Consider the following 72,089-nt stretch of genomic DNA (forward strand, 5'->3'; position numbering starts at 1 on the left):
TATGCTGGAGCTGAGTTTCAAAACAGCTCTGTCTGACTCTAAATCATTCTCCTTGGATTCTTCCCTCTTTGTCTTCATTTTCTCTCCTGCCCTATTCCCTGTCCAAGTCTTGAACCCCATAATATTAACCACAAACATAGGACTGAAGACGTTGTCAACCTTGGTGTTAGGTAGATTTCTAAACAGACTTTCTGCTCATATATGAGTGTTTGGAATAATTTATTGATTTAATGCATACTAAAAAGACCAACAAGATTGTTGTTTGGTAACCTCAAGTTTCATTATAGAGATTATGCATAAATGTTGTCTAATCCTTATTCATTCATTTCATGCTTATCTAATAGTATGCTTCTGAGACCAATTCTGACATGTGTAATAATATGCAATCTATTTTTATAAATGAAATATTATTATTCAATGGTAGTAATAACTAAGACATCATAGTAAATGCCTCTGATAATAATAAGCAAAACTGTCATCTTCCTAAAATAGTATAAGATAATCACTTTTAACCAATCCCCTGCCACCTGGAAACCCCTATTGTAACCATCATCATCATCATCATTGTAAAGATTAAACACCTTCCTCGTCTTCACTTTATAAGTCATCCTGTAACATCCTTCCTCTGAGCTTCATACCACTGTTGAGTTTGAAGTCTCCCTGTTCAAGAAAAGTTTGCTTCTCACACAATAAAGTATTGTCATCAAGCAAAGCTCTCTGAATTTTATTTCAACAGTAGATAATGGGTACAGTGATAATTCAGATGTCAAAATAAATGGGTGTGTCTTTGAGACTAAGTAATTCCTTGGAAAGAAAGAAAAAATCACTTTACTATAAAACAGGGATCATACAACAACTTTAACTTTTTAAAATGTTTTTCAATTGAGACATAGTTGATTAACTTTAACTTTTATCACACCAGAAAATGCTAAGTTTTGTGCTTTAAAGGGGTTCATTTTGTTCTCTAATGAGAGATCAAAGAACATTTGATCCCCCAGCACCTTCAGAAGTCAAGCCAACAAAACTAGTTCACAAACAAAGTTTCATATAAACAAATGGAGCTAATCTTCAGACCAATTTAATTACTCTATAGATAAAATCCACAGTAATCATAACTATACCATTTTTCTTATTATATGTAACATTTTCATAAACTTATACTTTCTAAAGCAATTTCAAAACTTTTTATTATAACTTCTTCCTAATTGCTTCTGTATTACTTATGGATCAATAAGTGATGGGTCTCCTCCTCTTGATGATATTCTGGGGTTGCAAGAGATAGTGAAATTAAAGAATACTTATTTTAAAACTTACTGGAAATATCCTAAATTTTACAGATGCACCACTGTTGTCAGTCATTTAGGAGTAGAACTGGAAAAGTTGCAACAAAGGAGCTCACTCAGATGTAAGCTACATGAGGGAATGTATCTCTAATGCTTAGAACATTACTGGGCTCACAGTAGGCACTCATTTACTAGATTAATGAATGAAAAGTACATATTAATATAGTTTAAGATACAGATGAAAGATATCATGTGCATTCCCCATGGTTATAAATTCCAACCAGATCCATGAACCTTATCTATTTGCTATTTTGCCTATTTAATATGTCATCCAACTCGGCACACTGGCAATGTGTGTGTATGTGTGTGTATGTGTTTGCCATGTGTGTACGTGTACGTGTGTGCTGTGTGTGTGTGTGTGTGTGCATGTGCGTGTATGTGTGTGTGTATTATAGTGAAGTTAACTATGTGTCTGCCTCCTCTGCTAGGCTCTGCACTCTGTCTTATAAATCTTTATATCATCAGCATCTAGCTCAGTTCCTGACATGTGGTAAGAATTATGAAATATTTGTTGAACTCGTCAGCTAAGATTTGAATAAATCAATTAACATCTTTCACATTTTTTGTCTCAAAATAAAATAAGTGGGTTGATCTATAGGTGATTCTCAGTGGCAGCAGTACTTCTACATAGGATCACCTGGAAATGTATGGAGACAGGTTTTTTGTTTTCCTAATGCCAGAGATGTATCACTGGCATTTATTGACTGAGTACCAGGCAAGCTAAATACACTGCAATCACTAAGATAGTCCCACGCATTGAAGAATTGCCCTGCCCAAAATGTCATAGTGAGGCCATTCAGAATTTTAATCCTTAATGTCCTTTCAAACTCTAAATTCTATAATTCTAAGTGGAAAGTAAATTTTGAAAATTGTTTTAAAATGCAGGCATGAGTATCAAGGTAACATCAGTTAATAAGGTTCCTGTTTTGCTTCCTATTTGCCTTTAGGTATGTTCCCAGCTGGCGTATTTCTCTCAAGTACAGTATATGGACTCTATGAGTGAAATGGCCAGCTTTTCTGGTGTGAACCTCAAACTCATGTCCTTGTTCCTCATGGATTCAAAACCAGCCTGGGAAATCTTTTTGGCCCTTGTACATCAACCCAGTTCCAGCTGAGAGAATCTGGGAAACGGAACAGGGCCAAAAGGCTCTCTTATTCTCCCAACCCCCCCCAAAATTTATCAAAGCCACCAAGACAAGGAATCTCCCTCTAATGAGTCATAAAAGTGATGATCCTTATTCCTCAAGCCTCCTGCTCTAGATGGAAGGCTGGTGGTAATTGCTGCCATTTTCCTGGTGACTTACGGTTATTTGTACCTTGTGCAACTGATGGAAACTCAGAGATGCACGATAAGCTGTTTTTTATTTAGTTTCTTTCATAACAACCCTTTGATTTTCCTGCTCCTGGGGTAATATTAACAGTGTGAGTAACAGCAAATTTGCCCTTTTGTAAAAGAACACCAGGTAAAGGAACGACTCAGGGCCTGTGGTTAGATCCAACTTTCAAGCCTATGTTTCTCAACAGTGCATCCAAGGGTCAAAAATCTGTGCAAATCACAGCCAAACTTTGTCACGGACTCCTGTTCTAATTTTTACCTATTTGTTAGCTCCCAGATGAAATGTAATCTTTTATTATCTAAGTTCTAGAACATTTTGGTTTTATTATTTTCCTGATCAAAAATTTTAGTTCAGTTTTATTTTTTAAAAATTTATTTATTTATATATTCATTCATTCATTTCCTTAGTCTTAGCTCTTTCATCCATTCACGTATAATTACCCCCCAAGGTAAAATATGTCTACAACTTGGTATATATCCATTCACATTTTTCTCCCAAATTAAAATCTATTACAGATTATACCAATCCTTATCACCACGTTTCTCATAGCCATTATCTTTCCTTAATTACCAAGTTCTGAGAAACCAATAAGTCGTTTGGGTTATACCCCTCTTCTCGCTCCAGGCCCAAAATATGTGAAGTTTCTAACGGAAAACTATAGCTAGCATACGGTTCTTACTTCAGGATCATTCCACTTAAAATTGTCCATCCATTCCCTTAGATAAGACATCTCGATGGACTAATGACTAATCATCCCAGGCTCCCATGTAACTGTGGTGTCATGCATTTGGTATCTTTTTAAATTTGAGGGGATGCTGTGACTCAGCTATGACCATCAAAGGCCTTAACACAGTCCAGCAATTTGTAGCTGAGCTTAAATTGAACGTTAATTACCAACATCGTAACCATAAGGGGTTAATTAGTCAATTCTTGTAGGATGTAAAAATTGTAATTATAAACTTGAACACATATTATCATCAAACAAAATTATCTTAGCAAGCCCTCTTAACCTTTAGCTGTACATATTGTACAGGTATCCACCCTGCTTCTCAAAAGTTTGTTTTATGCCACTTTGCCTTCACGAAAGACCTACAAAAGTACCTGTTGTCACTAATCAAAAGAAATACAAAGAAGATTTTCACTTTTATAAAAAAAGACAGGAAGTGAAAATAGCGTTCAGCGTTTGTTTTGCAGGAGCCCTTAGAGAGGCAGCACGCACCCCAAGCAGGGAGAGTGGCACTGGCAAGCTCCTTGCCTGGGAACTATACTCAGCATCTCAGCATCAAGCCACCATAGCTCTGAACTGTGTCTGTGAGCATCTATGCTTCATCTCTATTTATTTTGTGCATCCATTAGCAAGGTAATTGCTTCTTCCCTTTAAGCCATTGGCTTATGAAAGATTTCATAGGAATGCTCTATTTCTGAATAAGGGGACCTGTATAAGTTTATCTTGCCAAACCCCCAAAACAAAACTCTATAACAACTCATACAAAGCCTAAATAATGTTAATTATTCCATAATTTATAGCATATTTTCAGTTATAATCATATTTTCAGTTATAATCATATTTTCAGTTATAAAACCAGTTATAATCTCAACCAAACATATTCTAGCCTAACTCCTAATTAAATGAAATTTTAAAATGCTAAAATATTTCTAAAAGTTAAACTTAATGGGCTAGAATTTTTTTTCTTCTCTAATAGGTTTAACATGACCCCTCCCAATACTGACACAGCATTTAAAATTTCAAGATTTTTATGGAAAGGAATTTCTTTAGATCTGATTTAGTTAATGTAGCTTAACAATTAAAACAAGGCACCGAAAAATGCCTAGATGAGTTTATAAAACTTCATTAACACACAGGACTGGTCCTAGTCTTTCTATTAATTTTTAATAAAATTACACATGCAAGTATCTGCATCCCCTTGAGAATGCTCTCCAGATCAGTAAAAATTAAAAGGAGCAGGAATCAAGCACAATAATAAACAGTTCATAACGCCTTGCCTAACCACGCCCCCACGGGAGACGTCTGTAATCAAAATTAGGCTATAACGGAAAGTTTGACTGTTGTATTAACTTAATGTCAGGGTTTGTAAATTTCGTGCTCGCTACCTCAGTCATGCAATTAACCCAAATTTTTAAAAATTTGTCATAAAGCATGTTTAAGATAATTTAATGCTTGTTAAGTTTTAATTAAAACGCTCCAACTAAAATTAAAACAACCTACAGGGGCTTCCCTGGTGGTGCAGTGGTTGAGAGTCCGCCTGCCGATGCAGGGGACACGGATTCGTGCCCTGGTCCGGGTGGATCCCACATGCCGCAGAGCGGCTGGACCCGTAAGCCATGGCCGCTGAGCCTGCGCGTCCGGAGCCTGTGCTCTGCAACGGGAGGGGCCACAACAGTGAGAGGCCCGCGTACCACAAAAAAAAAAAACAAAAACCAACAACCTACAAAAGTGACTTTAATATTTCTGGTTACACAATAGCTAAGATTCAAGCTAGGATTAGATACCCCATTATGCTTAGACCTAAACTCAAGTAATTAATACAGCAAATTTCTTGCCACAGTACTACTAGCAATAGCCTAAAACTCAAAGGACTTCATAGTGCCTTTTACATTCCTCTAGAGGAGCCTGTTCTATAAGTGATAAACCCAGAAAAGCCTCACCACTCCTTGCTGATACAGCCTACATACCACCAGCCTCAGTGAATTACAGTAAGCACAACTATCAGCATAAAAACACAGTCAAGGTGTAGCTGATGGGTGAGAAGAAATGGGCTACTTTTTCTACATTCAGAACATTAAAAATTATCTGAAAGCCTTTATGAAGCCAAAGACTAAAGGAGGATTTAGTAGTAAATTAAAAATAGCTTAAATGAATCATGCCCATGAAGCATGCACACACCATCCGTCACCCTCCTCAAATATTAATTTCATATTTATAATTATCTAACACATGAGACAAGTCAATGTACAAGTAACATACTGGAAAGCGTGCTTGGACAAATCAACGTGCAGCTTAAGTCAAGCATATAGTTTACACCCAGGAGGTTGCATCTTCAAATGACCACTTTGAACTAAAGCTAGTCCAAACTTAACTAAACAATAGTATTTAAATTAAAGAAAACATTTTTTTACAAATAAAAGTATAGGCAATAGAAATCTTAATGGGTGCTCTAAAGTACTATAAGAAAATGATGAAATAAGCATTTAAAGTATTAAAGAGTAAAGTTTACCCCTTTACCCTTTGCATAATGAATTAAATAGAACAATCTCAGAAGGAAGACTTAAGTCTAATACCCCAAAACCACATGAGCTACTGAGCAGGCAGTTTAAAGAACACACTCAACTACATGGCAAAATAGTGAGAAGATATATCAGTACAAATGAAAAGCCTACTGAGCCTGGTGATAGCTGGCTATCCACAATAGAATTCCAGTTCAACTTTAAATTTACCTAAAAAAAAAAATAAGTCCTACGTAAAGTTAAATGTTATCCAAAAAGGTACAGCTCTTTAGACATAAGAAATAACCTTCCTTAGAGAGTATTAATAAATCCATAGTTGGCTTAAAAGCAGTCTTCGGTTAAGAAAGCATTCAAACTCAACAATTTTAATATCAGTAATAAAAACTGACTCAGTACTGAATTAATCAACTATAAAAGAAAACTGTTAATAACAGTAACAAGAATTATTTTTTGTAATAAGCTTAGATCAGATAACTACTGATACCTAACAATAAATTTAACCTAATAATTAACTATTAAATCAAGTGTTAATTCAACACAAGCATGTGCCTAAGAAGATTTTTAAACATAAAAGAAACTCTGCTAACATAAATCCTGTCTGTTGACCAAAGACACTACCTCTAGCATTTCTAGTATTACAGGCATTTCCTGCCCAATGAAATATGTTTAACGCTGCAGTATCCTGACCATGCAAAGGTAACACAATCATTTGTTCTCTAAAGACTTGTATGAAAGGCCACGCAAGAGTTTTACTGTCTCTTACTTTCAATCAGTGAAATTGACCTTCCTGTAAAAACTAAGGAATAACAAAATAAGATGAGAAGAACCTATGGAGCTTTAATTAATTAATCATCCAAATACAAACATTTTAACCAAACTGAGGAATAATAAAAATTTAAATGGATTAATAATTTTGTTTGGGGTGACCACAGAGTATAAAAATAATTTCAGAGTGGTTTAAATTTGGACCAAAGTAGTCAAAATACATTTTGTCCCTTATTGATCCAAAAATTGATCAACAGAACAAGTTACTCTGGGGATAACTGCAATCCTGTTCAAGAGTTCATATTGACAGTAGGGTTTATGACCTCAATGTTGGATTAGGACATCCCAAAGGTGTAACCCCTATTAATGGTTCTTTTGCTCAAAAGATTAGTATCCCACATGACCTTAGGTCAGACTAGAGTGATCCAGGTCAGTTTCTATCTATTTAATATTTCTTCCAGTATGAAAAGACAAGAGAAATAAGGCCAACTTGACAAAAGTGCCTTCAACATAATAAATGATACAATCTAAGTAATTTCTATCAACCCTGACCAAGAACAGGGCTTGTTAAAGTGGAAGAGTTCAGTAACAGCATAAAACTTAAACCTTTATAACTAGAGGTTTAATTCCTCTTCTTAACAGTATGTTCAGAATTAATCTTCTGTTAATTGTTCCTATTTTACTTGCCATATCATTCCTTTATTAATCAAACAAAAAGCATTGGGTTATATATAACTTCATAAAGGACCAAATATTGTTGGTCTTCATGGTCTGCTTCAACCCACTGTCAATGTTTTCAAATTATTTATCAAAGATATAACCTCACACACGTCAGAATGGCTATCATCAAAAAGAAAATAACCAATGTTGGCAATGATGTAAAGAAAAGGAAACACTTGTACACTGTTGGTGGGAATTCAATTGGTGCAGCCACTATTAAAAACAGTATGTAGGTTCCTCAAAACATTAAAGTAGAACTACATATGATCCAGCAAGTCCACTTCTGACTATTTCCTGGAGGAAAACAAAAACACTAATTTAAAAAGATATACACACCCCTATGTTCATTGTAGCATTATTTACAGTAAACAACTGCCATTTGGTACAAAATAAATAGACCTACAGGGTATTATGCTAAAGTGAAATTTTAGAAGAATATTTGGATATTTTTGTTATAAAACTGGTCACTAAAATTAGCTCTTACACATTTTTAAATGGCTAGGGATCAGCAGGTGTGTAAATGAATTCATATAATGTTGATTATGGAGGAGTTTTTGCCATTTTTAAATTTGTAAAAGTGATATGAAACGTGTTTATAAATAAAAACAGCTACATAGCAAAAAAAGAGGTACAAATTTTCAATTGTAAAAACACGTCATGGGGATGTAATATACAGCATAAGGAATATAGTCAATAATATTGTAATAATTTTGTATGGTGACAGATGGTTACTAGACTTACTGTGGTGGTTGTTTCATAATGTATTTGATTGTCAAATCATTATGTTGTACACCTGAAAGTAACATAATATTGTGCATCAACTATACTTCAATTTTAAAAAATGGGAAAGACGGAAAACAGTTATTAGTCAAAGAAATGTTATGACCATTAACATCATTAATATGAATTTCACTATGCATACCATATCCACTATTCAACAAATTTAGGTGTATTATTCTTATTATCTGTATCAAGTTTAGCTATTTATTCTCTGATCAGGATGAGCTTCAAGTTCAAAATAGCCCTTAATTGGTACACTCTGAGCCATATCACAAACGATGTCATATGAAGTTGTTACACTAGCGATTATTCAATTAACTGTACTACTTATAAATGGATCATTTACACTATCAACCCAATTATTACTCAGTAATACTTATGACTAATTTTTCCATCGTGACCACCAGCCATAATATGATTTATTTCTACCCTAGCAGAAACCAACCGAGCCCCTTTGTTATTAACAGAGGGAGAATCAGAATTTGTCTCCGGTTTTAACATCAAATATGCAGCAGGCCCCTTTCCCTATCTTTTCCAGCAGGATATGCCAACATTATCATAATAAAAATTTTACCTCTCTCTCCCTCTCTCTCTTTTTCTCTCTTACTCCTCTTCCTCTTCCTCTTTCTCTTTCTCTGCTATGTGAGGACACAACAAGAAAGCAACCACCTGCAAGCCAAGAAGACAGCTCTCACCAGAGCCCAACCACACTGGCACCTTGACCCCAGACTTCCAGCCTCTAGAACTTACGCGGGCCTCTCACTGGCGTGGCCTCTCCCGCTGCAGAGCACAGGCTCTGGACGCGCAGGCCCAGCGGCCATGGCTCGCAGGCCCAGCCGCTCCGCGGCATGTGGGACCCTCCCGGACCGGGGCACGAACCCGCGTCCCCTGCATCGGCAGGCGGACTCTCAACCACTGCGCCACGAGGGAAGGCCTGAATGTGGATCTTGATGTTTGAATATGTTTTAACCTTGCACAATGTCTATACTAACAATGTATGGGTTGTCTGATAAATAAATATTTTAAAATATTTAAAAAAATTTACCAAAAACTGTTTTCTGAGGAACATTCTGCAATCCCTATATACCAGAAAATTATACAATTATCTTCATTATCAAAACCCTCCTATTGGGCTTCCCTGGTGGCGCAGTGGTTGAGAGTCCGCCTGCCGATGCAGGGGACGCGGGTTCGTGCCCCGGTTTGGGAGGATCCCACATGCCGCGGAGCGGCTGGGCCCGTGAGCCATGGCCGCTGAGCCTGCGCGTCTGGAGCCTGTGCTCCGCAACAAGAGAGGCCACAACAGTGAGAGGCCCGCGTACCGAAAAAAAAAACCCTTCTATTTTATAAACTCAGGCATCTTACCCACAGTTCAGATATGACTAGTTTATACATCTCTTATGAAGAAATGTTTACTCTAACACTAGCCTCATGCACATGGCATATGTCAAATACCGTTACTATAGCAAGTATTCCACCACAAAGAAATATGCCTGATAAAAAAGTTACTTTGATAGAGTAAATAATACAGGCTTAAACCCTCTTATTTCTAGACTTTTAGGAACTGAACCTAGTCCTAAGAAATCAAAAATCGCCATGTTACCATATTACATCACACTCTATAGTAAAATCAGCTAAATAAATCTTCGAGCCGATACCCCCAAAATGTTGGTTTGTATCTTCCTCATACTAATTAATCCTCTTATCTTTATTACTATTTCATTTACCATTACTACAGATACCATAATATTAAGCTCACATTGATTAATAATCTGAATTGGCTTCAAGATAAATATAATATTCCACTCCTAATCAAAAATTATAATTAGTAACATTAAATCCACAACATATCCACCAAATATTTCCTAACACAAGCCACTACTTCTATACGTCTCATAATAGCTATCATTATTAAAATAATAGATTCTAGTCAACGAACAACTACTAAAATTTTTAATCCAACAGCATCTTCTATTATTACAGTGGCCCTTATTATAAAACTTTGACTTTCCCCATTCCATTTTTGAGTACCAGAAGTTACACAAGGTATTCATTCCATTAATATGAAGCTTAATCTTATCAACATGACAAAAACCTGCACTCATGTCAGTTTTATATCCAATTTCATCATCCATTAATCTAGATATATTCATTATTGCTCTAGTATCAATTACAGTTAGGATACTGAGGAAGGCTCAACTAAACACAACTGCAAAAAATGTTGGCCTATTTATCAATTGGCCATTTAGGCTGAATAGCAGCTACCATGATCTATAACCCAACTTTTATAGCTCTTAATCTATTCATTTATATTATGTTAACATTTACTACATTTGTATTATTTATTTACAGTTCATCCATCACAACACTTCCACACATACGAAACAGAATACCTTTAATTACTACCATAGTTCTTCTAATTATATTATCCCCAGGAGGCCTCCCACCAAAAATAGCAGCATTATTATACCAACATTAATACCTATTGTAGCATTACTTAATCTACATATGATTAATTTATTCTATATCACTAACGTTATTCCTATCAGTAAATAAAATAAAAATAAAATGACAATTTGAAAATATAAAGCAAAATTTTTTTTAATCTCTATCCATTACTGTATCAGCATCAATATTGCCCCTAACGCCAATATTATCAGTACTGGCCTAGGGATTTAGGTTAACATAGACCAAGTCCCTTCAAAGCCCTAAGCAAGTGTTATCTACTTTGTTTCTGAGACATGGATTGCAAGACTCTACCTTGCATCAGCTGCATGCAGATCAAACACTTCCATTAAGCTAAATCCTCACTAGATGGGGATGCTTCCATCCCATGAAATTTTAGCTAACAGTGAAATACTCTAGTCAGCTGGCTTCAGTCTTCTCCAGCTGCTTAGGGGAGAAAGGTAGGAGAAGCCTGGCAGAATTAAAGCTGCCTCTTTGAATTTGCAATTCAATCTGTTATTCACTATAGGGCTTGGTAAAAAGAGGATTCAACCTCTGCCTTTAGATTTAGTCTAATCCTTACTCAGCCATTTTACCTATGTTGATAAACCTCTTATTATTCTCAACAAACCATAAAGATATTGGCATATCATATTTACTATTTGGTGCTTGAACCAGAATAGTAGGAACCTTCCCAAGCCTTCAATCCATACTGAATTAGGTTAAATGACAGCTTTATTAGGAAATGTTATTGCTTACACATTCTAATAACCTTTTTTTATAGTAATATCTATTATGATCAGGAGCTTTGGCAGTTGATTAGTAACATTAGTCATTGAAGCCCCTGATATAGTAACTCCTTGAATAAACAATGTAAGCTTTTACATCTCATATCATCACTTTTTGGTTGCACCAGGTCTTAGTTGTAACAGCCAGGCTCCTTAGTTGCAGCACATGGGCTCCTTAGTTGTGGCATGTGAACTTTGGCATGCATGTGGGATCTAGTTTCCTAACCAGGGATCGAACCCAAGCCCCCTGCATTGGGAGCATGGAGTCTTTTTTTTTTTTTTTAACATCTTTATTGGAGTATAATTGCTTTACAATGGTGTATTAGTTGCTGCTGTATAACAAAGTGAATCAGCTATACATATACACATATCCCCATATCTCCTCCTTCTTGTGTCTCCCTCCCACCCTCCCTATACCACCACTCTAGGTGATCACAAAGCCCCGAGCTGATCTCCTTGTGCTATGCAGCTGCTTCCCACCAGCTATCTATTTTACATTTGGTAGTATATATAAGTCCACGCCACTCTCTCACTTTGTCCCTGCTTACCCTTCCCTCTCCCCGTGTCCGCAAGTCCATTCTCTACGTGTCTTTATTCCTGTCCTGCCCCTAGGTTCTTCAGAATCTCTCTTTTTTTAGCTTCCATATATATGTTAGCATACGGTATCTGTTTTTCTCTTTCTGACTTACTTCACTCTGTATGACAGTCTCTATGTCCATCCACCTCACTACAAATAACTCAATTTCATTTCCTTTTACGGCTGAGTAATATTCCATTGTATGCATGTGCCACATCTTCTTCATCCATTCATCTGTCAATGGACACTTAGGTGGGAACACAGAGTCTTATCCACTGTGCCACCAGGCAAGTCCTCTCCCATCATCACTCTTACTTGCTCTTGCCTCATCTATAACTGAAGCAGATGTTGGAACAGGATGAACAGTATGACTGCCCTGAACTGGTAATTTAGCTCACAATGGACCTTCTATAGATTTGACTAACTTTTCATTACCTTTAGCAGGTGTCCCATCAATTTTAGGTGCAATCAGTTTTATTACTAGAATTATCAATATAAAACTACCAGCCATATCTCAGTATCAAACACCACTATTTGTTTGATCCATCCTAATTATAGCTGTACTATTATTACTTTCACTCCCAATGCTACCAGCTGATATTACTGTATTATGTATCTTTCCTTCAATATTGAATAATAACCTTGCTGGGTAGAGTATCCTAAGTTGTAGGTTTTTCCCTTTCAGCACTTTAAGTATATCATGCCACTCCCTTCTGGCTGCAAAGTTTCTGCAGAAGAGTCAGCTGATAGTCTTATTAGGGTTCACTTGTACATGGTCCTTTGTTTTTCTCTTGCACCCTTTAAAATTCTCTATGTATCTTTTGCCATTTTAATTTTGATATGTCTTGGTGTTGGTCCCTTCGAGTTCATTTTGTTTGAGACTTTCTGATTCATGTACCTGGAAATCTGTCTCCTTCTTCAGCATGGGTAAATTTTCAGCCATAATTTCATCAACTATATTTTCTCCTTTCTCTCTCTTCTCCTTCTAGTACCCCTATTATGCAAGTGTTAGTAAGCTTGATGTCATAGAGGTCCCGTAAACTATCCTCATTTTTAATTTTTTTTTCTTTTTACCGTTCTGATTGTGTGTTTTTCGTTATTCTATCTTCCAGATCCCTTACATGTTCTTCTGTATCACTTAGTCTGTTATTAATTCCTTCTAGTGTGTTTTTCATTTCAGTACTTGTATTCTTTAGCTCTGACTTTTTCCTTTCTATATTTTCTAGTTCCTTGTTAAAATTCTCACTGTGTTCATCCCTTCTTTTCCCAAGTTCAATTAGCATTCTTATTACTAATGCCTTGAACTCTTTATCTAATAAATTATTTATCTCTGTTCCATTAAGTTTTCTTTTAGGGTTTTTTTCTTATTCTCTCCCTTGAAACATGTTCTTCCGTCTTCTCATTTTGTTTAACATTCTCTATCTCTACGAATTAGGTGAAAAAGTTACCTGTCCCAGTCTTGAAGGAGTGTCTGTGTGGAAGCATTCCTATGCAGTCCATGTGTACTCAGTGGCTTTGGTGGGAGAGCTGCCATGTTAGAAATCAGTGATCTCTTATAAAGTAGGATTCAAAGAGTTTTCTGGGATTCAACTAATCTTGAAGGGAATGTATAAACAGTGGAACATGTTAATTAAGGACACATTTGACTTGGAGTTGTCTTTATTTTGTTGGACTTTTTAAACTTTCATTTTACATCATCCTTGGCCGTTGTCACAGCCTGTTGGGATTCATGATCTCTATGTATAAGCAGATAAGTAAATAGATGGAACTGATAACTTAATTATAGTCCCAGAGAATGGGTAAAGTTCCCAGCCATACCTCCACTAATTGAAGGGTAATTCTGCCTCTTCTCATTTAGGAAGCAGGCAGGAGTGTGAGAACACCTACTATAGAGGAATACATCAACACAGGTACATTGAATTCGCAAGAGGCATATCCACTTAGAAATTCTCTTCCCTAGGAAATTTCTTAAAAACACAACGACATCCTCACTTTGAAGCTTTTTAGTAAGATCACCTCACAGAAGACCGGTAACACCCTGAACAACGGTTCACTTCAACAATGTTGTTTCTCTAAAGCAGGGGTAGAACTGTAACCAAATCTAGTCCCATTTGTTTTGCACAACTTGCAAGCCAAGAATTGTTTTACATTTTGAAATGGTTGAAAGAAAATCAAAAGAAGAAGAAGATTTCATAACACATGAAAATTATACAAAATTCACATTTCAGTGTCTAGAGATAAGTGTTATGGGATTACACCCATGCCCATCAATTTTCTATGGCTGTTTTCACACTACAGCATGGTGTGGAATAGCTGCAACAGAGACTTTATGGACCACAAAGGCAAAATATCTGCTATTTGGCCCTTTGCAGAAAAAGTTTGTCAACCTCAGCTCTAGAGCTCATGTGAGGAAAGGAGGCACCGAATCCCCCTGGGTATGTACAAAATGAGCACCTCTTTACAAGCTTGTATGGGCATCTTTGTATGCAGTTATGGGGATTGTACAAGACAAGGAATAGAGAAGAGAGTGAGCTAGTAGGGTCGAGGTGCTTAGTCCCAACATTCCTTCAGGAAATCAGTTGTCATTCCTCTCACTGATGCACCCACTTTTAAACTACCTCCTAGAACCTTGAAACTACAGGATCTGGGAGAAGAATAGTCAAATACAGTGTGTAGGGAATGTGGCCAGGAATCAAGAGTAATCTTATGACCAACAAGGGATGCCTCCTTGGGGTGCCACATGCTCTAAGCTAAATCGTTCTTCCTAATGTTCTCTCTCACCCAGCCCTACTCCAGAGAACATGAAGGAAACCATGTAAAAGAGTGTGGAAAAGAGGGGCAATGAAGCAGGTAGTGGCCACTCCCCCAGCCAGGTCCTGGGCATTTGGCATTCTGAAGATGAAAGAGGTCTTTGCAGAAAGATGCAGCAAGTAAAAACTAGGCAGAGGTGTCCAGGAGAGGGACTGGGGTTAATAAATGGGTCTGTTACAGATGAAATATACTCCTGCAAAGGGAAGAATTGGGAAGAGTAGACTTTTTTACCTTGTGGAGAGAGACAATAGCATTAGAGGTCAAGCTAGAATTGGGTGTGTCCTGCTCATCCTTAGATGAATAAAGCTATAGGAATGGTACTGCTTCCTAAGGAAGGTATCCATAATCACTATAATTTGAGTAGCATTAAAAACTAAAAAGAGCTCTATGTAAAACGAGAGGAGATAAAAACATGTGATCCGAATTGCAGCTTAGAAAATTTAGTGAGCCTGTGATTAAAAAGAAAAACAATTTTACCTACAACATACCTTTACCATTTGGTAATTGCTAACTACATGCCAGGTTTACATATGCGTATATATAAGTGTATAGATATAAATACGTGTGTGTGTGTGTGTGTGTATATATATATATATATATATATATATATATATATATATCCTCTAAGCCTTGTAACAATTGAGCAAGATAGATAGTATCCTCATTTTATTAATGAAGAAAACAAGAATTGGAGAGGTTCAATGACTTACCCAAGGCCACACAGCTCTAAGTGACTGAACTAAGATTTGCAGTGTCTCTGACTCTCCACTTCACCACATTTACTTTATAGATGAGCATCACCACCTCCAAGAAACATAAAAAGGCAATTCCTCCAGAATTAAATATATGCCAGTTTATGCTAAGTATTACCTGCTTAATGAGGGGACTCACTGAGTCAAATAATTGAGGTATCATCATTTTAAGTGATAGAGGAATATGGTTGGTAGGGAAACAATTTTTAGAAACTTCAATATACTTCATGACCGGGAGTTAAGTGCAGTTTATTTAGTCTCATCACCAACATAATTTTACCTGGTGCTAATGGATCAATTTATGGAATTTGATCTTTTCCATGACTACACACTGACCAGAATCAAAGAAATACAAATTTGAGAAATCTAGGCCTTTGACCACAAAGGTCCAAAGAGAGGATAAGAGGAAAGAGAGAAAACCCATCTTCACTGCTGGGATATCTCAATTAAACAGCTAGTTTTCAACAGTATTGGGGGGCTACTATGAGATACCCAGAGAAGAATAAGAAATGAGAAAAATAAGGTAAATTTTGAATAACACATCATAAAATGGAGCAGAAAACTGCAGAGTCATCTATCTGGGACAAATGCCGGAGTCCCAGGCCAAGAGTCCAAGAGTGTAAGCAGTAGATTGGGTTTACTAGGACTAAAGGGAAAGCAGGGATTGGGCAGCCAAGAGACTAGAGCAGAGCCCCACCCTTGGCAGGGAGCTTGCTGGAGGACTGGGAAACGAGTTCCTCTTTAAGAGCAGCTCCTCCCATTTTGCAATAATCCCCCCGAGTGTTGGTTCAGGGAAGCATTTTTTCTTTCAAACTGCCCAAATATCTTGGACAAGACTTAAACCTTCAGAAGAACAGAAGATAAAGAAAAGGTAGAAAAAGAAAAAAAGGATGATACTGTAATGATGCGAGAGGGAGGAGAGTGGGATTGGTAAATGGAGAAGGCGCATGCTATATTTATACCAAATATGGCCAAAATGAGAATGACGTATAATTCAAGTAGATATTTTTTACTTTCTGAGAATTAAGGATTATGACTTTTGTCATCCAAATCTACTTCTCTGCATATCTATGTGATTTTGTCTAAAAAGAAAAAAACAGAGAAAAGTAATAGTCAGGTCTAAAGATATTGTCAGGAATAGGAAAAGATTAGGAAACATAATTTTTTTTAGAAGAGAATGGAGGTTGAGGGTAGCAGCTAGTGGGAAGAAGTTGTTTTTAGATAAAGAGACTTGACTTTTCTTTTTAATTGAGAAGGTGAAGAATATTATTAGGGGAGAAAAGAGGGTGACTTCCTGGCATACCAAAACACAGATATAGCCAGACTTTATTCCTCAAGGCTTATGTTAAAGTAGAGAGAAGAAATAAATATGTGTATTTATATGTGTATATGTATATGCATTTATATACATACACATATATATTTGTTTCTTCCTTCATACATACATAAATGTTTGTGGGTATAAGTGTGTGTATATGTGTTTTAGTGGTGAATCTCCTCTTTCTCCCATTTACTGTCTCTAGTACAGAGTAACTGACAAAAGGCCAAAGGCAAAGAAGACAAATATTTTGCCAGATCACCAGCCTCTTAATTTTGGAGAGTTGACTGAAAACAAAGTGCTTCTTTTGGGAGGAAAAAATATTCTCTTTAGAAATTAAAGAGAAATGCAAAGTATAGTTAGATAACTTAAAAAAAGTTCTGATCTATTTTCTTTTAATATTGCTTTTCTTGGTGCAAAAACAAAGTTGCTTATTAAGCCAAAAAGTGATACCAAAAAAAAATCCAAAAATGAGTCTTCAGCAATACTGTTGCTGGAAATGTTCCCTGGGCCTTTGCACAGGCAACCATGGTGAAGAAAGTGGCCATCATTGGAGCTGGCATCAGTGGCTTGGCCTCCATCAGGAGCTGCCTGGAAGAGGGGCTGGAGCCCACCTGCTTTGAGAAGGGCGAAGACGTCGGGGGCCTGTGGAAATTCTCGGTGAGTGGGACACCACTGCAATAGACTGGGGAGTGAAATGGGAAGTGTGAGAGCACATTGCTTGAACACAGCCTTCCAAACAAGCTGTCATGGCAGTTACACTCACTCTATGAAACACAACATCAGAAGCAGGTTGGAAAGTAAGTCCCTTACTTACTTCAAAAGTAAATGAGGTAGTGGGCTGGTTAGTCTCTGTGTACAGAGCTCAACTCCAATAAATCATTAATAAGTGAGCCACTTGGGGATAAAATACATGGTCAAATATTGGTTAGGTTTATGTAATGGAATTACATGAGTTATTCATTTAAAAAGCAACGGCTCTTTCCATTCTTTTGTTGGGTCTCTGGAACATCCTCTTAGTGATTCAGACCACAGATTTTAAGATTTCAGGTGCTGACTTTGGTCTTGCCAAAAACGCATAATTCATGAGATAGCTACGAGAGGAACCAAGCATAGGACACACTGATTTGAAGTTCTTCAATGACTTTTTACTTCTATGCATTTATATGAAGGACTCCGTCAGCAGACATGCTTGTAAGCTGACGTTAAATCACTTCCTGCGTTGTCTGACAAGCATATCATAGGGTGTGCGGGCTGCCTTGTGCCCCCAACTCCCTCAGTGTCTCCAACCTTAGGAATGCTGTCTGGCTAAGCCTACTCCTGTTTTCTTCTTCTTCTTCTGATAAACCATTAACACATATGCAAACATAGGAAGATCATTAACCCTTTTTAAGCCACCATTTCCTTCTCAAATGCAAAATTAGTATTAAACTTTATAACTTAATAAAAGGTTGTATTTAAGGAGACAGTGTTTGTGACAGCTCTTTAAATATTATAAAGATATGAGAATTATTCTTATTAATGTAGATATTTTCTAGGCTGTAAAGAACTCTTCAAACCATGCAGTATCTTTTATAACATTGTGGAGCCCAGCGTGTCACTGGAATGTGCTGACAGATCTTCAGATTAGCACACTGATGAATCTTAGGGCTATTTTATTGAGCACTTTCTATATGCCTAACACCATTCCCATTTAATTCAGTCTTTATAATAATCCTATAAGCTAGGTATGAGTTTTTCCCTTTTACAAATGAATCTGAAGCTTAAAAAGAAAAGAAAAAATGATAAATGGCTGGTAAATGGTAAAGACAAGACCCCAGTTCAATCTGACTTGTCTCTCCAGCCTGAATTCTTAACCTCTTTTTAAACTACTGGGTGACATTTCAACAAGTGGCTTATTGAGCAGGCAAGTCTCCTACACAAGTCTCCTGATCTTAACCAAATCCTCATATTCAAACTTACTTTGCGGACTTCCCTGATGGCTCAGTGGTTAAGAATCTACCTGCCAATGCAGGGGACACAGGTTCCAGCCCTGGTCCGGGAAGATCCCACATGCCGCAGAACAACAAAGCCCATGTGCCACAACTACTGAGCCTGCGCTCTAGAGCCTGCGAGCCACAACTACTGAGCCCATGTGCCACAACTACTGAAGTCCGTGCGTCTAGAGCCCGTGCTCCGCAACAAGAGAAGCCACTGCAATGAGAAGCCTGCGCACCGAAGCAAAGAGTAGCCCTCACTTGCTGCAAGTAGAGAAAGCCCACGCGCAGCAACGAAGACCCAACACAGCCAAAAATAAATAAATATAAATAAATAAATAAAAACTTACTTTGCAAAGCATTGCTGAAGAAAGACACTGCTGATATAGCTTTTGAGAGCAGCTGCCTCTCTTGTTATTCAAGGAAGACTTTAAAATTTTGAACCTAGCATCATAGAGTGATAAAACTACGCAGCTGCAAATATGTGCTACTCTTCAAGAAAAAGAAAATTTACCCCAGAGGCTGGAACCTCAAACACAGAAGCTGAAGCCTTGAGACACAAATGCTTATTACCAGGTCTTGAAACCTAATGAAACTTGCCCTGCTGGATTCCAAAATTGCTTGGGACTGGTGACTCCTTTTTTCCTTCCATTTTCTTCCTTTTGGAATGCGAACATTTGTAACTGGTACCCTGTGCCTGTCCCATCACTGTATTTTAGAGGAAGACAACATGTTTCCTTGTTTGGCAGGTCCAGAAATGGAGAATTTTATCCCAGGGTACCTGGGATATACCTGGGATATACCTGATTTAGATGATGAGATTTAGGACTTTTAAGCTGATGATATATAAGTGAGATCTGGGACTTGATTTGATGCTGCAGTGGACTGAGACTGTGGGGATGTTGGGCTGAAGTGAATGTATTTGGCATGTGGGATAAATGTGAATCCTTAGGGGCCTGACAGTGCACTGTGGTAGGCTTTTCAAACAATGGCACCCTCAAAGATATCAGGTCCTGATTCTAGCACCTGTAAATGTTCCTAATAAAGACAAAGGATATTTACAGACATGACTAAATTAAGAATTTTGAGATGATGAGATTATCCTGGATCATCTGGTTGGGCCCAAGATGCCATAACATAAACCCCTAAAATAGAGAGGCAGAGAGAGATTTGACACACAAAGATAGAAAAGAAAATGCGACCTCATCAGAAAGAGAGATTTGAAGATGCTATGTTGTGACCTTGAAGATGGAGAAAGGGGACATTAGCCAAGGAATACAGGTGGCCTCAAGATGCTAAAAGAGCCGAGGAACACTGGCATCCACCAGAAGCTGGAAGAGACAATGATTTTCCCCTAGAGCCTCTGGAATGAACATGGTCCTGCCAGCACTTTGATTTAGGCCCAGTGATACTGGTTTCCAACTCCTGGTCTCTGGGATCATGAGGGAATAAATTCCTGCTGTTTCAAGCTGTCAAGTTTGTGGTAATTTATTACAATAGCCTCACGAAGCTAATAGAAACTAATATACTTGGTTATTCGGAGTTTCCAAACTATTTCACCTCTGTGAGAGGACTTAAAGATTGCAAATGATGTTGTGACTTGCAGTGTTTCTCAAATACCTCTAGGAGTCTGTAGCAGTATACCTAGAATTCACATCATGGGATTATATTATAAAATCAGGTTAAATTTTGTATTTTCATTATCTTTAGTTTCTAAAGATAGCACTTTACATTCTCTCAACTTTTTTTTCTTTCAGAGAGATCCAAATATTAGTTATGTGTAAAAAGGGTAAAGTGCAGATAATTCACACTTTTGTAGCTGTTTCCTATAGCACTTTCCTATAGCCCTTCTACTTCTTTCTTCTAACCCCGATCTAAAGGCAAGATGATGTATTTCCCTCACCTGCTCTGATCGCTGAGAAGATAAAGTACGTTGTGACTAGGATGCAGGTCTAGGGGAAAGGTCTTTCCTTCTCAGGAGTCCCCCAAACAATATGTGAGTAAACTGGATTTTGGCCTGAAGTGTCATGAATAAAGTCTGTTTTTTTCTGGGCATACAACCCATTGTTCACTTCCCCTGACTTTTTTCTAGCCTATGTATCTATTTGATCTTTAATATTTAGTCTCTCCTTGTGTTAATTATAATCACTATCAAGCTTCCTAAACTCACCCAAAGCTATGAATTCCTCCACCTCTGCATCCCAAATGCACACTAGCAGAGTCAACAACCCAAGGGAGCAGCGGAAAACTCACGCCATATTTCAAGATCACATTGCTTTCTGATGCAAACTTGGCAATTAATCTACCACTGAATTACTTGTCAAGAACAAGGCCACAGCCACATTGGCTTTTGATGTGATTGGAATATTCTAGTATTATACTAAAAATTTATATTCTACGGGCCTGAAAACTTTGAGTTATATGAGCCCTAATTCTAAATTTCTAGTGCTCAGTGCTTTTCATTATGAACTGGCAACTCTACATAGAGATCTACAGTTTGATCTTTCATCAGAGGGAAAATCATTTCCGATAGAAAACAATGTTAATTTTTTTAAGGAAAGAAATGTTTTTCTTTGGAGCCCCTTTTGGGTATTTTTTTTTTAACTTTATTTATTTATTATTTTTGGCAGCGTCGGGTCTTCGTCACAGTGCGTGGGCTTCTCATTGTGGTGGCTTCTCTTGTTGTGGAGCACAGGATTTAGGCGCATGGGTTTCAGTAGTTGTGGCATGCAGGCTCAGTAGTTGTGGCTCGTGGGCTCTAGAGCGCAGGCTCAGTAGTTGCGGCGCATGGGCTTATTTGCTCCACGGCACGTGGGATCTTCCCGAACCAGGGCTCAAACCCATGTCCCCTGCATTAGCAGGCAGATTCTCAACCACTGTGCCACCGGGGAAGCCCCTATTTTGGGGTGGTTTTTTTTTGTTTTTTTTTGTTTGTTTGTTTGTTTGCTTTTTGGTTTTTTTTAATTGGCTCTTTAAATTTGAAAGTGCAATCTGAAGAATTAGACTAATGTTTACTTTGTTATTTTATTTTTTAAGGATCATAGTTTTGGTCAAATAGTAGCTTAACAACTATTGCATCTTGCACTTTGGTCTGTCACTAGTTGATATACAACACTATAAAAAAATGAAATATGCCTTATTTTCAAGTGCCCATGGAACATTTCTAAAACTGACTCAACCAAAAAGCCTCAAAATTTTTGAAAAAATGTATAAATAAAATGAAATTCTCTGTTGCCAATACAATAAAATAGAAATTTATACCAAAATGATGGAAAATACTGCCTCCAGGAAATTTTTAAGTTCTCTCTTAAAGATCTATTGATTAATGTTCTTTTAGAAGTTCGAGCCAATTCAATAAGACAAGCGATTGATAATAAAAAAGAGAAACTGGAAAGGAGGAAAAATTATCAGTTACTGTCCATCTGATTTTATACCATGAAGGACATCAATTGGAAAATGGCTGCAAAAAATAAGATAATACAATGAGGTTGGAATTACCAGACAAAAATCAATAGTTTATACATGTTTTAGAGTTAGCAAACTGGCTCTTTTTATACTAAAGCTGTTCTGTTTTATTTGATCTATACATTTTTAAAATTTTTTGATCCATTATTTTAAAATCATGATATTTCACATAAAGATCTAGGGATATATCTTCTTTTGAAAAATTAGAAAATCAGGCAACACTGTATCTCCTCTTACTCTAATACCTGGCCTCTTTTAGGCTAAATTTGAATTCTCTGTTCCACCATATTCATTTTTGACCCATTTCTTGTAACTTCCTCTGTATTTATAGAATTTTTTTGATTGGTGCTATGTACAAATAACAATCCCTTAGAATATTTCAAACAAAAGACACACCCATTTACAAGATTTTCCATCTTCTCTTGTTCATATAGTTATACCATTCTTTTTGTTTAAGTAAACCTTCATGCTTATATTATTATAACCATGTAAATACTGTTCATTGTTATATTTTCTTTCTTAAATAACTTTTTGTTTTCACTGGAGCTAATAACTGCCTTGTGTCCTTTGTTGGTTTAATTTTATAAATGCTATCTCTAATTCAAACCCCAGGCCATCCCACAGAATTCTCTCAGCATGTTTAAACACACAAGGTGTTTCACCAGCTTAATTCTTCTCTCAACTATCTCTTAAAGATACTCTTTCAGATTGTCTTCCTTCTTTTCCCTAGGCTAGCTACACTGCTTTACCCTGGGTAACCCTATTTTCTGGAAACCTTATCTTTCTACTATTTTGTTTATTCTCTCATTTTAGTAGACTATATGAGAGTACATCCTCAGTAGTTTTCTGAAAAATTATATATGTGAAGTAAAAGATTGTAGACTTTGAATGTCTTAGAGTATCATTATTTGATCCAGATTCCCAGTTGATTAGATCTAGTCTCAGCTTTCACCTTTCTTTGGTCTGTTAAGTCAGTTATCACTCATGCATCTATGTTCTACTTTCAAAATATTGTTGTTATTTCTTGTTTGCTTTTACTTTTTTTCTTTTTTTTCCTTGTGGGTTCATATCTCTGATACCTTTACAGTAATTTTAGTGGAAAAAGAGTTAAATGCATCTACATAATCTTTCATGTTTAATCAGAAGTCTGGATTACTTAAGTAATCAAAAATAAATAAATAAAGTTACTTCCATAAATAACCAAGGTTTGGTTCTTTGTTGAACACTTGCCCCACAAAAAATTTATATTTGAAAATGCAATTTATGACTCTATAGTCATTCTCTTATGAACTTCTTATATCATCAACTTAAAAGAATCAGTCTATAAACATGGGCTCTGAGATACACTATAATACCAAATAGGAACAGTAAGATGTTCATGACATATTTTTTTTTTTTTTTCTTTTTTAAGCAAGTCACACATGATGTGGTTAGTTGATGCTGCAACTCCTCTCTCATTAATCATGGCCTTTTCGGAATCCAAGAAAAACTGAAGACCAATCAGCTCAGCATTGCTAGGGGGATTTACTGAATATTATCCTGAAGCAACCAAAGTTGCAAAAGCACCTCAAACCTGTCTCAAAGGTTTGCATCATTTTTATTATATGAAACTCCTCCCTTGTTGTTACATTACATAATTTTCCCTGACTTTGGCTTGCTCCAAAACCTTACCTTTGGCCTTGTATTAGTTTTCTATTTCTGCGTAGCAAATTACTGCAAACTTTAGCAGCTCAGAACAACACTTACTTCTTACTCTCAGGTGTACAGCATAGTTCAGCTAGGTTCTTTGCTTAGAGTTTCACGAGGTCAAAAATAAGCTGCTAGCTGGGCAGGGCCCTTATCTGGAGGCACAAGGGAAGAATCTGCACCCAAGTTCATACAGGGTGGTGACTGAATTCAGTTCCTTGCTGTGGTAAGATTAAGGTCTTTGTTACCTTGCTGGCTGTAAGTTGGGATTCCTCTCAGCTCCTAAAGGCTGCTAGTATTCCTTGGCATATGGCACCCTCCATCTTCAGTGCCAAGAACAACAAGCTGAATCCTCCTCATACCTTGAGTGATATGATATTTACAGGTTTCACCCAGACTCAGAGGGCAAATGACTGTACAAGGCTGAGGAGCACTAAGGGTCACTCTTAAAATTCTGTCTACCAAATGCCTCATGCTATAAGTTGAGGGAAAGTCATGAAGCATGTCAGCAAACCCTAAAACTCTCACTCTGTCCTGGGAGATCCTCTCTCATTTTCTCCCATGAGTTCTTGATATGTTGCAATGTTTCGTCAGTAAGTAATACTAGACTACTAAGTGTTCAGGTCACTCGTTTATGTCTAGCATAAACAGGACAACAGACAAATGTCCAGAATTACATAGAGAGAAGCATAAAAGCATTCTAAGACACAAAGAGTACCCCCAGTTGGCACAGCTTAATCTCTAGGTCTCTTTTGGGTCAATGCTCAGTCTTTCAGGTCCCCTCCTTGCCCCTCAGCTCTTTCCAAAATTGTATCTGGGCTTATGGAGAAGGAGAACTTAAATGACCTTGGGGTAAAGGGAAGCCAAAGTTTCCCAGATTCAAACACAGGTCTTGGGACTGTCCTCTGGCCGCTCTGGTCTCCTGATGTTTCTATTCTATTTGGTTACCATTCACACTCATCCTTCAAGAGGATAAGACAGCAGTTGATGAACCTGGAGACTGTCCTCTCTTAACTTAATCAGGAGCCACTGAATCTGCTTGCTGAATAGACCTCACTTGCCAGGTCCAGTTTTCTCACTGAGTCCCTGACTCAAGTGGTCCACTCTGCATCTCTCCTAAAATGTCGCTTAGCTTCCTCCATGGCAACTCTCTGGTAAACTACGTACTAAGATTCTCAGATAATTTCTGCATCCCTGTTGGGAGCAAGCAGGAACTCCTATGTTTTGTTCAAACTGAATGGGTTCAAGAGAACTAAACTAAACTAAAGTTCTACCTCTTCCTAATCATTGCTACTTGACTTTCCTGTGTCAACCTCCCTCTACCCAGGCTGGTTCAGCGGGAGGTTTTGATATGTATTCTGATATCTTACCAGAATTTCAAATGTGAAAACAAAAGCCCCTCTTCCCTCAGTGTTCCCCTCAATGTTAATTTCAGAATTCCAGAATAAAGCTTAGGACTTAAGTAATCCACCATTACCCCTTTTTCTGCCTCTATTCCCCTTTCTCCTTACCCAGTTCTTTAAACCAATGTTTTTCAAACTGGAGACTATGACTCATTAGTGTGCTATGATATAAATTAATGAATCAATCTGCATGTTTAAATGAAATGTATAGAAAGTATGTGTGCAACTCAACTTGTTGAAAATGATTTATTTCATAAAACTTTTGTCCCCACTGTGTGTGTGTTTGTGTGTGTGCACGCACTGGGTTGCAATATAAAATATATTACTAACTATAGGATATGGGCAAAAACATTTGAAAAACACTGTTCTAAACATAACCAAACTTCTCTCTGCCCTAGGTACATAAGAAAATATCATGATCTAATCCACCAGAACTACCTCATGACACGCTAAAGGAAATTTTTTTCATTGTGGTAAATAAACCACAATAAAGATTTGCTGTTTAACCATTTTAAAGTGCATATAGTTCTGTGGCCTTAAGTTAATTCACATTACTGTGCAATCATACCACCATCCCTCTCCAGAACATTTTTAATCTTCCCAAAGTAAAATAATACAGAAATTAAACAATAACTCTCGATTCCCTCCTCTCCCTGGTCCCAGGCAACCACTGCTCTTTCAGTCTCTATAAATGTGATCACTCAGGGTACCTTAGCTAAGTGGAATTATACAGTATTTATCTTTTTGTGACTGGCTTATTTCATTTAGCATATATCCTCAAAGTCAATGCCTATCACAGCATATGTCAGAATTTCCTTTCTTTTTAAGGCTGAATAATACTCCATTGTATGTATATATCACATTTTGTTTGTCCATGCTTATGTGTTGACACACTGAAATCATGCATGGGTGAATTTTGGAAAATATCTATCACTGTATTTAATGGCTAAAAGGAATAAAATTATTCCAGTTACATGTTCTTTAAAGGACATGATGAAATTCAGAATTTGTTTCCCTTAGAAAAGCAAAGATGTTAAGAAAGATATATTTTTCCACATTCTAAGTTCCTTTGATTATCATCAAATTGTTTAAGTGAAGTTAATTTATGCCTCATCTTATTTCACTTACTTGTGGGTAAAGGCCGACTGAAAATGAGTGCTAATTATTTGGAACTGGCCCTTACTGTGATAAGTATACTCATTCACAAACTCTCTTCCATTTAAAACCATACTTTCACAGGACCATGCCGAGGAAGGCAGGGCCAGCATTTATCGGTCAGTCTTTACCAACTCTTCCAAAGAGATGACATGTTTTCCGGACTTCCCTTTTCCTGATGACTTTCCCAACTTTATGCATAACAGTAAGCTCCAGGAATACATCACTGCGTTTGCCAAAGAAAAGAACCTCCTGAGATACATTCAACTGAAGGTAAGATGTTATCAAGAAATTAATTCGGGGCATTGCTGTGAGGAATTTTCTTTTTATTAGTAGATTCCCATTAGTTCTTTCAGTGTCTCTTTCTTACTTGTCAACGTTTTTAACAATGTGGCTTCTCTGACCCTAGATTTAGAGAATACACATTCTTCTCAAGAATATGTAGGAAATTTACAAAACTTGACCACATTCCATTAACTTAAGAACTCTTTTTTCCTAAACAATTTATGGGTCAAAAAAGAAAATGCAATGGAAATTTTAAAATATTTAGAGCTGAACGATAATTTAAATTCTACATATCGGTATTTGTGGGAAGCAGAGAGAGCAAAACTTTCATGAAAATTATAAGCTTAAATGCTTATATTAGAAAATAAGCTGGGGCTGGGGCTGCTTTCTCCTTTTAGGCTCTGAAACTCCCCCTCCATCCAGTCTAATTTCTCCACTGGTGAGGAGCCTTCGCAAGGTGTGGGAACCTTTCCTCCTTCACAGCTCCCTCCCCGGGCTGCAGGCACGATCCTGATTCCTAAGGTTTTTCACGTAATCCTTACACACACTAAAATTTGAAAAGAACTTATGCTCTGAATACAGACATCTTTCATTTTAAGACAATAATGTTAAAAATAAAATGGCTAATGAAATACGTTAGGAAATGTTGTTACTACAAAAATTATTGGCCACCAGATTATTTACTACATGTGCTACATGCCTCTTGTAAACTATGATTCAATTCACTGTCATAGCTCCGAAAGGAATCACTCTTCTACTGCAGAAAATACTGGTCATACACAAGGAACCATGTGGGGATAAAAAACATATAGACCATTTAATGTTTTGAATTATTCTGAAGGAATTTTGAATTTGTAATATGTACCTTCATAATGAATTAAGTATTTTTCCTAAGACACTATTAAAGATTTTTTTCATCCTATTTGATCAAGTTGGTGCCAAACCTACCTGTTAGCATAGAAAAAAAGAAGGCTATCTTTCTGTGTTTCTCTTAGACACTTGTATCCAGTGTAAATAAACGTCCTGATTTCTCAGTCACTGGCCAATGGGACGTTATCACTGAAAAGGATGGTAAAAAAGAATCAGCTGTCTTTGATGCTGTAATGATTTGTTCTGGACATCATGTGTACCCCAACCTACCAAAAGAGTCCTTTCAAGGTAAGACCAAAATTTAGGGTGCCGTCTACAAATCTGACATGAATGAATGACCTTGATAATGTCTTTCTTACATATATAAAAGTACAATTTATAAAAGTACACATTAAATTAAAATATGCTTCCACTGTATCTAACATACCTGGTGTGCTAAAATTCCAGATTACTGCAACTATATTCACCCACAAGATCTGTTACAGCAGTTTTTTAAATGGAAATCAAATGATTCATATGTTTCCCACTTTTCACTCAGGTCTACAACTTTTTAAAGGCAAATGCTTCCACAGCTGGGACTATAAAGAACCAGGAATATTCAAGGGGAAGCGAGTCCTGGTGATTGGCCTGGGGAATTCGGGCTGTGATATTGCCTCAGAACTCAGCCACACAGCAGAACAGGTACACCTCCCAGATACTAAGGGAGTTCTTTAAAGGGACAGACACACCATTTGAAAGGTGTGATAACGAAACGGGAGAAGAGCAGGGTGCTTGATCGGAATACTAAGTAGTGTTTCATATAGCTCAACTTCCCTGGTAACTTGTGAAATTTTAAATAGCTTGTATGGCAAAGGCAGAACATCAGCAAGGAGTGATGTTGCCATTCAACAATCTTCTTCTTTGGGACATTTAGCGTCTAACATGTGTCCAGTAAATTCCTCCGAAACTAATGGGATCATTTTGGGATCATCAGATAAGCACTAGAAGAAATATGCACTAGAATTCAGTTATTGGTCATCAACACCAGAGAAGATTTGATTAAGATATGAAAATTTGCCTGGAGGAGTATAACAGAGTGTTGACCCTAAGATGTCGATTATAAGGCAGGGAGTTTATTTGGGAGAGCTCTCTGGATGAATACCTCTGAGGGAAGGGAAAGAAGTTTTCCTTTACTTACTCTGAAGCTAGGATAGTCCTTTAGAATTGTCTCTAGTTGAAGTGAGAGGCTGGGCCTTTATATCCTTCCATGAACCAGTCACTGAATGCAGGGAATCCAAAGAGTATAAGTTACCAAACTAACTGCCAAGGAGGGCTGACAGCTGAGGGTTGCCTTCTGGCAACACTCCCAGAAGCTGCTATAATAACTCCATTCCTAAAGGCAGATCTGGGGGATATATCACAATATCCAGTACAAATGGTCACCACTTTAATGGTTGAAATGGTGTTTTTTAAGGTCATCGTCAGCTCCAGAAGTGGCTCCTGGGTGATGAGCCGGGTCTGGCATGGTGGCTATCCATGGGACATGATGTTTATCACTCGATTTGAAACCTTCCTCAACAACAACTTACCAACAGTCATCTCTGACTGGTGGTACGTCAAGCAAATGAATGCAAGATTCAAGCATGAGAACTATGGCTTGATGCCTTTAAATGGGTAAAGTAGACTTAAACATGATATGCCTGCTAATTTTTATTTCAGTGTCAACAACCCTAATGTGTGTTGTAACCCCCAAACAAATCAAAGTGAAGTAATCACCTCTCACTTTTCAGAGGATAAAGAATTGCAAAAGTTAGGGGTATTTTCCTATTCACAATCCTCCTTACCAGATTTGCACAGCTGCGAAGTTATATAATATCAGTACCTCAGGAATTAGTCCCTAGAGTTAGGATAATAGTAGTCAACATGTTTTAAGCCCTTAATACAAGTCAGAGTCTCTGACACGCATTACCTCCCTTTATTCTCACAACAACTATGAGGATGTCTCTGTTATAATCTTCATTTCAGAGATGAGAAAACTGTGGTTCAATGTAGTTAACTCTACCAAAGCCGCACAGCCAGGAAGTTAAAGCCATGTCCAGATTTGCTGACTCTAGAGTCCCTCACTCTTAGCACCTTGCTCTACTGCCTCTTTCTTAATGACAAAGTTAAGCAAAGCAGAACTTTCCCTGTGCTTCGCTCTCAACACCTGCCCCTTAATGGAGCCCTCGCACTGAACTATGGCCACAATGTTTACATCTTCAGTCTCCTCCTCACTCTCTCCTATAACCTCCCCCAAGCCAGTCACATGATAAGAAATTACTTTGACATGGGTGAAAAACCCAAGTTATAAGCTGTTTACATCAAAGTTAATTCATTAATTCAACAAATATTTATTAAGCATTTATTATGTGCCAGGACCTGTGTTAAATCCTGTGGATATAGCAGTGAACAAACACATAAAATCCCTGTCCCACATTCTAGTAGTGGGAAACAGACAATAAACAAATAGCAGAAAATCATACAATGACATGTATCAGGGAGGAAAAACAAAGCAAGCAAGGGTAACAGGGAGTGCCATCAGGACAATTTTAAACACTCCGTAGGGGAGGCCTCACTGAGAAAACTTTTAAGCAAATTCCTGAAAGAGATGAGAAAATGAGCCATGAGGATATCTGGAGAAGAGTATTCTGGACAATGGGAACAGCTAGGACATCACCTCTTCAGGGGTATGACTGGTATGTTCAACAAACTACAATGAGCTTCTCTTCCTGGAGAAGAGGGCTCAGGAGAGTAGCAGGAAATGAAACCAGAGACATCAAAATAGACAGTTGATGTTGGGTCCTGTAGGCCACTGTAAGGAGTCTGGCCTTTACTCTGCAATTGCAGTGGGAAGCAATTGCAGGCATCTGAGTAAACTGAAGACAAGATCTAAGTTAATTTGAAGAGATCACTTTGGCTTTTATGGTCATCACTCATTATAGATGGGTGGGTCAAGGAAGGAAGTAGAAACACTGGGTAAGAGGCTATTGTCAAAGAGTGTTATTCCTATGTTTTCCTCTAAGAGTTTACATTCTCTGATATAAATCACAACAAGATCTTTTTTGACCCATCTCCTAGAGAAATGGAAATAAAAACAAAAATAAACAAATGGGACCTAATGAAACTTAAAAGCTTTTGCACAGCCAAGGAAACTATAAACAAGATGAAAAGACAACCTTCAGAATGTGAGAAAATATTTGCAAATGAATCAATGGACAAAGGATTAATCTCCAAAATATATAAACAGTTCATGCAGCTCAGTATTAAAAAAGCAAACAACCCAATCAAAAAATAGGCAGAAGACCTAAATAGTCGTTTCTCCAAAGAAGACATACAGATGGCCAAGAGACACATGAAAAGCTGCTCAACATCACTAATTATTAGACAAATGCAAATCAAAACTACAATGAGGTATCACCTCACACCAGTTATAATCGGCATCATCAGAAAATCTACAAACAACAAATGCTGCAGAGGGTGTGGAGAAAAGGGAACCCTCTTACACTGTTGGTGGGAATGTAAATTGATACAGCCACTATGGAGAACAGTATGGAGGTTCCTTAAAAAACTAAAAATAGCATTACCATATGATCCAGCAATCCCACTACTGGGCATATACCCAGAGAAAACCATAATTCAAGAAGACACATGCATCCCAATGTTCGTTGCAGCACTATTTACAATAGCCAGGTCATGGAAGCAACCTAAATGCCCATCGACAGGCAAATGGATAAAGAAGATGTGGTATATATATACAATGGAATATTACTCAGCCATAAAAAGGAAGGAAACTGGGTCATTTGTAGAGACGTGGATGGACCTAGAGACTGTCATACAGAGTGAAAGTCAGAAAAGAGAAAAACAAATATCGTATATGAACGCATATATGTGGAATCTAGAAAAATGGTACAGATGAACCGGTTTGCAAGGCAGAAATAGAGACACAGATGTAGAGAACAAATGTATGGAAGCAGGGGTGGTGGTGGTGGTGGTGGAATGAATTGGGAGATTGGGATTGACATGTATACACTAATATGTATAAAACAGATAACTAATAAGAACCTGCTGTATAAAAAAAATATATTTAAAAAAAGAGGCTATTGTCAAACATCCAGATGAGAGGGGTAGGTGGCTTGAACTAGGATCATCAATGCTCAGAAGTGGTCAGATTTTGGATACAGTTTGAAGGTAAACCCAAACAGCATTTTCTGTTAGATTGAATAACAGATGTGAAAGCAAAAAAAGGGTCAAGGATGTCTTCCAGACTTTTGATCTGAGCAAGAGGGCAAGGATGGAGGTGACATCTATTGAGACGTGGAAAACCATGGGAGGAGCGGAAATTTAGTTTTAAACGTATAAAAGTTGGAATGTCTATTCGACATTCGCACAGAAAAATGTGGAAACGCAGTGGGATACACAAGACAGAAGAGACATTCAAACCGTAAGTTTAAAATGTGAACTGAAACAACAACAAAAATGTGGACTGGTCAGAATATAGATAGTACTTAAAGAAATGAAAACTAGATGACGTCTCTTGAAGAATGAATGGAGATGGAGAAAACAAAAGGTATGAGGGCTGAGTCCTGGGGCACATCATCATTTAGAGGTCAGGAAGAGGAGAAGAATTCAGCAGGAGACACTGAGAAAGAATAGCGAGGTAGGTAGAAAGGAATCAAGAGTGAGTGATGACCTGAAAGCAAAATGAAGACCGTGTTTCATGGAGGAGGACACCATCAAGTGTGTCAAATGCTGCTAATAAGTTGAGTAAAGTGAGGAGTAAGAGTAGACCATGGGATCTGGCAGCTTGAAGATCCTGGCGGCCTTGACAAAAGAAGTTTCAACACGGCAGTGGGTTTAAGATAAATGGCAGGTAATTCGAGCAGTTGAATCCAGCCTTTTTCCAATCAGCATTCCAACCAATCTCATTGTCTGGCTCAGTTTCCTCCCCAGTGGAGTCTACCTATGGCTCTCTCACAGCTCTCACCGTCCTATAAGAACAAAGTCTTTTCCTTCAACACTATTCCGTTCACCCCTAACTTCAGATTTATGTGCACTCACTAGAGATGTTACTGAATAAAAAGTAATCAGAAGTTCTCTCTTTCCAGATTTCCAGTGGCCTCTTCCTGCTCCTGGCCTTACTTAAATTCCTAGATGCTCCCTCCCTCACCTGACTTGTGCCTTTGTCTGCCCGGGGCTCACACTTCACATTTTATGATAGAACCTGACTGCAGTCTTCCCACCTTTAGCTTCCTTCCACCTATTTGATCTTCTTTACATCACGATGACCACTTTGGAGTATGCTATGTTAAGAATAATGTCTAACATTTCGAGCACTATGTATGTGCTACAAACTATGCCAAATTCTTTATATTACTTAGGTCTCCCAATGACCTGTGGTAGGTATAACTTTATTGCCACTCCAGATGAGAAAGATGAGGCAAGAGAAATTAAGAAAACTTAATTTGATCAAGGTTCACAGTTGATAAGTAGCAAAGAAAAAAATCTAAAGACCCAGGTACTCTGACTTTAAGAGTTTTTCCTGATATAGGTTTTAACAGGGGGAAGGGCCTGAGTGCTTATTCTGGGATTTAGAGAGAGCTCTGTGGAAGAGAAGAGAAAGATCACAGGAAATAGAGAAGGGATCAGCAAAAAAACAATTTCTCTTACTCCACAATGTTGTCTTACATCAGTTTTGTTCTTCAACCATATTGGTGACACTCCATGGCACATTAAAAAATCTTGAGTCATTTTCTCCTTCCTTACTAATTAACTATTAACAATCATTAATTAATTATTATGGACCAATAAAAGAAACAGGAAATGTTACTGTTCTAATGGTCATCTCTGTTTTCCATATAGCACCCTGAGGAAAGAGCCCGTGTTCAATGATGAGCTCCCGGCTCGCATTCTATGTGGCACTGTGACCGTTAAGCCAAATGTGAAGGAGTTTACAGAGACTTCGGCCATTTTTGAGGATGGGACAGTGTTTGAGGCCATTGACTGTGTCATCTTTGCAACAGGCTATAGTTACGCCTACCCCTTCCTTGATGACTCCATCATTAAGAGCAGAGACAACGAGGTCACCTTATTTAAAGGCATCTTCCCACCTTCACTGGAGAAGCCAACCATGGCAGTGATTGGCCTTGTCCAGTCCCTTGGAGCTGTCATCCCCACAACTGACCTGCAGTCTCGCTGCGCAGTACGAGTAATAAAGGGTAAGCAGACAAAGAAGCTCATTGATGGGAAAGATGGAAGCCAATGAGAATGGCTTTGAGTCTTTGTGAAAACAATAATCCTAATAACAAGGGACAAATCCTAGGTCCCATCCAGTTTCCAGAATCTATAATTCTACATTTTTTAGTATTATATTTTATAAACAATTAAAAACATATTACATTGAATTGTCATAAACAATAGTACAAGGTATTATTCAAGGAGTAGTTTGTGATTAATAACTCCTTAGAACTGTTAATTACCCAAGACCTTTCATTAAACTTGAGAACACCAGAGACTCTTATCTTAAATGCATGACAACTTTATAAAATTAAGATTTCAAAACTCAATAGAATGACATTTCTTGAAAGGTTAATAAAAGATGTTTCAAAGCCAATATCCAGCCAACTTTAAACATCCACAGTCATGAAAAAAAAATTATCATTGCTAGAGAGGAAGTGGATTTCCTGCTCTATTTTCTTCCCTGTCATGGATCATTAGAAGCAGAAAGCACTTGGTGTGGTAGACAGTCTCTAAGGAATACTAAATCCCTGTATTTTAAAAAGAAAAAGGAAACAACAAACTTGATTGGGGCCAAGCAAAGAAGGCAGGCAGCATCATCCAGCCCTAGGCACTGGGATCAGATTCACACTAAGCTTTAAATGCAGTTGTGGGCCAATTCAGACAATAAGACCAAACAGGGCCATGGTTAAAGAACAAATAGAGATGTCAAAGTTTAGTGTGCAAAGTCTAGTTGGTCTTAAAGGTATGAAAATTATGGATAAGGAATCTTAGCTGGTCTGCTTCCTTTGAAGCCACATCTAAGGCTTCCAGTCCTACCTGACTTGCTGGGGTTTAAGTGTTCTTTTATACTGGTGGTTGGACCCTGCAACTACATAGCCTGCATCATCGCCCACCACCAGGCTACTATCCACATCATTACAGTCCTTTATATCAGTGATCTCTCTGAATCTCCTTCCCTCCCCGGTCCCCAAGCAGAGATGTGTTGCAGGATGATGTTACTCCAGTGAGGCAGCAGCCAGGAAGGTGAGGGCATGAAATTCTACTTAGAAAGAGCTAGGATCAGGGTCCAGGTTCAAAGAGACTGGCATTAAAATGTGGGACACTTACTCTCTGTGTGGACAAGAGTTGTAACCTGGGCTCTGAAGAAAGGAGACAAGGCCGATACCCAATCAACAGAGAACTGATGCACAAGGCAAAGACTCAGTCTTGGGGGAAATGGAAGATAAGGCAAACAATCCAATTTGGGGGAACCAGGGTACCAGGACAGAGGGGTCAGCTACAAGCAGCCCAATGGCAATAGCTGGTGGGCTATGGAATATAGCCTCTTCTCCATCTCTCCTCCTGCCCAAGGACAGAATGAGTTCCAAGGTTTGAAACAAGGCCATGTCTACAGACTGTTCACATGACCCTGTCTATAAGGATTTCAGGAATAGGGAGTTAGGCAAGTCATTGTAGGTCTTGAGCAATCAGAGCTAGGCTGGGAATTCTGGTTCCAGGTGATCGCAGAATTGCCAAAGAAACCACATTAATTTGAAGCATCTGGGTACAAAAGTTTGGGTCTAGATTTCAGAGAATTCTATAAATTGATGCCAGAAAGAGCCTGAAATCTTGGGGCAGCCCCAAATCAGATTTGGTCTCCTGGGACTTCCCGATATCCTTGGTGACTTATGGACAGTACATATCCTCAGTCTCATTCAGGTTTTCAGAGAGAACCCTGCGGCTTCACTAAATTCTCTATCTTATCTGCTGGAAATTCCCTTTCCTGGCAAAGCAAGATAACTTCCTATGAAGATTTTTTTTCTTAAATCTTAAAAAAGAGATGCCTATTTACCTTTGACTATAATTTATTAGAGAACATACTTAAAAATAAAGCTGAGAGATTAGAATATATAATCTAATATTTTGAAACTGATTTTTTAAATCCGATAACTGGTTTAAGTGCAAAGATACAAAGATAAAAGATTATTTGGGTAATGGCTTTTAATTATTGTGACGAGTATCATCACTGAGAAGATTGGGAATGACCTGTATGTTTGTCTCAAAATTTTATTTTGCTAGACAGTGACAAAAAATTTGGAAATGCTAATGTGATTCATAACTCACTATTAAAAAGGAAACATTGCAAGCTGGTCCTGTGCCAGACTTATTTAACTACTATCATGTCTTTCCCTTTTTATAGGAACTTGCACTTTGCCTTCTGTCAAGGACATGATGAATGACATTGATGAAAAAATGGGGAAAAAGCTCAAATGGTAAGAGCAGCTATTGTAAAGGGATGTAGAATTTTCATAGAAAAAGCAGAATTTGTGAATACTTGGGACTGTTTTAGTTTTAAATGGCCCTGAGTGAGGTCATTACGTTGACAGCTATGAGCTAAATTCAGCCATTCAACAAATATTTATATCCAGGATCTATTTTGTACCTGATACCCCACTAAATCCTGTTTTAACCCTCCATAGCTCCTGCAATATGTCATAGAAAGGAAACCCAGAAAGATTAGAAGTTAGAGGAGTTTGGGAACATGTGGATGTGGACTTCAATTTTCTAGCCCATAAATCCTCTAAGATGTAAAGGATGCCTTCCAACAGATGGCTCTAATAAAATGAGAACTAGTCAGAAGAACCGGGCTCCAGTTCTACCTCTGTCACTAATTAGCTCAGTGGCCATGAAGTAATAACCTCACTTGAGCAAGAGACAATTTACCTACTTGTAAATGTGAATAAAAATGCCTTTCTCAGCTGCCTTGCCGTGTTGTGGAATGTCCAAATGAGATCAGTATGAAAGTCCTTTAGTAACAACTACAAAGTACAGGATAATGAGCAATAGTCCCCTTACCAACACAAAGGATAGATGCTGATTCCCATGGATAAAAAGGTGTGAGGCATTTTCCCTGTTCTTGTTCCTATACAAAGCGTGGATGACCACAGTCTTGTTTCCTCTCCCGCCCCTAGGTTTGGCAAAAGCAATACCATACAGACGGATTATATCGTTTATATGGATGAACTTGCCTCCTTCATTGGGGCAAAGCCCAACATCCCATGGCTGTTTCTCACAGATCCAAAGTTGGCCTTGGAGGTTTACTTTGGCCCTTGCAGCTCATATCAGTTTAGGCTGGTGGGCCCGGGGAAGTGGCCAGGAGCCAGAAATGCCATCCTGACCCAGTGGGACCGGACGTTGAAACCCACGACGACAAGAATTGTTGGGAGTCCTCTGAAGCCTTGCTTATTTTGCAGTTGGTTCAGGCCCGTTCTTATTTCTGTTCTGTCAATTGCTGCTTTCCTTGTGTTGTTCTAATCATCATTCCATCTAGGATTCTGAAAGTTACTAACACTACCTGGGAAGAAACTTTGCTATTTAAAAATTAGGAATTGCACACCTCCTACTTTCCTATTTAGCAGGCGTTAGTCAGTAAGACAGTACTATTTCTAGGCCTTTAAATAAGCCCCTGTAAGAACCATGTCATGATCTAAAGAACATTAATCAATTCTCTTCAGGTTCCACTAACATTTCATAATTCCATAACATTTCCATAACATTTCATAGTTAGATATATTCTCTTTATCTCTAACCTAAGTCATCTCCTGAAACATTTGACATGATTCCTTTTCTCCTTAAACAATGTTTGAAATATGTATTTCAAATCTAAACAAAGAACAGATTAAGCAGAGTAGCTGCAATATGATAGTCCCAGCCTACTTCTACAAACTATTTGCAGGGAGAATTTGGCTATTATATTCTATTTCTGTCCTCCAGACGATTCCTCCTGTCCTGGCCAAGAAACATAGCATGGAGACCCCATTTACAATGAAAGTTAGCAAGAAGTAACTCATTTTATTCAGATTCTCAATAAGGAACCAACTTTCCAACATGTAGCAGCAAAATAATGACAACAATAACAATAATAATGAGTAGAGCACCAAATATACCTTTTAACTGAATGGACAGTCTTTTAAAAAATTAAATGTTTAGCCAAAGCTATGACCCAAGCCTAATAAAACCTGATACAGATCATATAAAATTATATACCCTTATAGAATGGGGTGCCAGAATAAATCTAAAATTTTATTTTTTAAAGTATTATTACATGTTACAGTTAAATTTTGATAGCTAAAGATTTTCAAGTTTGACATTATGGAGCAGATAAAATAATCTGTCAGCATCACCAGCCACCAGAGGGCTCTGCATGTTGTTGAACTCCATATTTCTTACTACACCTTCATTTCTTTTTTTTTTTCCCAAACAGACTTTATTAAAAAAAAATCTTGTGCTATACTTGGTTATAAAGGGACAGTCACAGATTTGGGGGGAAATACCATTTTATCTTTCTTATTCATTATTCCTTTCTTTATTATGCTTCTTTAGATGAAATACTCCTTACAAAATCCTGGAATCCATATTCCTTATGAAATACTCCTTACAAAATTTCTAACTGAAGCCATTAGAGCAACAAGAGAAGGAGGAGATCACATTTTTCTCTAACACTTTCTCCTTTTCTTTTTTTTTAAATTCTCTTGATATTTTAATCTTTGGAGCTAAGATTTATTATGGATGTTGTTGTAGACAACTTTAAATCATTCCCTTTTCCTAATTGTTTAAGGTAGCAAAATAATATTCTGCTTTTAAGGTCTTCTCACAGATGTGAAGTATTCCCAAATATTCCCAAGTGAAACAGAACTTTTCTTGAAACCCTGTGGCCCACATGGAATCAAGTAAACAAATTAAATACAGCACATAAAATTTATTTTGTTTCATGTTATAAATGCTAGTATGCAAAATAAATTGAAGATTAAAATTGATACAGTTTCTTTTATTCTTCCTCATATGATTCTTTAAGTTTTTGTAAACATTAATTGGCTCATTAATAGTTTTCCTAAACTATTGTAGCCAACATACTCTCTTAATAGTCCTATTAACATCTATCTATTCCCATACTAAACTGAACTATTATCAATGTCTTAATTACTTTGGTACATAACAGTAATTCTCAATCATTCAATTCCACAAGTTACTCTGATAAGACTAAATATGTGTGTGTGTGTGTGTGTGTATTTCAACTGACACACAATTTGAACATATGAAGCACAAAAGATTTTTTTCACTCCCAGTTTCATCTAGAAATTCTTACCAGTTCTTAAAAGTGCATAGTCAGATATTAAAAATAAAAGCAAATAAAATTCTTTTTGTACAGCTGTCATAGCTATGCTGATTAGATATGAAGCTGACCTGCAGGATCACAGGATTATTGGCCACACCCACTTTCCGCAACAGGAGGAAGGACCTTGAAATGGATTTCGGCAATTCAGCCATTCAGAGGTTTCCAGCTTCTGAAGCCAAGTAGCAGTTTTTAGCCAAATACTGAGACCAAAGTCAGCCTTCAGTGTATTTACCTACCAATCTTCTTCACTTCCTCTTTTCCTTCCTGTCTTCTTCCTCTTTATCTTCCTCTTCTTTCTTCTCTGTTACTATTCTTACTTCTTTTTTTCTTTCTCTAACTTCTTCATCTTCTCTCTTCCCCTCTCTTCTTCCTTTTTCCTTTTCCTTCAGCAGAAATGATTGGAGGCAGGAGTATTCACTTTGAAGGACCCTTGGATCTTCTGGGATGGTGTCCCACATGCTAACCCCAAACTGTCTTCCAAGAAGTGAGCATGCTCCCCTAGACACAACCATGCTACATGCTGTGATGAAGATGCTGAGTTAGATATGGTCCCTGTCTTCAGTCAGGTATAGTCTGGTATGTAACAGAGAACTGAAAAAAAAAAAATCTAACTTTGCCTTGAGCAAGCAAAAACTTCTAATTTTTTGTAGAAATCCAGCCTCTGTGTTCTCAGTTGCCCAAGATTTTCAGAAATTGCTAGCATCTGCTATGTTAGAGTTTAATTAAAGTATTGCAGCTTAATTAATATTCAGAATAACCCTTTAACACAGGTCTTATCACCAGGGCTTCTCAGAAGTCAAGAGAAGCCTGAGACTTTTTTCTATCAGAACAATTTTTTAAATGAAGAAATGTCAAAAATATTATAAAAACTGTAATTTATTTTAAAAGTTTATATAGAACTAAAACTTTAAAGCAAAAGATATGACACAATATTACATATATATTCACAAGATAGTTATAGGTTTTATTACAAAAATAGGAATTCATAATACCCTAGCTGTACCCTAAGACACAGCTGCAAATTCAATGTTTTAAGATAGAAAACGTCTTTCAGTTCTACCATTGTGAATCTCATTTGTAGACAACATCAAAAGAATAAATGTGAGGTCCTTTATGAATATGAGTCTTCGGCCAAGTGGTCTCTCTGATGGCCCTTAGAAGTCAATAGTCCTCAACACAATCCAATGCAATGTCCCCCTTTTAATAATAAGTATTTTACAATGCTCTATTTACAGTCCTGAAGTGAAATTTATAGACAATATAACCTACATACACATATAAAAAATATATCTTAACCACTGTAGCCCCATTGTAATGTTTAGGACCTCTTTGGGTTTTTTACCTACAAATACACAACCACTGGGTTTCAAAAGTTGCTTGAAATATTGGACAAATCATTGTCCAATGTCATAGGACTTTACAGGGTATCTAATGTCTAGTGCTCCCCAATCATGCAACAACAGAAACTGCCCCTGCAAATTTCAAAAATGTCCTAAATGGAGTGAAATCACCCCTAATAAGAATCATTATAAAATGGTTGAAAAATCTGAGTCTTAGAGATTATAATCCAGGATTACACACTCGTCCAGAAAGGGCACAGTTCAAATCCAAAGCCACATCTCATGACATCTAATCCAGTACATTTTTTTCAGAATGTCACAACTGCTCCTAATTTGGAATGGATTTCAAGGTGATATCTGACCTTATTGTGTCTGTCCAAGATCTGTTGATCTTTGAGACCCAGAAATCATGCATCACATAGTTCCCTTCAGTACAAATAATATACAAACCATAGTCCAACTTACCAACATTGATAAATGATATTAGTTCTGTATAACAAGCTCTTTGTGTTGACATCCAAAAGTGATGAGGAATGGTTCTAAATTCCTTTATTTGAACCATTTGTATAACCACTTCTAAATTTTCTAGGTTTACATATACCACTGCCTACTTGATATATTTTCTTGCATGTGGATAGGCGTCTCAAACATGTAGTTTTAACTACTAAATTTCACTCTTCATTTTCCCCACCAACAACACACCCATGTATACCCCAAATTGCTTCTTCCTCAGCCTTACTCATTCTGGTAATAAGATGTCTAAATATTCAGTTTCTCAAGCCAAAAACCCAGGCATGATCCTTGATTCCTTTCTTTGTCTCAGGTATTAGTTTGCTAGGGCTGCCTAACATTTCAATTTCTATGTAGCAGCAAAGGTGATCTTTCTCAAACACAAATAGAATCTTGTCACCCCCAAGATTAAATCCCTACAATGGTGAGCCATTGCAATTAGAATAAAATTAAAGTCTCATCATGACCTACAAGATCCTGCTCTACCTTCAACCCCATCTGATACATTTTTCCGCCCTTCTGTATTCCCACCAGACTGGCTTTCTTTCCGACTAAATTCATTCCCAACTGAGAACAGTTACATTTGCTGTCGCTCTGCTTGAAATGCTTTATCTCAAGATCTCTGCATACTGACATTTTCTTATGGTATTCAGATCTCAATTGACATAGGACAATCTCAGGAAAAAAAAAAAAACGCCTTTCCTGGCCACCCAATTTACATCAGCATAACCCTCTTTCAAACCATCCTGTTTTATTTCCTCCTTGACACTTCTTTTTTCTGAAATCATCTTATTCATTTTTTTTTTACTTGTTTCTTATCTATCTTCCTCTTTCTCACTCCCAGCTACAATATGAACATAAATCCCGCCTGTTTTATTCTCCACTGTATCCTCAGTGCCTTCACTGTGTCTGGTACTAGTGGATACTCTATAAATATTTATTAAATTAGTAAATACATTTGCATGTGTATTCACTACACTTCATAAAAACATGCATTTTAATACATTCTTAATATATATTTATTCAGTAAAATTATTTAACATGTTCCCTTCAAAGTCATTTTTATTCTGTAAAATAAATAGTATTGTTCATTACTCTCAAATTGTGATATATTCATTATATAAAATGATACATCCATTGGCATTTGGGTAGTGCAATAAAAATTTACTTTTATAGGTCTTAAATAAGTATTATAGTTACCTTTTATCAAGATGACTAGTATCAAAATTAACCTATCATAACAAATCATATCAATATTAAATGTTAAACTAAATAATATTAAATTAAGAAATATTATGTTTTTTAAGCAATTCTTTCTAATATCCAATCTATTGTTCTTGAAAAGAGGTTTAAAATAGGCCAGGTGATAGATCAGGTTAAGTCAAATTTGTACTCTGTATTTGATACATTCACATTTATAGAAGCAAATGGGAATACTTGAAGGACAAAGGAATCAGATTCTTAAAAACAAACCAGGATATTATTTATTTTGAAGCTGACTATTTGGGGGTTAATAGTCAACTAATGGAAAGAAACCCATGGTACTAATTCATGAGGCTAATCAACTTGCTGCATAAACTCCAGAGGTACATGGTTGCCCTTGTTCATTATTATTACCATTCCTATCCAGATAGCATTACCTTGTATTTTTAGGGCATCACAGTGGTCTCCAAGTGCATTTAGATTTACTTTTATCATCCTCTTTTCATGAACAGCATGTAAGCTTACCAGGACATTCTCCATGCCTATATTGCAGATGGGGAAATAAACATGCAAAGAGGTAGCGGTAGAGCCAGGGGTCTTCCAATCCCCTGGCAGGGTGCAGGTTAATTCTGTGACAAAGCACAAGAGGAAAGCAACTAGAATCTAGAAACCCAGTTCTCAGTTGACTGTTCTCTTGGGTTAAGAGAACACCATTTAACAAAGAAAGTTCTGAGTACCCTTTCTAATCTTGAGATGGTACCTCCATTGCTCAAACCTTTTCTTATAGGCTTTTTTGTACCTACTGTATTCACAACTGCTTTTCACAAGTCTCAGCTACCAGGCTTAGCTATGGAGGAAGGCCTGAAAATATACAGCTTACAAACTTAGAAACACAAGTTGGTCAGAATAATTGTCCATTTCTTCTTGCCAGAAGGATTAGTTGTAATACTATACCCCACATGGAAATGTATAGCCTCCTGCTTGTGGTGTAACTGTGTGGATATCTGGCAAATAGAGATTTCAACTCAAGAGAGAAAGTCCAAGGCACTCCCTGACATTGGGGAAAACTGTGGAGGCAATGAGGTTTGCTTTGAAGTACCAGGTTTTCCTTTCTGCTTTTGTGCTCCTTGGAATATTTGCCATGTTATTCAAATACCCACTGCTTTCATATTTCTCCTACTTTCACAGTAATCTCAATAAAGAATCTGTAATTCACTCTCATTAAGGATTACTGGAACCAGCTGAAAATATCACCTCTATTGGGGTGTATATTTCAACACCTCATTTAGATGAGTGGTACTTTAATTCTTGATGTATGGGACGCTAGGACCTCAACTGCAGGCTGGTGTGGAAGGCAACAAAGCCCAAAATCATGTAGGCTACAGGCTTGTGCAATTTACCTGCTCATCCTAGGGCCAGCACCACAGATATGTGGCCAGAGGTAAAAATTCCAGAGTCCAACTTGCCTTAACTAGCTGTTGATATCCAAGAGGAGGACAAGTTGGTGATTTCTTGGTCATAGCAATAATGAAGACAAGGCAGTGAATTTCTAGGTGGTAGCAATAGTCAAAGTCTTACAGATGGTTCCAAAGGACACTGTGATTCTATAGTGTCCACCTATTCAAGTAAGACTTGAGCCAGAAGCAGATGACATGAAAAGATCCAGCTCCTAAATGGAAAGGAGGGAATATTTCTAAGAACCAGACAGGCTATCAGAGTCCCAATAAAGTGGCCTGGAGATCAGAATAGGGCTTCACTTTTGATTTTAAAAACAAAGAGAAAAAGTCCAGTCATACAGAAAGGGTATGTTATTCCAGGGTTCTCAAGAAGCATATGCCAAGACAGGACTAAATGAACATGGATTTTATCAAGAGAAAACTGTGAAAGATAACAGGGAAGAAACTGGAAGACAGGGAGAGCTGTCACACAGGGAAGCAAGTCTGGGCCAAGCAAAGGAAAGAGGGGAAGAGGGTTGGGTGAAGCATCCTAGGCCGTAGATTAGCCTAAGAAAAGTTTGGCAAGGCCAGGCCATAGGAGAATTACAGATTCAAAGTTGGGTATCAGAGGAGCCCTGTGTCTACAAGGAATGGACTTGCTGAGTATCCCTGCCACACTCAGTCACTGGCTGGGAGCAGCCCAATAAATATGGCCTCAGTTCCAAGGCAGCGAGCAGTGATCAGCTTGAGTCCTTGATCAGTTATGCTTCCTACAGTTGGAGATCTGTTCATTCTTGTGTCTGCCAGAAGGTGTCAGCCCTGTAGGATTTACAGAAGGTCTTGGTGAGGAACCAGGTAAAGACTTTACCAATATTAGTAAACCAAGACTCATTCTAGACCCTGCAGGTGGCCATGTGCACCTTCCACCTTGGAAGTGAATTGGCCCAGGGATTGGGGGCAGCAAAACCAACAGACTGAAAATTCTCTGTGCAGGTAAACAGGTGCTTCTGTGTAAAGGCGCAACTGGCGATTATTAATCCTCTTTTCCCAAGCTTATGTAAATTGAGGAAAGGCTGACCCAGACCCAGAGACTTCAAATAAGAAAATTATAACTTGAAATTTTTCCAGCAAGATAATGGTAAACTCTTATCTAAACTTCACTGTGTCACTTACATCCTTCCAACACTAATCCTGTCCGGTGTTTTATGTGGTTCTGCCAACCTCTCCTCTTTTTTTTAAATTTATTTATTTATTTATTTTTGGCTGTGTTGGGTCTTCGTTGCTGCGTGCAGGCTTTCTCTAGTTGTGGCGAGTGGGGTCTACTTTTCGTTGCGGTGCACGAGCCTCTCATTGTGGTGGCTTCTCTTGTTGTGGAACACAAGCTCTAGGTGCACGGGCTTTAGAGCACAGGCTCAGTAGTTGTGGCACACAGGCTTAGTTGCTCTGCGGCACGTGGGATCTTCCCAGACCAGGGCTTGAATCCGTGTCCACTGCATTGGCAGGCAGATTCTCAACCACTGCACCACCAAGGAAGCCCATCCCTAACCTCTTCTTAATCAGTAGTCTTCTGGAAGAACACCAAATACTATTAGTTGCAACACTACTAGTTGCCCCAACTAATAGTGGAAGCAACATAATCTGCTTATTTCTCAGACTGTTACTCTACTGTAAATAGTATTCCAATGCCAGTGTTTTCAACTCCAAAATAATTATCATATTTTCTAGTCCAAAGGTTTTAATAAAAATGATAATAGTAAGGAACAAATAGAATTTATGCTTTCCACCAATAATTATTGAGTACTTATAATGTGCAAGGGCTATACTAAGCCCTGGGGACTCAACAGTAAATTAGATAGAAATTATCTCTACTCTTAAAAAGATTACATTCTACTGGAGGAAAACAGTCAATAAACAAATATACAAATTAATAAAAATAAAATATCTTGTATCTATATGAGATGATGGATATTAACTAAACTTATTGTGATAATCATTTCACAATATTTGTAAGTCAAATCATTATGCTGTACATCTTAAACTTATATAGTACTGTATGTCAATTATATCCCAATAAGACTAGGAAGAAATCCAAAAAAAAATTTCATGTCGTAGAATAATAGAAAATAGAGAATAAAGGCCTAAAATGTCATCTAGTCCAGTCCTCTAGCTTCAGACCAAAGTGACCCCCAAATTATGGAAGGTTGGTGGTTACCAACCCCAACCCCATTTGAATCCTAGGTGTGTCTTTTTCTTAGCTACTGCAACTATATTCTTCAAGCATATCCGCCCAAGACCTGATGGATTTCTAGTCAATTCTTTGGTACTCTAAAGTCCCAGTTTCCCCAGTAATATCTCTGTAGAGATTCATTCCAGTGTGGAAACTCAGCTGCAAATACATCTATTTTCTCCCAGTAGAATCACAGTCTGACTCAACAGAATGCACCTTTTTGGGCATCTTCACTGTTTATTCCCACCCCACGTTTGCCTTTACCTACTCATTTTCTCATTTACTCCCTCTCTTATATTCGCCCCTCCCCCTCACCTTGCGCGGACTCACATTCACGCCACTAGTTACATAGACTCAAAATTTCACCTCATTTTCCTCTTCTTCCTAGAATCCCCATCTGCAGTGTAAGAATAGATCTTATAAAGTCCACCTTCTATGTGTCTTTTACCTGCCCCCACCTTTTTAATTGTATCTTTATTGTGGAGCACTTGTAGGCTCACAGCAAAATGGAGAAAAATGCACAGAAATTTCCGATATATTCCCTATCCCCACACATGCATAACCTTCCCATTATCAACATCCCTGACCAGAGTGGTACATTTATTACAATCGATGGACCTACACTGACATATCATCACCCAAGATCCGTAATTTACATTATGGTTAATTCTTGGTATTGTACATTCTGTGGGTTTGGGCAAATGTATAATGACTTGTATCCACCATTATAGTATCATACAGAATAGTTTCACTGCCCTAAAATTCCTCTGTGCTCTGCCTATTCCTCCCACTCTCCCTATAACCCTTAGCAACCACTGATCTTTTTACTGTCTACATAGTTTTGCCTTTTCCAGAGTGTCATACAGTTGGAATCTTATAGTATGGAACCTTTTCGGACTGGCTTCTTTCATTAAGATTCCTCCACGTCTTTTCATAGCTTGACAGCTCATTTCTTTTGAGCACTGAATAATATTCCATTATCTGGATGTACCATTGTTTATTTATACATTCACCTACTGAAGAACATCTTGGTTGCCTCCAAATTTGGGCAATTATGAATAAAGCTGCTATAAACATCCATTTGCATGTTTATGTGTGGACGTAAGTTTTCAATTCCTTTGGGTAAATACCAAGAAGCACGACTGCTGGATCGTATGTTAAGTATGTTTAGCTTTGGCAGAAACTGCCAAATTGTTTTCCAAAGTACGTACACCATTTTGCATTCCTCTCCTCACCTTTTAACTCCTACTGCCAACAAGCTAGGTCCAACTACTGTTATTTCCTAAACTATTGAAATGGACCTCTAACTGGCCAGCTAGACTAGTTTCCCTGTCACAGTATATACCCTGTACACCACTGCCAGGTTACCTTTCTGGGATGAGCCCCTAAACACATTACTCCTACTCAAAATCCTTCACCACTTCTTCCTTCCTCCATTTTAATCACATGCAGGGTGCCTCCCAATATAGCTCAACCTGCTTTCCTAGTCTTACTTGCAACCACGTTCCAAATTAACTAGATTATTTACAGTTTGATCTCTGAATAGATCCATCTTGATGCCTATAGCTATAGTTATTTTCCTGCTTGGAGTCTAAGCATCTTTCAAACCCGTCTTAAATCTAAACTCTTTCCTCCAGGGTCAGACTTCGTACCTGCTGAGGTTAACTCTGATTATGTGTCTAATGGCAACAAAGAAAGGGTAGATTGGGGTAGAGAATAGAGAATAGTCATCCTGTTGCAAAGTTATTACAGCATCTTTAAGCATCCTCATATATGGGAGGTAGGCTGCTTCCACCATAAGAGAGGCTTAGAGTGACTCAAAAGTTCAAGATTCTCAGGTTTATTGAAAGACTTGCTGAGGCTGGGGACTCCACTTATGTTATAATTCTGAAGCCTGCAAAAGTTAAATTTGTTCTGAATTTCAACAAAGTTAGCCCCGAAGAATAAGAGATCCTTTTAGGGTCACCACAGAAGCTCTGCCTCTCTGACCATGCATTGAGCTGAGAGTCTAAAGACCGGAGCCTGTCATTTTCTTTCTTAAGCACTTCAGTGTGCTCAGAGTAGCCATCCCTCCCCATGACCTTTCAGTCATCTTTGTTGCCACACAGGTAAGTGCAACAGCCACTTGTTCCTCCAAGGCACTTGCTTTAGTACGTACTTCCCCACAATCAAACACAGGTGATAATATGGTTAGTTGTGATACCACCATTTTCCATGGATCACTGCATCCCAATTCACAATTGTCAAGGGGCTCAGCACTGCATTCAAGTTCAGGGAGATGACCAAACCAACTCCCAAATCTCATTTTTGAGTGTCCATTTCCTTGTACCATTCCTGGCACCAACTTTTGTATCAGTCAGTACCCAGTCAGAAAATAGAAACATCACCACTTATTTTAACATAAAGAATATAATATTAAAAATTGTTGGTGAGGGCTTCCCTGGTGGTGCAGTGGTTGAGAGTCCGCCTGCCAATGCAGGGGACGCGGGTTCGTGTCCCAGTCCGGGAAGATCCCACATGCCACGGAGCAGCTGGGCCCGTGAGCCATGGCCGCTGGGCCTGCGCGTCTGGAGCCTGTGCTCCGCAAACGGGAGAGGCCACAACAGTGAGAGGCCCGCGTACCGCAAAAAAAAAAAAAAAAAAAAATTGTTGGTAAGATATCAGAAACCCTAAAGGACAAAAAGAGAACACAGAATATCATAGAGGTAGCAACTGCCGAAGAAGCTACCACCTCCAGGCCTGAAGAGACAAAGGGGAGAGACTGGGATTATTGGAATTGAGAAGCTTAAAGGGAACTTGCAGAGCTGAGATGGTACCTCTGAGGAGGCTGCCAGCTGGCTGGTGTTGGTCTCTTTGAAGCAGCATAAATAAATTGGTTCTAGGAGTGTTAGAACAACTGTAACCCGGACCTAGCTATGGCACCAGCATCGCTGCCAAGCAGAAGACATAATGCTGCAGCAGTGCTGACAGGAACAGGAAGCAAACAGAAAGGAGCAAGCCCCTTCTTTTCCAGGTTCTAGACCCCCCCCAAACAAGGAGCCAGCTGGCAAAGGAGAATGATGTTTGCAGAGTCCCAGGCCCAGCTTCATACAGCAGAGCATGAAAGAACAGGTTTGAGGAAAAGACAACCTACTGAATGGGAAAAAATATTTGCAAATGATATGACTAGTAGGGGATTAATATCCAACATATATAAACAGTTCATACAACTCAACATCAAAAAAACAAACAACCTGATTAAAAAATGGGCAGAAGAACTGAATAGACATTTTTCCAAAGGGGAAATGCAGATGGCCAACAGACACATGAAAAGATTCTCAACATTGCTAATCATCAGGGAAATGCAAATCAAAACCACAATGAGATATCACCTCACATCTGTCAGAATGGCTATCATCAAAAAGAACACAAATAGCAAATGTTGATGGGGATACAGAGAAAAGGGAACCCTCATACACTGTTGGTGGGAATGTACATTGTTGCAACCACTGTGAAAAACAGTATGGAGGCTTCTAAAAAAACTAAAAATAGAACTACCATATGACCTAGCAATTCCACTCCTGGATATATAGCCCAAAAAAACAAAAACACTAATTCAAAAAGATACATGCACCCCAATATTCATAGCCAAATTATTTACAATTGCCAGGACATGGAAGCAACCTAAATGTCCATCAACAGATGAATGGATAAAGAAGCTGTGATACATATATAATGGAATACTACTCAGTCATAAAAAAGGACAAAATTTTACCATTTGCAGCAACATGGATAGAGGACATTATGCTAAGTGAAACAAGTCATACAGAGAAAGATAATTACTGTACGATATCGCTTATACGTGGAATCTAAAAAGTATAACTACTAGTGAATATAACATAAAAGAAGCAGACTCACAGATATAGGGAATAAACTAGTGGTTACCAGTGAGGGGGAGGGGCAATATAGTGGTGGGGGAGTGAGAGGTACAGACTATTGCATGTAAGATAGGCTCAAGGATGTATTGTACAACATGGGGAATATAGCCAATATTTTTTAATAACTGTAAATGGAAAGTAACATTTAAAAGTTGTACAAAAATTTTTAAAAATAAAATTTTTTTAGAAGAACCTGTTTGAGGTCAAGAGAAAATAATAATCAATCAGCCAGCATTCTTTAAACCCATCTCAAATACCACTTCCCCCATAAAGGCTCTCTTAATTTACCCCTATATAAATGTGTGTTCTCTCTCATTTGAATCCATATAGTAACTTGGTTTCCTTTTGGTGTCACTTACATTTTTCCCTGCACTAGAGTTATGCCTGCACTTGTCTTAATCTCTCCCCTCTCCACCATCCTTCTCCTCCATACACAAACACACACATGTTAGAGATCTGTGAATGCTGGAACAATAACCATTTCTCTCCACATCCCCTGTGACTTCTCAATAACTAGTTGTGTTTACTCACTGCTGAATCCCCAGTGCCTACAACTGGACCTGGCACATAGTAGGTATACATATTTTAATGAAAGACTAAGTAAGTTAGTAAATGAATTTAACTTAACTGAATATCAGTCTAGGCAAATCAGGCTTGGATGACACTAGGGGCTTTTGAATATAGGAACACCTTGGTTAAACGGTATGTCACTTGAGGAAATAAAAGAAAATGTCTTCTTTGTGGAGTGATTGGCCTAATTTCAAACTTAGGAAACTTCTCAGCTTCTAATTCACTGCATTCCCCCACTTCTCCCCCTGACCATATCAGAAGGGAGATGTACGCCAAAATCTCATGGATTTAAGTGGATCCAAATCCTGAAGCCAATTTCATATAACAAAATAAATAGAGAGAATGTATTTTGCAACCAGTACAAAAAACAAACAAACGCATCTGGCATAGACTTGTCTGAAAAGTTAAGCATAGAATATTACATTCAAAACCAAAGAAGAATGGCTCCAAGCATTCCTGTGGAAAGAGATGAAGTCTGTTCCAAATCCCATGATACCAAAGAGTACTTCTGGCAGATGAATTTAATCACTGTTCTGTGTTACTAATAAGAAAACACTTAGAAAGGGGTCATCAAGTTAAATCAACATTTACTTATAGATCTCCTACTGAATACCCAACCCTCTACTGGGTGTTGAGGAAAATAAAATTTAAAGTACACATGATGGTCCATGATAGGAAATATGAAATCTGTCTAACAGAGATAAGAATTAACACTCATGAGACAATGAGCTTCGGGCTTCCCTGCTGGTGCAGTGGTTGAGAGTCCGCCTGCCGATGCAGGGGACACGGGTTCCTGCCCCGGTCCGGGAAGATCCCACATGCCACGGAGCGGCTGGGCCCGTGAGCCATGGCCACTGAGCCTGCACGTCCGGAGCCTGGGCTCCACAACGGGAGAGGCCACAACAGTGAGAGGCCCGTGTACCACAATAAAAAGAAGAAAAATAAATAAATAAAATAAAATAAAATAAAATAAAATACAGAAACCACAACGAAAAAAAACTAAAAAAATAAAAATTTAATTTCATGACCCCCCCCCCAAAAAAAGAAAGATTATAGAACTTTACAACAAGACAGCCCTAGGTGACTGTGAACTAAATAAACAAGTGCCTTGAGATTTAGATGAGGCTGGACTACTAGAATATTAGCAAGTCAAAAGAAACTTCCTACAGGGATAGCACTTAGCTGAGACTTGAAAGATGTTCTCAGACAAGAAAAGTACAGAACCATTATGTGACACAACTCCAGAGAGTGGCGTTCTCAACAGTGCAGAACACAACAGTGTGCCAGTATCAGGTAGGAAAAAGGGGTTGCTGGTCACCCTTCTAGATAGGGGTGACCAGCAATCCATGAAAGGCACAGAAGAAGGCAATGAACATGGTGTATCCAGAAATCTGTGAGTCAACTAGTGCAGCCAGATCAGAACATTTATTTGAAGAAGCATTAGATGATAGATCAATAAGATGCAAAGTCAGACTCTGGGTTATCCACAAGAGGGGAATGTCTCTTTTCCATAAAGTCACTGTGCATAAGCAGAATTATACTCAAAAACCCTGTGGGGATGTAAACATATACAAATATTCTAAACTTTAGCCCTCTCCATACACCCCACCCCTTCCTTATTTTCTAAGAAAAGTTGCTTGGTACGTTGCATGATCAGAGAGGAATTTTTGAAAAATGTGTTACATAAGCTTTCATCTTGCAAGTCCTGTTAGGCAGAAGGTAATCCAGAAGAGAGAAACCTGATAATTCTGAACTCTTCACAGTGTGCTTTTTCTGTAAAATGAAAACCAAATGGAGTTTAAATACTAGCACGCTGAATGTGAGCATGTCTTAGGTTTAATGTACTCCAATATAGGACCTCATGACCTCTAAAGATTTTATTGTTGCTGTAATAAGAGGTTGCTCAACAAGCCATGTACAATAGGTCAGTATCACTTGGATTGCAAAGGGGAAAATAATAGAACCAGAACTATCTGAACTTTTGTTTCACTCATTCATTCATTTATTCATTCAGAAAATAAATATTTGAGTTCATTATGCATCGGGTACTATGTTAGGCATAGCTACATATAAGAAGTACAGCAGGCAGACAGTATTCTAAGAGAGAGAAAAGAGAAAAAAGAAGTATTAGAGAGAGAAGTATTAGCAGAGAGAAAAGAAGTATTAGAATAATCATAATATAAATGAATAGGACAGAGTATGATTAGGGCAGTAAAGACAATTAGAGCTTGGTGGAATGACTTCCAATTGGTGGGAGGGAAGACAAGCAAAGACATGAGAAGGGAGACAGCTTTTAAGCTGGACATTGAGGGTATATCTAAACAAGCAAAAATAGGACTTGATAAGCAGAGATGGAATATCAAAGACCACCAAGGCAGACTGCTAAAATGCATGCACAATAGTCTTGAATTAGCCTCTGACCTTGCCCTCAAGTGCCTTATGTTCTAGTGGGGATGATGGGAGATGGACACAGTTATAACCCAAGACACAGTGATAATGTGCCCCCAGAGCTGCTTGGCATCTAGGTCTAGGACAAGCTCTCTCATCCAGAGGCAGAGTCTGAGCTTAATTTCCTCCTTACTGGCTCAAACCACCCTAATATTGAAATAATGAAAATGTGAGCTCTCTGGAGCAATTGTCTGTTGTTATATAATACTTCTGTTTTCCTTTGTTTGGAGAACATCCTTTTAGGGAAAATTCCAAGGAGCTGTAGGGCACGTACTCTTCTCTCCTCATGTTACAATTGGCTGGAGTCCAGGAACGAAAGAGCAGGGATTCATTAAGGATGGAAATATTGTGAGGTCTTATCACCTTTGTTTCCCGGAGCAGAATCTTACATGTTTTTTAACCAGTCTGCAACCCGCAGCTCAGCCCTCCTTTCAGTGGGCAGCTGAGAAAGCTCCTTCTCACAACCATCAACAGAAGTTACCAGCTACGCGTGAACGGTACAGACTCAAACATGAGAACCTTCCAAGCGTGAGCCTTCACTCTTTTTCTGACCTTAGCAGAAATTTCCAAGTGAGGTTTTAAAAAATTTTAAATCTCTGAGCTTCACCATTATACCATTATCTGGTTTCTGAGCTTCACCAGAAATACAGCAACCATGAGTAGAGGATGCTTTTGTCATGTAAGAGGAAACAGTGAGGCCTGAGGCAGCCCATCAGAGACACAATCCTTTCATTTGGGGTTGTTGGGCTGGAGGGAAATAGATGTCTTGAACCCAGGAGCAATATAACATTCCATACTTTTCCTTCATTTCATGAAAGTTCCTTCAGAATATGGGGAAAGAGAGGCTGCCAGCTTTTAGATGTACTTTCAAGGCAGCACATTGTGTGAATTCTTATCCTGTTCTTGAAACAGAGAGGAAATGTTTATTTTGAAGTTAGCCTTCAACTGCTCCTCAAAAGAAACCACTTTTCAGTTACACAGAGGTTTTTGGGTTCTTTTTAGCATCTTTATTGGAGTATAATTGCTTTACAGTGGTGTGTTAGTTTCTGCTGTATCACAAAGTGAATCAGCTATACATATACATATATCCCCATATCCCCTCCGTCCCACCCTCCCTATCCCACCCCTCTAGGTGGTCACAAAGCACCAAGCTGATCTCCCTGTGCTATGCAGCTGCTTCCCACTAGCTATCTATTGTACATTTGTCCATGCCACTCTTTCACTTCATCCCAGCTTACCCTTCCCCCTCCCTGTGTCCTCAAGTCTATTCTCTACATCTGCGACTGTATTCCTGTCCTGCCCCTAGGTTCTTAAGAATTTTTTTTTTTTTTTTAGATTCCATATATGTGCGTTAGCATACCGTATTTGTTTTCCTCTTTCTGACTTACTTCGCTCTCTATGACAGACTCTAGGTCCATCCACCTCACTACAAATAACTCAATTTCGTTTCTTTTTATGGCTAATATTCCATTGTATATACATACGAAACCTTCTTTATCCATTCATCTGTCGATGGACATTTAGACTGTGTCCATGTCTTGGCTATTGTAAATAGCACTACAATGAACATTGGGGTGCATGTATCTTTTCAAATTAGCATTTTCATCTTTTCTGGATATATGCCCAGGAGTGGGATTGCTGGATCATATGGTAACTCTGTTTTTAGTTTTTTAAGGAAACTCCATACTGTTTTCCAGAGTGGCTGTACCAATTTATACTCCCAGCAACAGTATAGAAGGATTCCCTTTTCTCCACACCCTCTCCAGCATTTATTATTTATAGAATTTTTTTATTGAAGTATAGTTGATTTACAATGTTTCAGGTATACAGCAAAGTGATTCAGTTAAATATACACATATTCTTTTTCAGATTCTTTTACGTTATAGGTTATTACAAAATACTGAATATAGTTCCCTGTGCTACACAGTAGGTCTTTATCGTTTATCTATTTTATATATAGTAATGTGTATCTGTTAGTCCCAAATTATTATTTGTAGACTTTTTGATGATGGCCATTCTGACTGGTATGAGGGGGTACCTCATCGTAGTTTTGATTTGCATTTCTCTAATAATTAGCAATGCTGAACATCTTTTCATGTGCTTGTTCGCCATCTGTATGTCAGACAGATATTCCTAAGGATTGTTACTAGCAACAGGAAAGGACTTTCCCAAAAGAAGAAAGTTTAGTTGTCTTCATGCTGACGATTAACTGCTTACCCTGAAATTTGTTCAGTGCTATGGGCTGTTGCAAATATTTTTTGGAAATGAGGTACTTTAGAGCAAGGGCTTTTGTTGTTGTTGTTTCTCCATAGCACCCTGAGGAAAGAGCCTGTGTTCAATGACGAACCACCATCCTACATGCTATGTGGCACTGTGTCCATCAAGCCCAGTGTGAAGGAGTTCAGAGACCTCAGCCATGTTTGAGGATGGGACAATGTTTGAGGGCATTGACGTTGTCATCTTTGCAACAGGTTATGGGTATGCCTACCCCTTCCTTGATGACTCCATCATCAAAAGCAGAAACAATGAGGTCACCTTGTTTAAAGGCATCTTCCCCTTGCTGATGGAGAAGCCAACCTTGGCTGTGATTGACCTTGTCCGGTCCCTTGGGTCTGCCATCCCTACAGCTGACCTGCAGACCCACTGGACAGTTAAAGTGTTTGCAAGTAAGTGGACCATTCTGTCTTTCATTCATTTAGTCAACAAATATTTACTGAGCACATACTATACACCAAGCACTGTGCTAGGTGCTAGGGATATAAAGGGAATAAGATACACATGATTCTTGACCTCACAGAGCTTAAAATAAGGTGAGGGGAATGCTGCAATAGGGAAAGTTCTACAGTGTTCTGGTGAGGGGAGTTGGGTAGTGAGTTATTCCACAAAAACGAAACAGCATGAGGAAAGATATAAAGGTAAAGTACAGCATGGAGTGTGTGAGGAACCAGAAACATTTTGGTGTAAGGAAATATAAAGCAGAGGCAGGCAGCAGCAAGAAATAGAGGAAGGAACCAGAGCATGGAGGGCCTTATAACCTGTGTTAAAGAGCTTAGACTTCTCATAGGGGAATTGGTAGGACTTTGCAAGGCTATAAAGGCAAGAGAAGGACAGCAGTGGATCACTGCAATGTCAAGGTACATTGCAAAGGTTGAAAGGACCCTGGTGGGTGTCAGGACATGCTGGAGGCATTACCGATGTCAACTGTGTCAGAATAACAGTGTTGGGCCACTCCTACTCTGTTGATAATCTTCTCCCCCTTCCTCCCCCTGGACCCCATGGGTTTCAGGGACTACAAGTATGTTTGTGTGGGCAAATCAAGGATATGAGGAGAAAGGCAATATCTCAAATATCAATTTAATTTACTCCAATCATATTGATCACCACTATTATTGAAAGTATCCTTTTACTCAAGGGTTTGAGAATCTTGGCCAATATAGGTGTACCTTACCTAACATACCGTCCATAAAAACTTAGACTACAAGTAATGAAGAAAAAGTTAAAATCATAGAGTATATGTGTATGTTTTCTTAAGATGTTGTGCATAAGTAAGCTTCTATTTCAAATGTACCATGAAAGATTGTTATTTTAAAAAACCCATTATGCTTTGTTGTAGAGCAGAAACTAACACACCATTGTAAAGCAATTATACCCCAATAAAGATGTTAAAAAATAAATAAATAAATAAAAAATAAAAAACCCATTATGAAATCTTTTGTAAGGGTGCTCACTTATAAAATGATTCTATTGTCTTTTTCTCTTGAAAAGCAAAACAGTGCCAAGCATCTGAGGTTTTATGGAAAAATCAGACATAGTTCATAAACCCAAGAAATGTACATAAAACAATGGGCATCATTTATTCATCCAGCAAATATTTACTGAGCACCTGCTATGTGCCAGGTTCTGTCTTGGCACTTAAGATACAACATCAAACAAAATGACCAAAATTCTGGTCCCTTACTTTCTAGCAGGGGCACAGCAAGTATCTGACCACAGGGTACCAGCAGGCTGAGGTGAGATGCTAATAATGACTGGGAAGTATTCATGGGAATGCCATAACTTCTCCTGCCATTATTACAAAGGCAAATGAGCTACAGTTAGCAATTAAAAGAGGCCTCCACTAATATAGTGAAATTTATTAAAAAAATAAAAATTTTCTGCTGCCCCTTAAAACATCTTCCTTGGCTGCAGGCTGATGCTGGAAAACCCAGGTTTCCTTCCATTGTCCAATTTTAATTGCCATAGACCTTAGATTGAATTATTTTACCAGACTATTTCTTGAGAGAATTCTTAGTAAGAGGATGCAGAAAGAAATGATGAAACTGATAAGGTATTATATGCACGAGGCATGTTGAGGATTGACCCTCCATAATGTCATCAGAAATATAAGATAGGATGACTTGAAGCTAAAAATTTTTCCACTGTCACTATTTCATTGTAGGCCAGCTTTGCCATTCCCAGAGCAGGTTCATTGGCTTCTCAGATCTTTGTTTCCGTGAATTGTTATTCTGCTAAACATACTAAAGATAGCTCCTCTTGATACAAAATCTTTTAGGGACATAGTTCATAAACACTGAATGAAATTAATCATGTATAATTACATATTTCTGATTTCTTTGTCTTTTTCAATATTTCTGTCTTCATTTCTTTTTTAGACTCATGCACCCTGCCAACTACAAATGAAATGATGGATGATATTAGTGAGAAAATGGGGAAGAAACTCAAATGGTAAGAGATGGTACTTGCTAATAAACAAATCCTAAAATTTGCCTATATGTGTAGGAAAACATTAATAGATTCTATAATCTTTTCACTAGTCAAAGTTCACATTTTTTAAACACTTGCTATAATCAAGCAGTATTCGATGGGCAAATAATTGTCATTGCACTTCTCCTGTGTAACTCTAGAGCACAGGTTCTCAGATGGGTGATTTTGCAACCCAGGGGATATTTGGCAAAATTTGGCAACATTTTTGGTCATTGCAAGTGAAGAGGGCATGCTACTAGCATCTAATGGGTCGAAACCAGGGATGCTGCTAAATATCCTACAGTGCAGAGAACAGTCCACCTAAACAAAGAATTATCCATCTCAAAATGCCAATAGTGCTGAGGATGAGAAATGACTCTGACTCTTTCCCCAACAGCTCCTTTCCCACCAGCCATGCGTCTGTCAGCAAACTAGCTAGCTGGAAACTGAGCAGTGGCAGTGATGTAACAAGAAAACCAAATGAAGAATTAAATTGAGTTCACCTGCCCTTGTATTTTCTACTTATTACCCTTTATGTTAGAGGCCAATAGGAATAATGAGGAGGAAAAAGAGCAGCCTCAATGTCAATCTTATTGCTTAAATAAGGGTTTCTAAAAGCAAATGAGATCACACTCCAACTAAACGTATGAAACAATTTATATTAGTAAATTGTAACAATATTAAAACTATACATAAACCCAATTTTAAACACATTGATATGAAAATCTAACATTAGGGGAGATCCTAAGCAATGTCATATAAAGAATAATCATGTATCAAAGAGTAAACTAAGTTAATCAGTCACCTTGAGACCCTAGGGTCAGTTCACTCCAGGCTTCATGGCTAGAGACAAAAGTCCAAAATGACATCACACTTGAATAGAGGTTAGGAAGGAGAGGAAAAAAAAAAGCTCACTTACAGTCAAAGAACAAATGATAAATTCTAGGTTGTGGAAAAAGGGAGGAGTGGGGGTATTACTGGAGGTGCTGACTAAAATGTTACTTTTCTGAGAGTAAAAAGTAAGAAATTTGTGCTTCTGTTTACAACTGTGGCACTCATTCCAATGTGTTCTTTTCTTTCCCCAGGTTTGGCCAGAGCCAGACTTTGTAGACAGATTACATCACATACATGGATGAGTTGGGCTCCTTCATAGGGGCCAAGCCTAACATACCATGGCTCTTCCTGACTGATCCCCAGCTGGCCCTGGAGGTGCACTTTCGTCCTTGTAGCCCATACCAGCTTCGACTGATGGGACCAGGAAAGTGGGATGGAGCCAGAAATGCCATCCTGACCCAATGGGACAGGACAGTAAAGCCAACCAGAACAAGAGCTGTCAGTGAATCTAAGAGACCCCAACCGTTTTACAATTTGCTTAAAACACTTTTATTCCCAGTGCTTCGTTCGGCTGTTTTACTTGCATTTTATTAATGGGAAAGTTCTTTGGGTTTCAGAGTTCAGCCCAGAAGTTCAATTGCAAATATGCATATACAGATATTAAATTTCATAGCTGCTCTTTCCCTTCCTGCAGACTTAAAATGAATCCTAGCCCATTTGACTAAAGTCTAAATAAAATGGATAATAGCATCTCTCTTTAGATAAGAATCTAAATTGGCAAGTTTGGAGATACTCAAGATAAGGTAAAAGATGGGGCGATAAATGGGAGTGAGCACAGATTTGCTGGCTGAACAAAGTTTAATCAACTTTTTAACGTGTGTTTTGTCATGGGGAGAATTTACATCACAACAATGTTGAGTCTTCTAACCCATGACACAGTATAGTTCTCCATTTATTTCGATCTCCTTTCTCTCAGTAGTGTTTTGTAGTTTTTAGTGTCTTACCCATCTTATGTCAGATTTGTCCTAAGTATTACATATTTTTGAATATTATAAATAGTAGTTTAATTTTGTTTAATTTCTTATTGTTTATTGCTAACAAGTGCACTTATTTGTTCTAGGAACTTTATGTAGATTCCATATTTTCTATATAGACAATCATGTTGTCTGAAAATACAGTTTACTTCTCCCATTAAATTTGAATGTATGATATTTCTTTTTCTTGCCTTATTGCACTGGCTAGAAACTCCAGTATTTTGGATAGAAATGGGGAGATCAGACATCCCTTCCTGACCTTAGGATTAAGGCATTCAGTCTTTTACCATTAAGTATGTTATTAGCTCTAGATTTTTCATAAATTCCCTTCATTAAGTTGAATAACATTCCTTCTATTCCTAGTTTGCTGACAATTTTCACCAGAATGGATGTTGTCTTTTTTCAGCTGTTTTCTGCATCTATTGAGATGATCTTATGTTTAATTTTTAGTTTATAAATATGGTGAATTCCACTGACTATTAAACCAATCTTGCTTTCCTGAAATAAAACCCACTTGATCATGATATATTATCCATTTTTTATGCAGCAGAATTATATTTGGTAACATTTGTGAGGGATATTAATCTGTCTTTAATTTTTATAATATTTTTGTCTGGTTTTGGTAACAGTGTAAGGATGGCCTCATAGAATGGGTTGGGGAGTATTCTGTCCTCTTTAATCTTCTGGCAGAGTTGTATATAATTGAAATTACTGCTTTCTTAAATATTTGATAGAATTCACCAGTGAAGCCATGTTTAACCTGAAGTTCTTTGTAGGAAAAATTTTAAACTACAAATTTGTGTTCTTTAATAGATGTAGTGTTACTCAGGTTATGTGTTTCTTCTTGAGAGAGCTTTGGCAGTATATGTATTTCAAGCAATTTGTTCATTTTATCTAAGGTAATTCAATAGCTACAAGACAGTCTTTTCAACAAATGGTACTGGAACAATTGGATATTTACACGATATGAAAAAATAGTGATGTGGAAACTGATACAGACACTTGAGGAGAACAAGAAAAGTGATATTTTGAGTGGAGATGTCTATGTTTCAGGAACATGTTTCAGGGTGTAAGAGTCTCCTCCCCATCCAGACCCAGTACTGGAGGGTTGTTTTCCCCAACCAAGATTCTGGTGGAAATGTGGCTAAGTGTAGTGTTGACTCTTCAGACTTAGAATATTTAAACCGACTGGAAATTTAGTTGGTAAATTGGAGTCGTTGGTGTCTTATTCAATCAAAAGGACAAGATTAATTTTCATCAACCTAAATTTGATGCAATGCTACTTACAACCTCTATGTACTTTGTCCTGTGTAGTAAATAGACATAAGCATGTATCTTCCCAACAGCTTTACCAGTTATGCAAAATAAGGTGTGAACAAAGGAACACTGAGGAGCAACAGAGGTCTAGAGAACAAGGTAACTCAAGGGCATTTTATTCTTCTGACTGGGTACTTAGCTGGATTGCCAGTGAAATTTGTGTTTGTGTGTATGTAAATGTGTATATGTAGGCGCGTGGATATGTTTGTGACTGAATGCAGTGTAAGGACTATAGCAGGCAAGCTCATTAACAAATTGAATAAACAAAACCATTTTTATCAGTTCATTAGCAATGATAATCACTGATTTTTTACAACAGATAGGGAGAAAGGCTAACAGTTAAGAGACTGCTTGGTTTTGTGTCATCAGATACAAAACAAACTATTTTTTAATGTTCTCCTTACCCCTAAAATTCTAGCATAAAGTAATAAACTAAATTGAGATAATATATTCACTGCTTCAATCACAAGAACTTTTTAATGTTGATTCTCTTTCATGTTTGAGAGTACTTCATTAATCTTTATGGCATTTCCTCTAACCATTATCATCACCTTGCCCTATTTTACAATGAGGCTGTAAAAACTTTGAGGTAACATGGGGATTGAGGGCAGAACTAAGGAGTTAAGCCTCTTGCTCCCTATTTCAGAGTTCATTCCAAGAGCTATTTGACTAGTTCCTATCATTTTGTCTAAATAGCACATGAGGGCATTGAGAACAAAAAGGACATACTTATATCACCACCCATGTAATATTCTTCATATATGGTAGTACTCTTCAGGAATATGATTAAATGCATTGTGTACATTTTATATATATACATGTATATACATATATGTGTGTGTTTGTTTATATAATACATGTGTACATGTTTGTATCTATAAGTACATATGTATACATATATATACATGCATGTATAGGTGTGTGTATAAATATGGCACAATGCATTTAATCAGATTTCTGAAGAATATATGAATATTATGAGAATATATTATACTGTGTGTTTACATATATATTACATAGTAAAAATGTGATCAAGATTAAAAAGGCAATGTGAAGGAAGTAGTGTAGGAAACAGAAATATTTCCTGGGCATCTCTAGAAAAGCTTCCCAAAGGAGGTGCCATTTGATCTGGACTATGAATAATATGCAGGAGAAGATGGAAAAGAGTATTCTAATAAGAAGGAATGGAATCATTGAAGCCATGAATAAAACAAATTCAAGTTAAGTGATAGGAGTAAAGGGTATTAAAAGGCAAGTGATAGAAAATAAGGATGAACAGGAAGGTAGGGCCAAATTAGATACAGTCTTACATTTCGTGCTAAGGAGTTTAGAATTTATGACACTGAAGAGTAGCACATTATGCCACCACAAAATATGCCACTATGGCATAAGGATTATCTTGAGAAGAAGCCAATTGAGAATCAGACACAAGAAAAGCTCTCTACCCTCCTCCTATTTGCCTAAAAGCAGTACATAAATTCACAAAGCCCTCATCCTCTCTCTATCAGGAAGAACAAATGTTAATACCTGGAGACAACTTTAGACCCTATCAGCCTGGAAAAGGCACCAGAGGAATCTACATAACAAACTTTACTAAATAGTGTTTACCTTCACCCTTAGAAGCATAAATCTGCTTTATTTTGTCCTGTCCTTTCTCCACAAATTTATTATTCTTTGTTGAAAATGCTATATAAACTGGAATTCCACCCCACCTTGGGGAGTTACTCATTTTTCTCTGGGCATTTCCCATGTACACATGAGGTATACATGTTAATAAACTTCTGTTTTTTTCTCTTGTTAATCTGTGTTTTATTACAAGGGTCTTAGCCAGGAACTCAGAAGGATAGAGGGAAAATTAATTTTCCTCCCCTATAATGTCTACTGCAGAGAGCCAATAGAGGAAAAGGCAGATGATACGATCTGAATTTTTTGAGGTATTAGGAGGTCAAAATTAACCTCAATTTATTTATTTTTCATGCGTACATTATATCTCTACTTCTGTATACCCTACAGCGTGCCCACCACCGAAAATTGCGTTTCCATGCGTCACCATACAGTTGATCCCTTTTACCCATTTTGTCCTCCCCTCGCATTCCTCCCCCTCTGATAACCACTGCTCTGTTCTCTGTATCTACATGGTTGGGGGGGTTTTGTTTGGTTTGTTCACTTATTTTGCTATATTTCACATATGAGTGAAATCTTAATCCTGTCTGACTTATTTCACTTAGCATAACACCTTCAAGATCAATCTGTATTGTCACAAATGGCAAGATTTCATCTTTTTATGGCTAAGTAGTATTACATTATATATATATATATATATATATATATATATATATACCACATCTTCTTTATCCATCCATCCATTGATGGCCACTTAAGTTGTTTCCATATCTTGGCTATTGCAAATAATGCTGCAATGAATATAGGGGTGGATATATCTTTTCAATTAGTGCTTTTCTATAGTCTTTGGATAAATACCCAAAAGTGGGATACTTGGATCATATGATAGTTCTGTTCTACATACTGTCTGTCAGAGTGGCTGCACCAATTTCCATTCCCACCAACAGTGTATGATTGTTCCCTTTTCTCTAACCCTTGTTATTTCTTGTCTTTTTGATAATAGCCAATCTAACAAACATGAATATCTCACTGTGCTTTTGATTTGCATTTCCCTAATAATTAGTAATCTTGAACATATTTTCACATGCCTGTTGACCATCTGTATGTCTTATTTGGAAAAATGCCTCTTCAGCTCCTCTGCCCATTTTTTCTTTTTTTAGGTCTAACATTTAATTAGTTAGTTAGTTAGTTAGTTAGTTAGTTATTTTAAACATCTTTATTGGAGTATAATTGCTTTACAATGGTGTGTTAGTTTCTGCTGTTTAACAAAGTGAATTAGCTATACATATACATATATCCCCATATCTCTTCCCTCTTGCATCTCCCTCCCTCCCACCCTTCCTATCCCGCCCCTCTAGGTGGTCACAAAGCACCGAGCTGATCTCCCTGTGCTATGCGGCTGCTTCCCACTAGCTATCGGTTTTACATTTGTTAGTGTATATATGTCCATGTCACTCTCTCACTTTGTCCCAGCTTACCCTTCCCCCTCCCCATGTCCTCAAGTCCATTCTCTAGTAGGTCTTCGTCTTTATTCCCATCCTCCCCCTAGGTCCCTCATGACCTTTTTTTTTTTTTTTAGATTCCATATATATGTGTTAGCATACGGTATTTGTTTTTCTCTTTCTGACTTAATTCACTCTGTATGACAGACTCTGAAACTTAAATGCTTTTGCACAGCAAAGGAAACCATAAACAAGATGAAAAGACAACCCTCAGAATGGGAGAAAATGTTTGCAAATGAAGTAACTGGTACAGGATTAATCTCCAAAATTTACCAGCAGCTCATGCAGCTCAATATCAAAAAAACAAACAACCCAATCCAAAAACGGGCAGAAGACCTAAATAGACATTTCTCCAAAGAAGATATATAGATTGCCAACAAACACATGAAAGAATGCTCAACATCATTAATCATTAGAGAAATGCAAATCAAAACTACAATGAGATATCATCTCACACCAGTCAGAATGGCCATCAGCAAAAAATCTACAATAAGTGCTGGAGAGAGTGTGGAGAAAAGGGAACCCTTTTGCACTGTTGGTGGAAATGTAAATTAATACAGCCACTATGGAGAATAATATGGAGGTTCCTTAAAAAACTAAAAATAGAACTACCATACACCCAGCAATCCCATGACTGGGCATATACCCTGAGAAAACCATAATTCAAAAAGAGTCATGTACCACAATGTTCATTGCAGCTCTATTTACAATAGCCAGGACATGGAAGTGACCTAAGTGTCTATTGACACATGAATGGATACAGAAGATGTGGCACATATACCCAATGGAATATTACTCTGCCCATTTTTTAATTGCATTCTTTGTTTGTTTGTTGTTGAATTGTATGAGTTCTTTATATATTATATATATGACAAAGATATAACTCCTTATCAGATATGTTATTAACAAATATCTTCTCCCATTCAGTAGGTTGTCTTTTCACTTTATTAATGGTTTCCTTTGCTGTGCAGAAGCTTTTTAGCTTGATATAATCCCATTTGTTTGTTTTCGCTTTTGTTTCCCTTGCCTGAAGAGACATATCTAGAAAGATATTGCTAAGACCAATGTCAAAGAGTGTACTGCCTATGTTTTCTTCTAAGAGTTTTATGGTTTCAATGACCTGAATTTTTTAGGAAAAGAACATTGGCAGTAGTATGGAGGATGTCCTCACCAAAGAAAATATTGGTAGGAAGGCTCATAGTTAGGAGTCTGTTCAGTTGTCCAAACCAAAGATGGTAATCCCCTAACCTAATACGATGCAGTGGTGGTGATATTGGAGATGAGAGGCTAAATTCAAAGTGTAACTGTTGGAATTAGTGTCTACCTATATGTGTTGAGTAAATGGAAAGCTAGAGTCAGAGATGACATTACAATTTCCATTGGGAACCTAAGGGATATTAACTCTTCCACTTGAACTAAAAAATCCCAAAGGAGCAGATATGGATTAGAAAACAGTGATGATAAGCTAGGGTGAGCTAAATTTGAAATGCTTGTGAAAATGTCCCAGAGGCAATTGGAAGTATGGATCTACAAGGCAAAAGTAAGAGGTTTAAGATTAGCACAGATATGTATACGTATAGCTGATTCACTTTGCTGTACAGTAGAAACTAACGCAACATTGTAAAGCAACTATACTTCAATTAAAAAAAAAAAGATTAGCATGGGTAAAAATAGTTGTTGAAGCCAAAGACATGAGTGATATCAGCCAGGGAAAACATGTAGAATCAAAAGAAAATAAGAAGACAGCCCTAGTTGGCAAAGTAAAAGAAGGAAACTAGAAAGAAATAATTAGAAAGACAAGAGTGGAAACCAGGAACGAATAACATGCTGAAATACAAAGAAAGGAGTTTTGAGATGTTTGTAAACCCAACAAATTGCTCATTAATGTGACAATTCCAAAATCAATCTGAAATAATTCATAAAAAAGAGCAGTCTAGAAAATTTTGATGAAGACAAATCTGGGAGGGAAATTGCTCTGTCAGGTGTTTAAATATAGTATAAAGATACAATATTATATTATTATTTCAAATGAATACACAGATTAATGGATCAGAAAAAATGGACCAGGAAAACATGAATTCTCAGGAGAAAATATTTGTTGGCTACAACAAGTCTACCTCAAAGTGCCAAGTCCAGACTGGTTTTCAGGCTTATTTTCCTGAATCCCTCAGGGAATAAGATTTATTTTCCAAGGTTTATTAAAGCTCAGGTTGTCACCTCTCCTCCCATGTCTAATTGGCTCTGTAGCTATAAAATGGCAGACCAAGGGACTGAGATCTTAATCACAAGACTCAGATCCAAGACATGGAATTCATGAATATTTCCAACTCCTTGGTGTCCATTCTACAAGTTGAGGCAGAACTGTGTCCTGTTTCAGCAGGATGTAGCCAGAACAGTCAGCACCCCATTCCCTCAAAGACTGAGTGAAGGTTGAAACAGGAGTGGGGACTGAAACCAACTCCCCCTAAAACCTAGCTCCTCTGCTGAGTTTATGATTAACCTCCCTATTCAAAACTTTATCCCCTTTCTTGTCCTGTTACCCAAAAACTGGATTTGCCTCTGGGTGGGTGTCGAACCAAAAGACACAACCATGCCAAAGGTCAGGAGAAGGAATGACTTATTATTACTTACAGCAAGTAAGGAAAACACCAGGGACCTTTCCCAAAGCAGTGTCTCCTCAAACAGCAAAATTGGGGAAGTTTTAAGCTAAGGGTACATGCATATTCATGAAGGGGTTTGAGTAGGGGAGAATTCAGCATAGAATTGGGGAAAAGGCGGACAGAGTCCAAGCTTTAGTTGACTGAAGTCAGGAGGGTCAACATCATCATTCCATCCTCCACCTGAGTGGGAGCCTTAGTTCCTACAGTACTGAAAGACTGATCAGATTGTCATGAATATCCTTTGAGGAGGAACTAGGACTCTGTTTTACTGCTGAACTATTGTTTCTTGCCTGCTTTTCCTTTGCTCTGCATTCCCTTACTTCCCTTAAGATCATTAAATACTGAGATCTGTTCAAGGGTAAGCATTGTAGCCAGGCTTAGATAACAAAATGTCTTAGGCCAAAATGGCTTCTCTATGTCAAGAAAGCCATTCCTGGTTCTCTTTCTCTGGGGACCCCCTAACCTATCTGCTTACAGTCCCACACCTGTTAACCCTCAAGATTGAGGAGTATCAAAGAAAAGGGGGGATTGAAAGAGCAGGACCCTATGGGGCCCTCATGGTTACAAAATCCTTTGTTTCCCCCATTTCCTGTTTATAGGAAAAACGTTTCAGCCTCCTAAACCATCTCTGAGTTCCAAAAGGCAGATTCAAACTGTCCAATTAGGGAGGTGAGGTGGAGGATGGTAACTTCACGCTAAACACAAGATTCCTGGAACACCACCCTGTTACCTCACCACCAATCAATCAGAAGAAAGTCATACATCATGCAGCCATCACCCCAAATATTGCCTTTAAAAACTCTTCCCCCAAAACCATCTGGAAATACAAGTCTTTTGAGCATGAACCACCTATTCTCCTTGCTTGACCCTTGCAATAAAACTTCCTCTGCTTCAAACCCCACTTCTGTTTGTTTGGCCCCACTCTGCATTGGGCACATAAGCTTGGGTTTGACAACAAGTCCAACAAGGAGATATAATTGTAAATATATATGCACCCAAGATAAGAGCACATAAACACATAAAGCATATACTAACAAACATAAAGGGGAAAATTGACAGCAACACAATAACAGTTGTGGACTTTAACACCTCACTTACATCAATGGGCAGATCATCCAGACAGAAAATCAGTAAGGAATCACTGGCCTGAAATGATGCATAAACAATACAGAGTTAATACATATATGTAGAACGCTGATCCAAAAGCAGTAGAATACACATTCTTTTGAAGCACACATGAAACATGCTCTGGGATAGATCACTTGTTAAGCCACAAAACAAGTCTCAAGAAATTTAAGAAGACTGAAACAATATCAAGCATGTTTTCCAAGTACACCAGTATGAAATTAGTAATCAACTACAAGAAAAAAACTGCAAAAACCACAAACACACAGAGGTTCAACAATATGCTACTACACAATCAATGAGTCACTGAGGAAATCAAAGAGGAGATCAAAAAATACCTGAAGACAAATAAAAAAGAAAATACAACAATCCAAAATCTATGTGATGCAGCAAAAACAGTTCTAAGAGGAAAGTTTATAGTGATACAAGTCTGCCTCAAGAAACAAGAAACATCTCAAATAAACACTCTAACCTTACACCTAAAGGAAATAGAAAAAGAAGAACAAACAAAACACAAAGTTAGTATAATAGAAGGAAAGAAATGATAAAGAGATCAGAAATAAATGAAATAGACTAAAAAAACAATTTAAAAGATCAGTGAAACTAAGAGTTGGTTCTTTGAAAAGATAAACAAAATTGATAAAACTTTAGCCAGATTCATCAAGAAAAAAAGAGAGAGGGCCCAAATTTAAAAAATGAAAGAGGAGGAGTTACAACTGACACCACAGAAATACAAAAGATCCTTAAGAGAATACTACAAACAATTTAGGCCAATAAAATGGACAACTTAGAAGAAATGAATAAATTCCTAGAAATGTTCAATCTCCCAAGACTAAATCAGGAAGAAATAGAAGATATAAACAGACCAGTTGCCAGTCTTGAAATTGAATCAGTAATTTAAAAATTCCCAACAAACAACAGTCCAGGACCAGGTGGCTTCAGCTGAATTCTACCAAACATTTCAATAAGAGTTAACAACCGAATTCCCTGGTGGTCCAGTGGTTAGGATGGTTAGGACTCGGTACTTTCACTGCCATGGCCCAGGTTCAATCCCTGATTGGGGAACTGAGATTTCACAAGCTGTATGGCATGGCAAATAAATAAATAAATATAATGAGTTAACACTGATCCTTCTCAATAATTCCAAATTCCAATAAACTGAAGAGGAAAAAATGCAGGCCCAGCAAAATCAGATTTTCTGAAATTTTTAGAAAGCTTTGTATTGATATCTGTATCTGTTATTTTCTGGATTTTTAATGTTCAGCAACTTTTTTTTTTAAGATTTTTAAGCCTTGGACAGGTCAGATAAAACTTGAGTGAGCACAGTTTTCAGGGACTTCCAGTTTAAGATCTCTTTCTTGCCTTCCTTGAAACAATGGATATTGTCTTCATATAATCACCATTTTAAAGTTCAAAAGGATTTTACAGATCTCCTAATTCAACCCTCGATAGATGTTTGTGTTTTCTCCACAATACCCAGTCTCCTCTTTCACACCTATTTAGACATATAGTTCATTTGTTACCCTCTGGAGCAGACTTCAGATCACTGACTGCCTCTGGCATATATCCAGTGTGACCACTATTCACTCACAGTGGTGGATACTAGCCCTGTGATAAGTCTGTAAGTGCCAGACTCAAATGCAGGAGTCATGTTCTACTTGCTCAACAACCAGAAATGAAGCACTGAATTCATTCCAAACTATGGTTTTAATAACTTAATTGAATATTGAAAAAGGCAGGACTACTTCCCATAATCTGTCCTATACAAATGTTTGTATAAAGGCCCAAAGATGGGTGAACAAGGACATTCAATGCATCTTTGTTTATAATCATGAAAAACTAGAAACCACTCAAATACCCACCATAGTGTAAAATAATGTACTGTAAAACATATGAAATCAACTGACATGGAACTCTCTGCAAAACATATTGCTTAATGAAAAAAGCTAGTAACAAAATAATACATGCAATATTTTCTCATTTATGTAAATGCACATGTATATATGTATGTGTTTTCAATGAGAATATGTTCGTATATGGCTTTTATAAAATTTTTAAGAGGTATCATTTAGCCTAGAAAGCACCTACAAGATGTCTGGTTAACCTCATGAAGACAAGAGGAAATGAAAGATTTTGTATATATGAATTCCAGCCTCAACTGCAAATTAATCTTCCTGCTTTCTCAGTGACACTGCTTTCTCTTGTGTGTCATATTACCATTCCCTGTGTTCAGATGACTGAGTTTTATCCATTATATAACAATGTTTATTGTAATTCTACCTGAGAGGGCTGTAATTAGTGAATTTTGTACTTACTGTTGGAATGCACTTCATTGAAGTAAACAGTCATAGATGGGTTAACAAAAGGTTAGGCAAGACTGGGGACAAACTCACAATGCCCAGCCTATGGATAAATACTCTGGGGTCAGAGGATCCCAGGCCAATAGCAGTATACTTTGCCCTGTAAATAAGAGAGAGGTAAGAAAAATGACATTGTTAAAGTCTCCAGGTAACTGATATAAATGATGCTTCATAATAAATCATCCAGACAAATGGTGAGAGCTGAAAAACAATAGGTGTTGATAATGCCCTGGTACTCCAATCCATCCTCCACACTGCAACAAGTATGGCATGGCAAGCCCATCCTCAAAACCCTTCCAAAGTTTCCCATCACATTTTGGATAATATCCAAGGTTGATAACATACAAGATCCATTATCTGGCCCTAGTCTACCTTGTTCTTACTTCTCCCTGCTTCCCTTGTTATACTCTGGTGATATTGGACTGGTCATATTTCCTAAACTCATGCCATAATAACTCTCACGCCTTTACCTCAGTTCATGCTGTTCCCCTTGCTACCCTCCATGACCCCACACTCATCTCCACCACTGCCCCCTTGGATAGCTCCTGCTCTTTTGTTATTTATTCTTACTCCATAGTGGCTGTTCCTGCAGGCCATTGTCCTGACCCTTCTTTTGCCCCCAGTTGGCTCTTAGACTTACCTCTCCTCATAAAAAGCCTTCTTTCAGTTAAAAAAAAGAAATCTGACAAATTAACTTACACTCAGTTTTCAATGACTGACCATCTGCTAACATTGTTGAGCCCTTCCAGAGAAGGCTGCCAGATTTAGCAAATAAAAATACAGAACACCCAGTTAATTTTAAATTTCAGGTAAACAACAAATAATGTTTTACTGTAAGGGCAGCCTATGCACTATTTGTATTTTGCCTAGAAACACTAACCCCAGGGTATCTGAATTTTATCAATTTAGCAACTACTTCGTAAGGTGCTATGCTTATGCTGCAGGAAGCAAACAGAAGTATCAAAGGCTTCCTCTGAATGAAATGGATAAAGACCCAAGAGTGGGACTTCAAGCATCAATCAGCAGATAGAGGGGCACTTAGCTGACCAGAGCCTTCCCACCACTCCTGAATCAAGTCCTGAGAGAAGGGCTGTCTCCTAACTCCAACCTTAGAGTGTTCACATGCTCATTCTTCTGTGAGTTTTCTCCCAACTCTGGTCTTATACCTCCAAGTCTATCTTTAACCCTCACTCTAGCTATTGCTCAGGCCCAGATATTCTGCTACCTCTTAGACATCCTAGCACCACTTCTAAAACTGATTCCAAATAGGCTACACCAGGAAGGCTCTTGTTCCTAATACATGATGGTCTACAAGGCTCAAAATCTTACAAATAATCTTTATTGTCTCTCTCTCCTTTGCTATTTATAGCTAGTAAGTCATCAGGTCCTGAAAATAGAGCCATCCCTGGGAATAGAAAAGGTAAAACCCAACATATCCACATTCTTCCTGTACTCCTCCCTCTACACACACACAAATTGGATTGTGGAGTACATTGTCCTTAAAGTAAATAAATTAATCCTGTTGGCAACCTCTGTTCTTGTTTTCACTATTCCCTTAAATAAATCAAATTCTATGAAATGTTAGCAAACAATTCATATATTTCTGTGGGAAGACAAAGGATACATCTGACACCATAAGGCAAAACTTAATTGAAAAAATCCTTATCAGACGTCTCTGATTTCTCTCAAAGTTTCTCTTTGATATCATGTCATCCCCACAATCTTCTCAACCCTTTCTCCCTACTGCTGCTCCATCCTCCAGTTCCAAATGAACTGCCTCCTCTATCTTCTCCCCACTAATCTTCCACTCCTTTCTTATTACAACAATTCCATTCTCTCTGGCTTCTCCAATCACCTCAGTCAACAAAGGATCCTCCTTTGAAAATGTTGAGAATTATCCATATCAACTACATTTCTGCTTTTTCCCATGTGTCATAATTGTTTGTCCAGTCACAGAAAAATCAAGGCCAGCCTTGAAAGCTTAAAGAAGACACAAAGAAGCATCCTACAGCTAGAGGAATAGTATAGAAAGAAGAAAAATGGTAGTGACTTTGCTTTGTCGGGAGTTTAGAGCCAAGACTATGATTATGGATTTTGTTCTAAAATTGGGG

The 72,089-nt window shown here is 37.8% G+C and overlaps 2 protein-coding genes across 4 annotated transcripts; both read left to right on the plus strand.

The window, feature by feature from the left end:
* The first annotated feature begins 16,276 nt into the window (after positions 1 to 16,276).
* Positions 16,277 to 38,770, plus strand: LOC137219686 (flavin-containing monooxygenase 3). 3 transcript variants are annotated; one of them, XM_067728620.1, is made up of 9 exons: positions 16,277 to 16,432; positions 17,307 to 17,539; positions 26,649 to 26,837; positions 27,845 to 28,007; positions 28,258 to 28,400; positions 29,173 to 29,372; positions 33,597 to 33,952; positions 36,154 to 36,226; positions 36,926 to 38,770. In XM_067728620.1, the coding sequence occupies exons 2-9, from the start codon at positions 17,408 to 17,410 to the stop codon at positions 37,266 to 37,268; spliced, it is 1,599 nt and encodes a 532-aa protein (XP_067584721.1). In that variant the 5' UTR covers positions 16,277 to 16,432; positions 17,307 to 17,407; the 3' UTR covers positions 37,269 to 38,770. The 3 variants fall into 3 exon arrangements, with proteins under 3 accessions (XP_067584721.1, XP_067584719.1, XP_067584722.1); XM_067728618.1 differs by having other exon boundaries at positions 17,402 to 17,539; XM_067728621.1 differs by lacking the exons at positions 16,277 to 16,432; positions 17,307 to 17,539 and adding an exon at positions 23,766 to 23,904.
* Positions 38,771 to 51,528: 12,758 nt separating this feature from the next.
* LOC137209323 (putative dimethylaniline monooxygenase [N-oxide-forming] 6) lies at positions 51,529 to 59,164 on the plus strand. The gene is given in 5 exon segments (XM_067710895.1): positions 51,529 to 51,625; positions 55,050 to 55,182; positions 55,184 to 55,446; positions 57,433 to 57,505; positions 58,609 to 59,164. Coding segments are annotated over 5 exon segments (909 nt in total). The 3' UTR covers positions 58,952 to 59,164.
* Positions 59,165 to 72,089: the final 12,925 nt, after the last annotated feature.

The sequence above is a fragment of the Pseudorca crassidens genome, chromosome 2, assembly GCF_039906515.1.
Source record: "Pseudorca crassidens isolate mPseCra1 chromosome 2, mPseCra1.hap1, whole genome shotgun sequence".
Lineage (NCBI taxonomy): Eukaryota > Metazoa > Chordata > Mammalia > Artiodactyla > Delphinidae > Pseudorca > Pseudorca crassidens.

Excerpts from the sequence above, each read along its gene's own strand:
- LOC137219686 (XM_067728620.1), top strand. The coding sequence starts at position 17,408 with ATGGTGAAGAAAGTGGCCATCATTGGAGCTGGCATCAGTGGCTTGGCC. Across the intron at positions 17,540-26,648 it reads GGGGCCTGTGGAAATTCTCG|GACCATGCCGAGGAAGGCAG; the intron begins GTGAGTGGGACA and ends ATACTTTCACAG. Across the intron at positions 26,838-27,844 it reads TGAGATACATTCAACTGAAG|ACACTTGTATCCAGTGTAAA; the intron begins GTAAGATGTTAT and ends TGTTTCTCTTAG.